Source organism: Macaca mulatta, chromosome 1, assembly GCF_049350105.2.
Source record: "Macaca mulatta isolate MMU2019108-1 chromosome 1, T2T-MMU8v2.0, whole genome shotgun sequence".
NCBI classification, from domain to species: Eukaryota; Metazoa; Chordata; class Mammalia; order Primates; family Cercopithecidae; genus Macaca; species Macaca mulatta.
Window position 1 is genome coordinate 56,120,327 of NC_133406.1, and position 72,089 is coordinate 56,192,415.

The 72,089-nt window shown below is 36.1% G+C and overlaps 1 protein-coding gene across 1 annotated transcript; it reads right to left on the reverse strand.

Annotated features, from left to right (window-relative positions):
- Window positions 1-35,641: 35,641 nt before the first annotated feature.
- Window positions 35,642-59,755, reverse strand: ATP6V1G3 (ATPase H+ transporting V1 subunit G3). Its single transcript, XM_015120759.3, has 3 exons — window positions 58,008-59,755; window positions 46,215-46,315; window positions 35,642-40,095 (listed from the first exon to the last, which is right to left on the reverse strand). The coding sequence occupies exons 1-3, from the start codon at window positions 58,087-58,089 to the stop codon at window positions 39,922-39,924; spliced, it is 357 nt and encodes a 118-aa protein (XP_014976245.1). The 5' UTR covers window positions 58,090-59,755; the 3' UTR covers window positions 35,642-39,921.
- Window positions 59,756-72,089: the final 12,334 nt, after the last annotated feature.

The window sequence follows — 72,089 nt, forward strand, 5'->3', positions numbered from 1 at the left end:
AAAAAAGTTATTAAAATTAGACTTGATTGTTAAAGTTATATATTGTATTATTAAAGGCATGAAAATAGGGAGAAATGGAATTATCCTATTAAAGGTATCTGTGGAGGCATTTAGTGAGACTTTTGACCATTTGAATTAGGGGGAAATAAAATGCAAAAGGAAATCAGAAAATTAAAATAAAGCAAGTACATATTACTTCTGTAATCAGGAGAAGACTCCAGAGATTTAAAACCAATATCAGATGAATACAGTTTTAAAAAAGGAAAAAAATATAACAAGATGAAACTAAAAAATAGAAAATAAAAAAACAATTGCTCTTTTTTGTGCGATGAAGAGGGAGATTTTCCTGTAATTTGTGTGTGTGTGTGTGTGTGTGTGTGTGTGTGTGTGTGTGGCTAGCTCCTACTATTGTTGCATCTGATGTAGGGCTGGGAATATGTTGGTAATCCTACATAGCCACAGGAATGTCTAAGTGAGAAAATGGAGTACAAATCTGGAAGAAATGATGAGCAGGACTAATCTACAATTGCCTTATGTTATAATGTGGTTCTTCTTTAAGAAAGGAGAGGATCCCAACAAACCAAGGTTAAATTTTGTGTTTTATTTTCTGTGTTATATGACCAGTGGAAATACAGTATTCCATTGAAACAAAAATAATATTTTAAAAAAGAAAAGAATACTTGGCAACCCAAGAAAAGGACACGGTAACAAAGACGGAATAGTGGAGGATGAAAGTCAACAACTTAAAAAGGAAAATCTGGAGACCCATAGAGGAACTCTGTATGTAGGACTTGAGAATTTCAAGATATTTGAAAGGTTCCCAGAAATAGAACGTGGAGAAAGCAGAACCGGCTTGTGGAATATCTTATGTAAATTGATCTTATGTAAACCAGCAGAGCTCTAAAGTAGAAGAGAAGTTGCTTCCTCAATAGGGTTAATACTAGGCTCTTTATTTACTTTTTACTTTATATTTATAGAAAAGTTGTGAGTTAGGCAGTATTTATGCTGTTTTTTAAAATGAATCAATTCAATTTTGGAGAAGTATGGTGACTTACACAGGGCTAGCTTATGTGATGTAACAGAGCCTGGATTTCAACTAAGAGATGTCTGACTTAAACATCTACTTTGCTTCCCAGTCCTCTGATCTGGCCTTATAACAGACTATGAGAAAGGCTTCTGGAACCACCAAGGATGAAAGACACTGTTTTCAAATATATAGTAAAGAGACACTGTAAAGGATCTGTGAAGAGGAAGAAAAATGGCAAAGATTGAGAATATTAAGAATAGAGACATGGCCAAAAATAAAGACACACACATACACACACAAATGAATAACTGACCAAAGGATAAAAATATATTGTAGAAGAAGAGGAATCAACTAATAAGTAAGTCCTGTGAAAATTTTATTGGTTTTATTTGGTCAGTGATATGGTTTGGCTGTGTCCCCACCCAAATCTCATCTTGAATTTTAGCTCCCAGAATTCCCACATGTTGTGGGAGGGACCCAGTGGGAGATAATTGAATCATGGGGGCAAACACCCTGTAATACTGTTCTTATGGTAGTGAATAAGTCTCATGAGATCTGATGGTTTTATAAGAGGTTTCCCCTTTCACTTGGCTCCCATTTGTTCTTGTCTGCCGCTGGGTAAGACACGCTTTTGCCTTCCGCCATGATTGTGAGGCCTCCCCAGGGGACACATGGAACTGAGTCCTTTAAACCTCTCTTTCTTTATAAATTACCCAGTCCTCAGGTATGTCTTTATTAGCAGCATGAAAATGGATTGATACAGCAGAAAAGAAACATGTAAGAATAATTTATAATAAATCTTAGTAGCAATATTTTCAATAGTAGGAAATTTTAAGCTTTAAAATATAAAAGTTGGGCTACTTATTTTATAATTAATAATTCAGTAGAATCTACATCTACATATCATCTCCATTTCATTCTTATGTAATTTTTTCCTTTCAATGTCCCATTCAGGACATACTCGCATCTGACATGAATCTCATGTACTTTTTTTTTCTGTCTCAAAAACCACAAAAATATCCACCTTCACCAAAGTGTCTTAAACTTTTTATGTTATTACTGTGGTTAAAAATACATATCATTGGGCTGGGCATGGTGGCTCACACCTGTAATCCTAGCACTTTGGGAGGCTGAGGCATGCAGATTGCCTGAGCTCAGGAGTTCAAGACCATCCTGGGCAACAGAGTGAAACCCCGTCTCTGCTAAAATACAAAAAAAAAAAAAAAAAAAAAATAGCTGGGCATGGCAGCATGCTCCTGTAGTCCCAGTTACTTGGGAGGCTGAGGCAGGAGAATTCCTTGAACCCTGGAGGTGGAGGAGGTTGCAGTGAGCCGAGATTGTGTCACTGCACTCCAGCCTGGGTGACAGAATGAGATTCCATCTCAAAAAAAGAAAAAAAAAACACATATGAAATTTACTACCTTTAGACATTGTTAAGTACAGAATTGTTATCTCTATGCACATTGTTGTACAGCAGATTGCTAGAACTTTTTCATCTTGCATGACTGAAACTCTATACCAATTGAATAGCAAATGCACATTTCCTCCTTTTCCAGACCCTGGAAACTACCATTCTACTTTCCATTTCTATAAGTTTGACTACTTTGTTTACTTCATATAAGTGGAACTATGCAGTATTTGCCCTTCTGTGACTGACTTACTTCACTGAGCATAATGCCCTCAAGGTTCAGCCACGTCGTAGCATATGACAGCATTACCTTCTTTTTTAAGGCTAATTAGTATTCCATTGGGGGTATATAATACATTTTCTTTATCCATTTATCCACCAATAAACATTTAGGTTGTTTATACCTCTTGGCTATTATGAAGGATACTGCAATGAATATGAAAGTACAAATATTGCTTCAAGATCCCGTTTTCAATTTTTTGGATAAATACCAAGAAGTGAGAGTGCTAGATCGTATTTTGGTTCTTTTAAAAATTTTTTGAGCAACCTCCATACAGTTTTCTATGGTGGCCACACCATTTTACATTTCCACTAACAATCCTCATCAACACTTTTTATTTTCAGCTTTTTTTTCATTCTAACAAATGTGGTGTAATATCTGATTGTGGTTTTGTTTGCAGTTTCTTAATACTTTATGATGTTGGAAATCTTTCCATATACCTGGTAATCATTTGTATGTAGTCTCAGAAAAATGTCTATTTAAATCCTTTGCCCATTTTAAAATTGGCTTTTTTTTTCCTGCTATTGAATTGTAGGCATTCCTTATATATTTTGGATATTTACCGCTTATCAGATATATGATGTGATGTTTAATTTTAGATGTCAACTTGACTGAATTAAGGAATACCCAGGTAGCTAGTAAAGCATTATTTCTGGGTATGTCTGTGAGGGTGTTTTTAGAAGAGATTAGCATGTCAATTAATAAACTGAATAAAGAAGATCTGAACTCACCCAGTTTTGGCAGGCACCATCCAATTTTGGCTGAGGCCACCTAGATAAACAAAGAAGCAGAGGAAGGCAAGTTCATGCTCTCTCTCTCTTCTGAAACTGAACACCCATCTTCTTCAGCCCTAGATACTAGAAGTCAAGGTTCTTTTACCTTAGGATTCTGGAGCTTGCACTGGAGCCACCAGTTTCTTAGGGCTTTGGTCTCAGACAGAATTACACCATTGGCACCTCTTGTTCTCAGGCATTTGGACTTGAATGGCGCCATGCTACTGGCTTCTGTGACTCTCCAGCTTTCAGGCCAGGATACTGTGGGACTTCACAGCCTCCTTAATTACATGAGCTAATACACGTAACAAATCCCTTTTCAAATATCTATCTATGTATGTCCTATTGATTATGTTTCTCTGGGGAACCATGACTAATACATATGATTTGCACATGTTTCCCCTCATTCCATAGGTTGCCTTTTCTCTCTGTTGATTGTTTCCCTTGTGTAGAAGCTCTTTAGTTTGATATAGTCCTACTTGTTTATTTTTTGTTGTTGTTGTCTGTACTTTTAGTGATATATCTAAGAAATTCTTACCAAGAACAATATCATGAAGTTTTCTCCTATGTTTTCTTTTAGGAGGTTTATAGTTGCAGCTCTTACATTTAAGTCTTTAATCCTTTATTGAGTTTATTTTTTTGTGTGCTATGAGAGTCCAAATTTATTCTTTTGCATATGAATATCCAGTTTCTCCAACACCATTTGTTGAAGAGATTGCCCTTTCTCCATTGTGTAATCATAGCTTCCTTGCAAAAATATCTTTTGATTGTATATGTGTGATTTTGTTTTTGGGCTTGTATTCAGTTCCATTAATCTACATGTCTGCATTTTTGCTGGTATCATACTGCTTTGATTACTGTAGCTTTGTAATGTGTTTTGAAGTCAGGAAGTATTAGTCTGCCAGCTTGATTCTTCTTTCTCAAGATTATTTTGACTATTCAGGGGCCTTTTATGATTCCATATGAATTTTAAGATGGGTTTTTCTACTTCTGAAAAAATCCACTGGAATTTTGGTTAAGATTGCATTTAATGTGTAGATCAGTTTGAATAGTATTGATATTTTAACAATATTAAGTGTTCCAATCCAAGAACATGGGATATCTTTCTATTTATTTATATCTTTAATTTTTCAGCAGAGTTGTGTAGTTCTCAGTACACAAGTCTTTTGCCTCATTAACTAAGTTTATTCTTAAGTGTTTTAGTTTTTTTAATGCTATTGTAAATAAGATTGTTTTCATTTCCTTTTTGGACTGCTCATTGTTAGCGTATAGAAATGCAATTGATTTTTGTATGCTGATTTTGTATTCTGCAACTTTGATGAATTTTTTTATTATTTCTAACAGGTTTTTTGGTGTGATTTTTAGGATTTTCTACATATAAGACCATGTCATCTGCAAACAAAGGTAATTTTACTTCTTTCTTTTGGATTTGAATGCATTTTATTTATTTTTGTTGCCTAATTGCTCCAGTTAGGACTACTAGTACTATGTTGAATACAAATGGTAAGATGGGCATCCTTGCCTTGTTCCTAATCTTAGAGGAAAAGCTTTCAGTTTTTCACCATTGAATGTGGTGTTAGCTATAAGATTTTTATATATGGTTTTTATTACACTGAGATAATTTCCTTCTATTCATAGTTTAGTGAGTGTTTGATGATAAAAGTGTGTGAAATTTGATCCAATGTTTTCTCTGCATCAGTTGAGATGATCATGTAATTTTTATCCTTTGTTCTGTTAAGATGGTATATAACATTGATTGATTTTTGTATGCTGAATTATCCCTGCATTCCAGGAATAAATCCCACTTAGTCATGGTGCATGATACTTTCAATATGCTTTTGGATTTCATTTGCTATTAATAATATTTTGTTGATGATCATTTGCATCTATATTCTTCAGGGATATTGGCCTGTAATTTTCTTTTCTTGTACTGTCTTTGTCTTAGTTTGGTATCAGGGTAATGCTGGCTTCATAAAACACATTTGAAAGTATTCCCTCCTCTTAAATTTTTTTGGAAAAGTTTGAGAAGGATTTTCATTAATTTTTATTTAAATGTTTGACAGAATTCTCAGTGAAGCCATCTGCTCCTAGGTTTTAGGTTTTTGAGAGCTTTTGGAAAACTTATTCAATCTTCTTACTAGTTATAGATCTGTTCAGATTTTCTATTTCTTCATCATTCTGTCTTGGTGGTTTGTATGTTTCCAGGAATTTATTTCTTCTCGGTTATCCAATTTATTGGTGTATTATTTACAGTCATCTCTAATAACCCTCTTTATCTCTATGGTATCAGTTGCAATGTCTTCTTTTAAAATTTCTGATTATATATATTTGAGTCTTCTGTTTTGTTTTCAGTCCAGCTAAACTTTGACAATCTAGTGATGTTTTGGAAAGAATCAAGTCTTAGTTATGAAATTTTCTATTGCTTTTCTTTTCTTTGTTTCACAGATTTCTAATCTTTTTTATTTTCTCGCTTCTGCTACTTTGGGCTTATTTTCTTCTTTTTTCTAGTTCTTTGAGATATAAAATTAGGTTGCTTATTTGAGCTCTTTCTTCCTTTTTACCATAGGCATTACCGCTATAAATTTGCCTTTTAGTATTGTTTTTGGTGCTTCCAATATGTTTTGATATGTTGTGTTTTCATTTTTGTTTGTCTTGGATATTTTCCAATTTCCCTTTTGATTTCTTCTTTGACTTGTTGCTTACTCAAGAGTGTGTTGTTTAATTTTCATATATTTGTGATTTTTTTAAAGTTTTCCTTTTGCTCTTGATTTTTGTTTTAGTTCATTATGGTTGGAAAAGAAACCTGATATGATTTCTACCTTCTTAAATTTATTAAGACGTGTTTTGTGACCTAACACATGATATTTCTTGAAGAATGTTACATGTGCACTTGAGAATAATGCGTATTCTGCTGCTGTTGGATGGTTTGCTCTGTATATATCCATTAGATCCATTTGGTATACTGTTAAGTTCTGTGTTTCCTTAATGCTCTCTATCCTTGATGTTCTATTCATTATTAAAAGTGGGGTATTGGAATATCCTACGGTTATTGTGTTGTTATCTAATTTTCCTATCAATTCTGTGAATATTTGCTTCATATATTTGAGTGTTCTGATATTGACTGCATATATATTTATAGTTGTTTTATATTTCTGGTGAGTTGACCCTTTTATCATTATATAATTCCCTCCTCTGCCTCTTGTACGGTTTTTGACTTAAAGTCTATTTTGTTGGATATAAGCATGGTCACTCCTTCCCTCTTTTCGTTATCATTTGCATAGAATCTTGTTCCATCCTTTCACTTTCAACCTATATGTCTTTAAATTTAAAGTGAGATTTTTGTAGACAACATTTACAGTAAAAGCATCCCCAACTCAAAAATTGAAAATTTGAAATGCTCCAAAATATTCAACTATTTTAGGGCTGATATGATATTGTAAGAAAGTGCTAATTGGAGCATTAAAGACTTGGTATTTTCAAATTTTAGATGCTTATCTGGTAAGTATAATGTAAATGTTCCAAAATCCAAAATAATCTGAAATTGAAAACACTTCTGGTCTTGAGCATTTTGGATAAGGGATACTCAACCTGCAGTTTCATCTTGTTTATTTTATTTTATTATCTATCTAGTCATTGTCTTTTAATTGGCTAGTTGAAACTATTTTCATCTAAAATAACTGCTGATAAAGAAGGACTTATATTGCTATTTTCTTAATTGTTTTCTCTTTTTCTTGTACTTTTTTGTTCCTCTTTTTCTTTCTTGCCGTCTTCCTTTATATTTTGTTAATTTTTTGTAGTGACATGCTTTGATTCATCTCTTGTATTATTTTGTAAATCTTCTATAGGTATTTTCTTTGTGATTACCATGGGGCTTACAGAAAACATCTTATAACAATCTATTTTGAGCCGATAACAACTTAACTCTAATCATATACCAAACTCAACTTCTCCTACCTGCACAAACTTTATGCTATTGATGTCACAAATTACAACTTTTTATGTTGTGTATCCATTAGCACAGTTTTTGTTTTTTTGTTTTTTTTGTGAGGTGGAGTCTCACTCTGTGGCCCAGGCTGGAGTGCAGTGGCACAATCTCGGCTCACTGCAACCTCTGCCGCCGGGGTTCAAGTGATTCTCCTGCCTCAGCCTCCTGAGTAGCTGAGATTAAAGGCGCCCACCACCACGCCTGACTAATTTTTGAATTTTTAGTAGAGGCGGGGTTTCGTCATGTTGGCCAGTCTGGTCTTGAACCCCTGACCTTAGGTAATCCACCTGCCTTGGCCTCCCAAAGTGCTGGGATTACAGGTGTGAGCCACTGCACCCGGACCCATTAGCATATTTTAATAGTTACAGCTGTTTTTCTATACCTTTTTCTTCTAACTTCTACACCATAATTAAAAGTTATTTATACATTGCCAATGCAGTATGACTGTATTCAGCATTTGTTTATGTATTTACTTTTACTTTATGCTTTCATATAGTTTTGTGTAGCTGTTTAGCATCCTTTCATTTCAACTTGAAGGGCTCCTTTTAGCATTTCTTTTAAGGCACATCTGGTGGCAGTAACACCCCGCAATCTCCTACCAGCTTTTGTTTATTTGGGACCGTCTTCATTTATTTTTCAATTTAGAAAGGCAATTTAGCTGGATTTAGTATCCTTGGTTTATGATTATATTATTTTGGTTCTTTGAATATATCATTGTAACCCCTTAATATTTCTGGCCTGAAATGTTTATGCTGAAAAATTGGCTAATAGATGTACACGGAATCTTTTGTGCATAATGAATTGCTTTTCTCTTTCTGCTTTCCAAATTTTCTTTTGTCTTTGATATTTGACAATTTGATTATAATGTGCTTAGGTATATGTCTTTGAGTTCATTCTGTCTGGAATCCAAATATACATTTTCTTCCCCAGATTTGGGGAATTTTCCACCATTATTTCTTCAAATAAACCTTCTTCCCCTTTCTCTTTCTCTTCTCCTTCTGAGAATTTGTAGTATGTATACCTTTTTTGCTTGATGATGTCTCATAAGTCCTTAAGCTTTACTATTCTGATTTTATTTTATTTTCATTTTGCTCTTGTGACTAGATAGTTTCAAATTACCTATTTTGTGATAACAGATTCTTTCTTCTGCTTGTTCTGGTCTGCTATTGAATCTTTCTAGTGAATTTATCAATTTAGCTATTGTATTCTTCAGCTGTAACATTTGTTTTGTTCTTTTTTAAAAATATTTTTTATCTCTTTGTTGATATTCTTTTTTCTTGTCTTTTCTTTTCTTTCTTTCTTTCTTTTTTTTTTTTTTTTTTTTTTTTTGGAGTCTCACTCTGTCACAAGTGGCACGATCTTGGCTCACTGCAACCTCCACCTCCCGGGTTCAAGTGGATATTCTCGTTTTGTTTGTTCATCATCTCCCTAAGCACATTGAGCATCTTTATAATGGTTATATTGAATTCATTGTCAGGTAATTCATGTATCTTTAGGGACAGTTTCTAGAGATTTATTTTGCTTCTTTGATTGGGCCATGATTCTAGTTGTTTGAATGCCTTGTAGTTTTGTGTTGGTTTTGTACATTAATAAAAATAGCCACCTCTTTCAGTCTTTACAGATTGGCTTTACACAGGGAAAGACCTTCACCAATCAGTTTAGCTAGAGATGCTGAAGGCTGCTAAAATATTTTCTGTTGATGCATCTTCTCTAAATTTATGTGCATTAATTCCCAATTAAAGTGATTTGTTGATTTCTTTTTTCAGGAACTCATACTCACTTGCTCTCTCTGAATTCTGTCTGCAGTACTGCAGATTCTCTGAAGCTAGTACAAGCCAGTCAGCTCTTTGTTCTTAGCAGGCCCCAGGCATCTAGCATATGCCAGGTCCTATCAGCATCCCAAGATAGGTGAGACAAAAACTAGTCCCTTGGGTAGTCCCCTAAAAAATTGCTATGTTGGAAACATACTTCAACTCTTTCCCTCTACAGAAAGAAGCCAGAAGTGGAAGGGTTTTTTTTTCCCCTCACTTAAGTGGGGAAAAATTCCATGCTCAGCTTGGGAAGGGACTATGACAAGTGAATGCAGGTTAGTCTAAACCATTGCATTTGTTCTCAGGGGCCTCCAGTAAGATGCCGTTTTCTGTCAGCACTTAAATTTAGGCAAGTTAGAAGGTAGATTCTAAGGCAGCACTCTTGAAAAGTCACAGTGATGGGTGTACAGTTCAGTCTTCCCTTTCCTTTCCTAGGGAGAAGCTGGGAACTAAGCATTTCTTTCCAGTTGTGCTACATCATCACAAGGGAAAACTATTGCAAATAAATGCCATAGATTTTCTTACTGGCTTCAATGTGGTTGGTTTTGCACTTGCATGGGATGCATGAGCCTCTTAACTGGTTCTAGATTTCTCACAAAGAGAAATGGTCTCTGTATTACTGTTACTGTTATTACTGAATCAGTGTCTTCATTGAGGAAATGAGAGTCTGGGGCCTCCTACTCTGAATCTTGCTGACATCACTCTCTTGTTTTAAGCTTCTTTAGGGAAACAAAGTATGACAAACAGCCAAAGTCAGTAATTAAAAATCACGTTATCTTCTGACTTGATCTTTGTACCTTTTAGAGAGTTGTTGGAACTGATACCTATAGTTGTATCTTTAGTTTACACAATTATTTTATATTTTATTTGAAATATGTCAGTTTAGTAATCCCTAATACCGTTTCATTATCTTCTGTTTTATTAGATTTTTTAAAAATTTTACTTTATTTTGTAGGTACATATGCACAACGTGCATGTTTGTTACATATGTATACATGTGCCATGTTGGTGTGCTGCACCTATTAACTGGTCATTTACATTAGGTATACCTCCTAATGCTATCCCTTCCTCCCTCCCCTCAAACCACAACAGGCCCCAGAGTATGATGTTCCCCTTCCTGTGTCCAAGTGTTATCATTGTTCAATTCATACCTATGAGTGAGAACATACGGGGTTTGGTTTTCTGTTCTTGCAATAGTTTGCTCAGAATGATGGTTTCTAGCTGCATCCATGTCCCTACAAAGGACATGAACTCATCCTTTTTTATGGCTGCATAGTATTCCATGGTGTATATGTATCACATATTCTTAATCCAGTCTGTTACTGATGGACATTTGGGTTGGTTCCAAGTCTTTGCTATTGTTAATAGTGCCACAATAAACATACGTGTGCGTGTGTCTTTATATCAGCATGATTTATAATCCTTTGAGTATATACCCAGTAATGGGATGACTGGGTCAAATGGTATTTCCAGTTCTAGATCCTTGAGGAATTGCCACACTGTTTTCCACAACGGTTGAACTAGTTTACAGTCCCACCTACAGTGTAAAAGTGTTCTTATTTCTCCACATCCTCTCCAGCATCTGTTGTTTCCTGACTTTTTAATGATCGCCATTTTGACTGGTGTGAGATGGTATCTCATTGTGGTTTTGATTTGCATTTCTCTGATGGTTAGTGATGATGAGCATTTTTTCATGTGTCTGTTGGCTGCATAAATTTCTTCTTGTGAGAAGTGTCTGTTAATATCCTTCACCCACTTTTTGATGGGGTTGTTTGTTTTTTTTTCTTGTAAATTTGTTTGAGTTCTTTGTATGTTCTGGATATTAGCCCTTTGTCAGATGAGTAGATTGCAAAAATTTTCTCCCATTCCGTAGGTTGCCTATTCACTCTGATGGTAGTTTCTTTTGCTGCACAGAAGCTCTTTAGTTTAATTAGATCCCATTTGCCAATTTTGACTTTTGTCACCATTGCTTTTGGTGTTTTAGACATGAAGTCCTTGCCAATGCCTATGTCCTAAATGGTATTTCCTAGGTTTTCTTCTAGGGTTTTCATGGTTTTAGGTCTAACATTTAAGTCTCTAATCCGTCGTGAATTAATTTTTGTATAAGGTGTAAGGAATGGAACCAGTTTCAGCTTTCTACTTATGGTTAGCCAGTTTTCCCAGCACCATTTATTAAATAGGGAATCCTTTTCCCATTTCTTGTTTTTGTCAGGTTTGTCAAAGATCAGATGGTTATAGATGTGTGGTATTATTTCCGAGGGCTCTGTTCTGTTCCATTGGTCTATATCTCTATTTTGGTACCAGTACCATGCTGTTTAGGTTACTGTAGCCTTGTAGTATTGTTTGAAGTCAGGTAGCGTGATGCCTCCAGTTTTGTTCTTTTGGTTTAGGATTGTCTTGGCAATGTGGGCTCTTTTTTGGTTCCATATGAACTTTAAAGTAGTTTTTTCCAATTCTGTGAAGAAAGTCATTGGTGGCTTAATGGGAATGGCATTGAATTTATAAATTACCTTTGGCAGTATGGCCATTTTCACGATATTGATTCTTCCTATCCATGAGTGTGGAATGTTCTTCCATTTGTTTGTGTCCTCTTTTATTTCATTGAGCAATGGTTTGTAGTTCTCCTTGAAGAGGTCCTTCACATCCCTTGTAAGTTGGATTCCTAGGTATTTTATTCTCTTTGAAGCAATTGTGAATGGGAGTTCATTCATGATTTGGCTCTCTGTCTGTTATTGATGTATAAGAATGCTTGTGATTTTTGCACATTGATTTTGTATCCTGAGACTTTGCTGAAGTTGCTTATCAGTTTAAGGAGATTTTGGGCTGAGAAGATGGGGTTTTCTAAATATACAATCGTGTCTTCTGCAAACAGGGACAACTTGACTTCCTCTTTTCCTAACTGAATATTCTTTTTTTCTTTCTCTTGCCTGATGGCCCCAGTCAGAACTTCCAACACTATGTTAAATAGGAGTGGAGAGAGAGGGCATCCCTCTCTTGTGCCAGTTTTCAAAGTTAATGCTTCCAGTTTTTGCCCATTCAGTGTGATCTTGGCTGTGGGTTTGTCATAAATAGCTCTTATTATTTTGAGATATTTTCCATCAATACCAAATTTATTGAGAGGTTTTAGCATGAAGGGCTGTTGAATTTTGTCAAAGGACTTTTCTGCATCTTTTGAGATAATCGTGTGTTTTTTGTCTTTGGTTCTGTTTATATGCTGGATTACATTTATTGATTTGCATATGTTGAACCAGCCTTGCATCCCAGGGATGAAGCCCACTTGATCATGGTGGATAAGCTTTTTGATGTCCTGCTAGATTTGGTTTGCCAGTATTTTATTGAGGATTTTTGCATTGATGTTCATCAGGGATATTGGTCTAAAATTCTTTTTTTGTTGTGTCTCTGCCAGGCTTTGGTATTGGGATGATGTTGGCCTCATAAAATGAGTTAGGGAGGATTCCCTCTTTCTATCAATTGAAATAGTTTCAGAAGGAATGGTAGCAACTCCTCCTTGTACCTCTGGTAGAATTTGGCTGTGAATCCATCTGGTCCTGGACATTTTATGGTTGGTAGGCAATTAATTATTGCCTTGATTTCAGAGCCTGTTATTGGCCTATTCAGGGATTCAACTTCTTCCTGGTGTAGTCTCAGGATAGTGTATGTGTCCAGGAATTCATCCATTTCTTCTAGGTTTTCTAGGTGTTTATAGTATTCTCTGATGGTAGTTTGTATTTCTGTGGGGTCAGTGGTCATATCCCCTTTTTCATTTTTTATTGCACCTGTTTGATTCTTCTCTCTTTTCTTCTTCATTGGTCTTGCTGGCGGTCTATCAATTTTGTTGATCTTTTCAAAAAACCAGCTCCTGGATTCACTGATTTTTTGAAGGGCTTTGTGTGTGTCTATCTCCTTCAGTTCACTCTGATCTTAGTTATTTCTTGCCTTCTGCTAGCTTTTGATTTTGTTTGTTCTTGCTTCTCTAGTTCTTTTAATTGTGATGTTAGGGTGTCAATTTTAGATCTTTCCTTGTTTCTCTTGTGGGCATTTAGTGCTATAAATTTCCCTCTACACACTGCTTTAAATGTGTCCCAGGGATTCTGGTATATTGGGTGCTTTTCTTACTGGTTTCAAAGAACATCTTTATTTCCGCCTTCATTTTGTTATGTACCCAGTATTTATTCAGGAGCAGGTTGTTCAGTTTCCATGTAGTTGAGTGGTTTTGAGTGAGTTTCTTAATCCTGAGTTCTAGTTTGATTGCACTGTTGTCTGAGAGATAGTTTGTTATAATTTCTGTTCTTTTACATTTGCTGAGGAGTGCTTTATTTCCAACTATGTGGTCAATTTTGGAATAAGTGTGATGTGGTGCTGAGAAGATGGTATATTCTTTTGACTTGGGGTGGAGAGTTCTGTAGATGTCTATTAGGTCCACTTGGTGCAGAGTTGAGTTCAATTCCTGGATATCCTTGTTAACTTTCTGTCTTGTTGATCTGTCTAATATTGACAGTGGGGTGTTAAAGTCTCCCATTATTAATGTGTGGTAGTCTAAGTCTCTTTGTAAGTCTTCAAGGACTTGCTTTATGAATCTGGGTGCTCCTGTATTGTGTGCATATATATTTAGGATAGTTAGCTCTTCTTGTTGAATTGATCCCTTTACCATTATGTAATGGCCTTCTTTGTCTCTTTTGATCTTTGTTGGTTTAAAGCCTGTTTTATCAGAGACTAGGATTTCAACCCCTGCATTTTTTGTTTTCCATTTCCTTGGTAGATCTTCCTCCACCCCTTTATTTTGAGCCTATGTGTGTCTCTGCATGTGAGATGGGTCTCCTGAATACAGCAAACTGATGGATCTTGACTCTTTACCAATTTGGTAGTCTGTGTCTTTTAATTGGAGCATTTAGCCCATTTACATTTAAGGCTAATATTGTTATGTGTGAACTTAATCCTGTCATTATGATGTTAGCTGGTTATTTTGCTCGTTAGTTGATTCAGTTTCTTCCTAGTATCAATGGTCTTTACATTTTGGCATGTTTTTGCAGTGGTTGGTAACGGTTGTTCCTTTCCATGTTTAGTGCTTCCTTCAGGAGCTCCTGTAGGACAGGTGACAAAATCTCTCAACATTTACTTGTCTGTAAAGTATTTTATTTCTCCTTCACTTATGAAACTTAGTTTGGCTGGATATGAAATTCTGGGTTTAAAATTATTTTCTTTAAGAATGTTGAATATTGGCCCCCACTCGCTTCTGGCTTGTAGAGTTTCTGCCGAGAGATCAGCTGTTAGTCTCATGGGCTTCCCTTAATGGGTAATCCAACCTTTCTCTCTGGCTGCCCTTAACATTTTTTCCTTCATTTCAACTTTGGTGAGTCTGACAATTATGTGCCTTGGGGTTGCTCTTCTTGAAGAGTATCTATGTGGTGTTCTCTGTATTTCCTGAATTTGAATGTTGGCCTGCCTTACTAGGTTGGGGAAGTTCTTCTGGATAATATCTTGAAGACTGTTTTCCAACTTGGTTCCATTCTCCCTGTCACTTTCAGGTACATCAATCAGACGTAGATTTGGTCTTTTCACATAGTCCCATATTTCTTGGAGGCTTTTTACTCTTTTTTTCTCTAAACTTCTCTTCTTGCTTCATTTCATTAATTTAATCTTCAATCACTGATACCCATTCTTCTAGTTGATCGAGTCAGTTACTGAAGCTTGTGCATTTGTCATATAGTTCTCGTGTCATGGTTTTCATCTCTATCAGGTCGTTTAAGGACCTCTCTACATTGCTTATTCTAGTTAGCCATTCGTCAAATCTTTTATCAAGGTTTTTAGATTCTTTGCACTGGGTTCATACTTCCTCCTTTAGCTAGGAGAAGTTTGATCGTCTGAAGCCTTCTTCTCTCAACTTGTCAAAGTCTTTCTCCGTTCAGCTTTGTTCCATTACTGGCGAGGAGCTGCGTTCCTTTGGAGGGGGAGAGGCGCTCTGATTTTTAGAATTTTCATCTTTTCTGCACTGCTTTTTCCCATCTTTGTGGTTTTATTTACTTTTGGTCTTTGATGATGGTGATGTACAGATGGGGATTTGGTGTGGATGTCCTTTCTGTTTGTTAGTTTTCCTTCTACAGTCAGGACCCTCAGCTGCAGGTCTGTTGGAGTTTGCTCAAGGTCCATTCCAGACCCTGTTTGCCTGGGTATCAGCAGCAGAGGCTGCAGAAAAGTGAATATTGCTGAACAGCAAATGATGCTGTCTGATCATTCCTCTGGAAGCTTCATCTCAGAGGCATACCTGGCTGTGTGAGGTGTGAGGTGTCAGTCTGCCCCTAGTGGGGGATGTCTCCCAGTTAGGCTACTTGGGGGTCAGGGACCCACTTCAGCAGGCAGTCAGTCCATTCTCAGATCTCAAACTCTGTGCTGGGAGAACCACTACTCTCTTCAAAGCTGTCAGACAGGGACATTTACATGTGCAGAGGTTTCTACTGCCTTTTGTTTGGTTATGCCCTGTCCCCAGAGGTTGAGTCTACAATGCAGGCAGGCCTCCTTGAGCTACGGTGGGCTCCACCCAGTTTGAGCTTCTGGCTGCTTTGTTTACCTACTAAGTCTCAGCAATGGCGGGTGCCCCTTCCCCAGCCTCGTTGCCGCCTTGCAGTTAGATCTCAGACTGCTGTGCTAGCAATGAGGGTGGCTCCATGGATGTGAGACCCTCCAAGCCAGGTGCGGGATATAATCTCCTGGTGTGCCGTTTGCTAAGACCCTTGTTAAAGCACAGTATTAGGATGGGAATGACCCGATTTTCCAGGTGTTGTGTGTCATGGTTTCCCTTGGCTAGGAAAGGGAATTCCCTTCCCTCTTGCGCTTCCTGGGTGAGGCGATGCCTTGCCCTGCTTTGACTCTTGCTCATTGGGCTGCACCAACTGTCCTGCACCCACTGTCTGACACACCCCAGTGAGATGAACCTGGTACCTCAGCTGGAAATGCAGAAATCACCTGTCTTCTTTGTTGCTCACACTGGGAACTGGAGGCTGGAGCAGTTCCTATTTGGCCATCTTGGTGCCACACCCCTGTTTTATTAGATTTTAAGTATCTTTTTTTTTTTTTTTTTGACACAGAGTCTCCCTCTGTTGCCCAGGCTGGAGTGCAATGGTGCGATATCGGCTCACTGCAAGCTCCGTCTCCCAGGTTCACACCATTCTCCTGCCTCAGTCTCCCAAGTAGCTGGGACTACAGGCACCCGCCACCAAGTATGGCTAATTTTTTTGTATTTTTAGTAGAGACAGGGTTTCACCATGTTAGCCAGGATGGTCCCAATCTCCTGACCTTGTGATACACCCACCTCAGTCTTCCAAAGTACTGGGATTACAGGCGTGAGCCACTGCACCCGGCCAGATTTTAAGTATCTTTCTCAATTAAAGTGAATCATTTAATAGAGATACTTAAATTACCATTGATTGATTTCTCTGCAGTATCAATTGTCATGAGTGAAACATAGCAGAATAGTAAGTAAATGAAGCTTGTTCGCTTATATAAAATGCTTCTTTTTGTTTTAAAAATACCTAATGCTATAAAAGCTTTTTTGTATGCCTAATACCTTTGTTTAAAATATCTACTGTGACTAAATCGTGTCCTCTCAAGCTTTATATGTTGAAGCCCTAACTTCCAATGTGACTGTATTTGGAGATGATGCCTATATGAAGGTAATTAAAGTTAAATGAGGTAGTGAGGGTGGGGCTGTGATACAATAAGATTAACATCCTTTTAAGAAAAGAGGCACCAGAGAGCTTGCCCTTTATGTGAAGAAAGAAAAGGTCATTTGAACTTACGGCAAAATGGGGGCTGCTTGCAAGCTAAGAGAAGAGGCTTCAGAATGAAAGCTACCTTGCTGGCACCTTGATCTTGGACTTCCCAGCCTCCAGAACTCTAAGAAATGAATTTTGTTATTTAGGCTATACAGTATATGGTATTTTGTTATGGCAGCCTGAGCAGATGAAGACAGGATCCGTTTGTAAACACTGAATGTTAAAGACATATTTTATATTATGTATATTTGAAGTTTCTTTCTTGCCCTACTGCTGTTCTTAGCTATTTCTTACATCAGTAGTGTATTTCTTGAGACTGCTGCGGATGATGAATGGGGCAATAGTACTGAAAACTGTACTTCAAAATAGATGCTGCAAAAAATTGTGGATTAACTCTTTAATTATAGCAATAGCAAAAAGCATTTCTAAAAGATACTCACATCTATAGGTTTAAAAAGATGAGCATAAGTTTTTAAATATCATCCTATATGTAAAAGTTATGATGAACAAAATAATATTACAATGCTTTTGTTATAGTACCATTTCCCAGAAGCCCAAAGCTTTTAAGGGAAATTCTTATATATACCCTTTGAAAACAATGGAAATGATGAAGGCATGGAATTAGGGCATTAGGGTGATACTCTGTGCTAGTTAAAAAGTTGAACTAGATGTATGACTGCCAAGGTTCTTTGCAATGCAACCTGCCATGTCTCAAACAAGAGAGAGTTTTTTAATGTTGAGTAACAAAAGCTCAGATAAAGACCTCCTACATTTCAGGTACTGGTTGGCCAAAGGGCAATGTCTACTTTTCCTGCTAGGTAAGTTAAATTTATAACTATTTTACAACGTGTTTAAACATAAAATTCATTTTTCTGGCATCTATATATTTTTTAATTTAATTTTTTATTTTTATGGGTACAAAGTAGGTATATATATTTATGAGGTACATGAGATATTTTGATACAGGCATACAATGCACAATGCATAGTAATCACATCAGAGTAAATGGGGTATCCATCACTTCAAACATTTATAATTTCTTTGTATGACAAACATTCCACTTATACTCTTAATTTTAAATGTACTTACATTATTGTTGACTATAGTCACTCTATTTTGCTATCAAATGCTAAGTCTTATTCATTCTATCTAACTATTTTTTTTGCCCATTAATTATATCCACTCCCCTCAATCTCCACTGTACTTCTGAAACTCTGGTAACCATCATTCTACTGTCCATCTCCATGAGTTCAATTGTTTTAATTTTCAGCTCCCATAAATGAGAACAAGTGAACTCTGTTTTTCTATGCCTAGTTTATTTCACTTAACATAACGTCCTCCAGTTCCATTCATGTTGTTGCAAATGACGGAATCTCATTCTTTTTTATGACTGAATAGTACTCCATTGTGTTTATGCACCACATTTTCTTTATCCATTCATCTGCTGATGGACACTTAGGTTGCTTCCAAATCTTGACTATTGTGAATAGTACTGCAATAAATAGAAGAGTGCAGATATCTCTTTAACATACTGATTTCTTACTTTGGGGTATTTACTGAGCAGTAGGATTGCTAGATCATATAACAGTTCTATTTTTAGTTTTTTGAGTAATCTCCAAACTGTTCTCCATAGTAGTTGTACTAATTTACATTCCCACCAAGAGCGTATGAGAGTTCACTTTTCTCCACACCCTCACCAGCATTTGTTATTGCCTGTCTTTTGGATAAAATCCACTTTATCGGTTGTGAAATGATATCTCATTGTAGTTTTGATTTGCCTTTCTCTGATGATCAATGATATTGAGTACTTTTTATATATCTGGTTTTCATTTGTATGTCTTCTTTTAAGAAATGTCTATTCAGATACTTTGCTTCTTTTAAAATCAGATTATTACATGTTTTTTTCCTATAGAGTTGTTTGGATTTGGGGGTAATAAATTCTGGTTATTAATTCCTTGTCAGATGGATAGTTTGCAAATATTTCTCCATTTTGTGTGTTGTCTCTTCGTTTAGTTTTAATTGTTTCCTTTGCTGTGCAGAAGCTCTTTTTAACTTGATGTGATACAATTTTTCCATTTTTGCTTTGATTGCCTGTGCTTGTGGGGTATTACTCAAGAAGTCTTTACCTAACCAATGTCCTGGAGAGTTTCTCCAATGTTTATTGTAAGCGTGATGCCTTAGATTTAATCTTTAATCCATTTTGGTTTGATTTTTGTATATGGTAAGAGATGGCAGTCTAGTTTCATTGTTTTGCATATGATATCCAGTTTACCCAGCACCATCTATTAAAAAGAATGTTTTTCTCCAGTGTATGTCCATGGAGTGTATCACCTTTGTTGAAAGTGAGTTCACCATAAAGACATGGATTTGTTTCTGAGTTCTCTTTTCTGTTTCATTGTTCTGTGTATCTGTATTTATGCCAGTACCTTGCTTTTTTGGTTACTATAGTTCTATAGTATAATTTGAAGTCAGGTAATGGGACTCCTCTACTTTTGTTCTTTTTGCTCAGTATGGCTTTGGCTATTCTGGGTCTTTTGTTGTTCCACATAAATTTTAGGATATTTTTTCTATTTCTGTGAAGAATGTCATTGGTATTTTGACAGTGATTAGATTGAATGTTTAGATTGCTTTGGATACTATGGAACACTTTATCATTAGTGATTTATCCAGTCCAAAACATGGAATATCTTTCCATTTTTTGGTGTCCTATTCAGTTTCTTGCATCAGTGTTTTATAGTTTTCATTGTAGAGATTTTTCACTTTTTTGGTTAAGTTAATCTCTAGATATTTAATTTTATCCATAGTTGTGGATGAGATGAATTTTTTGATTTCTTTTTTGGGCTGTTCACTGTTGGCATATATAAATGCAACTGATTTTTGATGTTGCTTTGGTATCCTGCAGCTTTACTTAATTTATTTATCAGTTCAGTTGTCTTTGGTGGATTCTTTACATGTTTCCAAATACAAGATTATATCATCTGCCAACAAGGGTAATCTGACTTCTTCCTTTCCAATGTGAATGCCCTTTATTTGTTTCTGTTGTGTGATGGCTCTACCTAGGACTTTCAGTACTATGTTGAATAACAGTGGTGAAATGGGCATTCTTGCCATGTTTCAGCTATTAAAGGAAAGGCTTTCAGATTTTCCCCATTTGGTATACTAGCAGCAGGTCTGTAATATGTGGCTCTTATTGTATTGAGATATTTTCTTTCTATAGACAGGTTTTTGAAGGTTTTTATCATGAAGCGATGTTGAATTTCATCAAATGCCTTTTCAGCATCAATTGAAATTATCATAGGGTTTTGGTCTTTCATTCTGTTGATTTGACGTATCACATTGAATGATTTGTTTATGTTAAACCATCCTTGCATCCCATTTGGTCATGATGAATGATCTTTTAAATGTGTTATTAAACTCAGTTTTTTAGTATTTTGTTGGAGGATTTTTACATGAATGATCTGTAATTGTCCTGTAATTTTCTTTTTTGGATGTGTCTTTGGTTTTGGTATCAGGGTAATACTGACCTCATAGAATGAGTTTGGAAATATTCTTTCCTCCTCTATTTTCTGTAATAATTTGAGTAGGATTGGTATTAGTTTTTCTTTAAATGTGTGGTAAAATTCAGTAGTGAAGCCATCAAATCCAGGATTTTGTTTTCAGGGCTTTTTCACTATGGCTTCAATCTCACTAGTTATTGGTGTGTTCAGGCTTTGGATTTCTTCATTGTTCAATTTTACTAGGTTGTTTGTGTCTAGGAATTTGTCCATTTTGTCTAGATTTTCCAATTTATTTGCATATAGTTGCACATAGGAGTTTCTAATGAGTCTTTGAATTTCTGCAGTATCAGTTGTAATGTGTCCTTTTTTATGTCTGATTTGATTTATTTGATTTTTTCTGTTTTGTTTGTTTGTTTTGTCAGTCTGGCTATGACTTCCAATTTTGTTTATCTTTTCAAAGAGCCAACTCTTTTAGTCCATTTTCACACTGTTATAAAGATACTACCTGAGACAGGGTAATTTATAAATAAAAGAGATTTAATTGACTCACAGTTCTGCATGGCTGGAGAGGCCTCAGGAAACTTACAATCATCAGATCTGTGAGAACTTACTCAGTATCATGAGAATTGCATGGGGAAACCACCATCATGATCCAATCACTTCCCACCAGTTCCCTCCCTTGACATGTGGAGATTATAATTCAAGGTAAGATTTCCGTGGGGACATAGAGTCAAACCATATCATCAACTTTTTCTTTCATTGATCTTTTGTATTTCTTTTTTTTTTTCAATTTCATTTATTTCTGCTCTTGTCTTCATCATTTCTTCTGCAAGTTTTGAGTTTTCTTTGCTTTTTTCTAGTTCTGTTTTTTTCTCTTGTTAACACATAATAGCTTCATTTAATAACATAGAGTAGAATATTTAATCCAGAAAAAAATGAAGAAAAGTACATCAGAATGACCAATGAGCTCACCACCCAGTTGACCACTTTTAATATTTCAGAAAAAAGTAATACATGTCAGAAAATTCAAGAGGAAATGCACAGTATGTAAAATGAAAACTTCTCCCTATTTACCTTCCATTAATAATCCCTCTCTGAGAATGATTTTTTTTTTTTTTTACTTTTTATTTTAGGTTCAGAGGACATGTGCAGGTTTGTTATAGAGGTAAACTTGTGGCATGGGGATTTGTTGTACAGGCTGCTTTGTCACCCATGTGTGAATCCTAGTGCCCAATAGTTGTTTTTTCTGTTCCTTTTCCTCTTTCCATCCTCTACCCTCAGGTAGGCCCCAGTGTCTGTTGTTCCCCACTTTGTGTGCATGTGTTCTCATCATTTAGCTCTGGCCTATAAGTGAGAACATGAGGTATTTGGTTTTCGGTTCCTGTGTTTGGTTGCTAAGGCTAAGGGCCTCCAGCTCCATCTATGTTCTTGCAAAGGATATGATAGCATTCTTTTTTTATGGCTGCATAGTATTCCCTGGTGTATATGTACTATATTTTTTTAAAAAATCCAGTCTAACATTGATGGGCATTTAGGTTGACTCCATGTCTTTGCTATTGTGAATAGTGCTGCAATGAACATTCACATGCATGTCTTTATGGTAGAGTGATTTATATTCCTTTGGGTATATACACAGCACAGTAATGGGACTGCTGGATCAAATGATAGTTCTGATTTTAGCTCTTTCAAGAATCACCACGTTGCTTTCCACAATGGTTGGACTAATTTACACTCCCACTAATGATGTATAAGCATTTTCTCCACAACCTTGCCAACGTCTGCTATTTTTTGACTTTTTAATAATAGCCATTCTGCCTGATGTGAGACGGTATCTCATTGTGGTTTTGATAAGCATTTCTCTAATCATCAGTGATATTGAGCTTTTTTATATGATTATTGGCCATATGTGTGTCTTCTTTTGAGAAGTGTCTGTTCATGTCAAGAGGTATCATTAGATTCTTTTTTTCTTGAAGTTTTTCGACTTTTTTTTGATGTAGGTGCTTATTGCTATAAACTTTCCTCTTCATATAGATTTTGCTATATCCCATACATTTTGGTACAGAGTATTTTCATTTTTATTTTTCTCAAAAAATTTTTAAATTCTTTCTTAATTTCTTTATTGACCCAATGGTCAATCAGGAGCATATTGTTTAATTTCTATATATTTGCATAGTTTCCAAGTTTCTCTTGTTGTTGTATCTAGTTTTATCCCATTGTGGTCAGAGAAGATACTTGATAGGATTGTAATTATTTTGAATTTGTAAAGACTTGTTTCATGGCCTAACATATGGTCTATCCTTGAGAATTATCTAAGTGCTGAGGAGAAGAATGTGTATGTTGCAGCCAGTGGATAAAATGTTCTGTTTTATCTATTAGGTCCATTTAGGCTATAGTGCAGACTAAGTCCCATGTTTCCTTGTTGATTTTCTGCCCCAGTGATCTTTCCAGTGCTGAAAGTATGGGATTGATATCTCAAGCTGTTATTATTTTGGGGTCTATCCTTCTCTTAAGCTTTAATTATATTTGCTTTATTTATCTGAGTGCTCCAGTCTTGGGTACATATGTATATTCATAATTGTTATACTCCCTTGCTGAATTGACCTTTTTATCATTATATAATAACATTCTTTGTCTCTTTCTATAGTTATTATTTTGAAATATATTCTCTCTTATATAATTGCAGCTACTCCTGCTCTTTTTTGTTTTCCTTTGACATGGAATATACTTTTCCATTCCTTTATTTTTGGTCTATATGTGTCTTTCTAGGTGAAGTGTGTTTCTCGTAGGTAACAGATTATTGAATGTTTTTGTTTTTATCTAAATTCAGCCTCTCTCTCTGTCTTTTTATATTTTTATTTCAACAGTTTTTGGGGAACAGGTAGGTTTTGGTTACATGGAAAAGATTTTTAGGGGTAATTTCTGAGATTTTGGTGCACTGTCACTCGAGCAGTGTACTCTGTATCCAATGTACAGTCTTTTATCCCTCACCTACCTTCCACCCTTCCTGCTGAGTCCCCAAAGCCTATTACATTATTCTTATGCTTTTGCATCCTCATAGCTTAGCTCCCACTTATAAGTGAGAACATACAATGTTTGTTTTTTCATTCCTGAGTTACCTCACTTAGAATAATAGTCTCCAGCTCCATCCAGGTTGCTATGAATGCCATTATTTCCTTCCTTTTTATGACTGAGTAGCATTCCATGGAGTATTTATACTACATTTTCTTTATTGCCTTGGTTGATGCACATTAGGCTGGTTCCGTATTTTTGCAGTTGTAAATTATGCTGCTATAAACATGCATGTGCAAGTGTCTTGTCTTTTTCATTTAATGACTTATTTTCCTTTGGGTGATATCCAGTAGTGAGATTGCTGGATTGAATGGTAGTTCTAATTTTAGTTCTTTAAGAAACATCCATACCATTTTCTATAGTGATTGTAGTAGTTTCCATTTCTATCAGCAGTGTAAAAGTGTTCCCTTTCCACCGCATCCACTCCAATATCTTTTTTTGTTTGTTTGTTTTTAAATTATGGCCATTCTTATGAGAGTAATGTATCTCATTGTGGTTTTAATTTGCATCTTCCTAATAATTAGTGACATTGATCATTTGTTCATATGTTTGTTGGCCATTTACATGTCTTCTTTTGAGAAGTTTTTATTCATGTCCTTTGCCCACTTTTTGATGGGATTATTATTTTTTTCTTGCTGATTTGTTTGAGTTCATTGTGGATTCTGGATATTAGTCCTTTGTTAGATGCATACTTTGCATACATTTTCTCCCACTTTGTGGGTTGTCTGTTTACTCTGCTGATAATTTATTTTATTGTGCAGAAGCTTTTTAGGTTAATTACATCCCATTTATTTATTTTTATATTTGTCACATTTGCTTTTGGTTCTTGTTCATAAACTCTTTGCTTAAGCCAATGTCTAGAATAGTTATTCTGATGTTATCTTCTAGAATTTTTTATAGTTTCAGATCTTAAATTTAAGTCTTTGATCCATCTTCAGTTGATTTTTGTATAAGGTGAGAGATGTGGATCCAGTTTCATTCTCCTACATGTGGCTTGCCAGTTATTCCAGCACCATTTGTTGACTAGGGTGTCCTTTCCCCACTTTATGTTTTTGTTTGCTTTGTTGAAGATCAGTTGACTGTATTTGGCTTTATTTCTGGTTTCTCTATCCTGTTCCATTGGTCTATGTGTTTATTTTTATACTAGAACCATGCTGTTTTGTTAACTATAGCCTTGTAGTATATTTTGAAGTCAGGTAATGTGATATATACAGGTTTGTTCTTTTTGCTTAGTCTTGCTTTAGCTATGTGGGCGCTTTTTTGGTTCCATATGAATTTTGGGATTGTTTTTTCTAGTTTTGTGATAAATGATGATGGCATTTTGATGAGAATTGCATTGAATCTGTAGATTGCTTTTGGCAGTATCATCATTGTATTAGTCAGGGCTCCCAAGAGGGACAGAACTGATAGGATATATATAATGATATGTGTATGTATATATGTATGTGTGTGTGTGTGTGTATGTGTGTGTGTATGTGTGTGTATTTACTAGCACCTATGAGTTTTGTGCCTCAAATGATTTCTTACTTCTTCTTAACATCCTTTTCTTTCAGACTGAAGAACTCTCCTTAGCATTTCTTGTAGGACAGGTCTGGTGTTAATGATCTCTTTCTCTCTCTCTCTCTCTATCTATATAGTTTTGTCATTAAAGTAATGAGTTATAAGATGTTACTTACCTCAAATGATCCACCCACTTCAGCCTCCTGAAGTGCTGGGATTACAGGTATGCGCCACCATGCCTGGCTAAAATTTTTTATTTTTAGTAGAGACAGGGTTTCACCATGTTGGTCAGGCCAGGTGTGGTGGCTCATGCATGTAATTCCAGCCCTTTAGGAGGCCAAGGCGGACAGATCATTTGAGGTAAGTAACATCTTACAGCGCGTTATTTTAAATTAATGACAAAACTGATTGCAAAAACACACTAATAAACAAACAAAAATAAAACTAATAAAATCTCTACACTTTAATTTCCTCTCTCCCACTTTTTAACTTTTTGTTGTTTCTGTTTATATCTTGTTATACTATGTTTTCAAATTGTTGTAGTTATTATTTTTGATAGGTTCATTTTTAGTCTTTCAAATCAATGTGTGAGTAGATTATACTCTAGTTACAGTGTTATGATATTCTGTGTTTGTCTGTGTATTTACTAGTACCTATGAATTTTGTACCTCAGATGATTTCTTATTGCTTGTTAACATCCTTTTCTTTCAGACTGAAGAACTCTCTTCAGCATTTCTTGCAGGACAGGCCTGGTGTTAATGAAATACTTCAGTTTTTGTTTTCTGGAGAAATCTTTATTTCTTCTTCATGTTTGAGGGATAGTTTTGCTGGATATACTATCCTAGGATAAAGGTTTTTTTCTTTCAGCATTTTAAATATGCCATTCCACTCTTTCCTGGCCTGGACGGTTTCCACTAAGAAGTCTGCTGCCAGATGTATTTCAGCTCCTTTGTATGTTACATGTTTATTTTCTCTTGCTGCTTTTAGATTGTTTCTTTGTCCTTGATCTTTGGGAGTTTGATTGTTAAATGCCTCGAGGTAGTCTTATTTGGATTAAATCTGCTTGGTGTTTTATAAACCTCCTATGCTTGAATATTGATATCTTTCTCTAGGTTTGGGAAGTTCTCTGTTATTATTTGAATATTTTTATATATGCTGTCATATATATTATCTTGCTTTTTCCTGATCCTAGTCTTTAGCAAAATTTCTTTTTTCTTAATTATCAGTTTTTATTTTTGATAAACTGTAAGCTCTGTGAGAACACGAACCATGCCAGGCATGGTGAATAATAATGACTATTAAAAATCATTTCAATCTCTATTAAATTTATCTGATGGGATTCTGAATTCCTTCTCTGTGATATCTTGAATTTTGCTGACCTTCCTCAAAGCAGTGATTTTTGAATTCTTTTTATGAAAGGTCACACATCTGTCACTCTAGGATTGGGCACTGGTACCTTATTTGGTTTGATGAGGTAATGTTTTACTGGATGGTCTTGAGTCTTGTGGACATTTGTTAATGTCTGGGCATTGAAGAATTAGGTATTCATTATTGTCTTTGCAATCTGGGCTTTTTATATCCATTCTTCCTGGGAAATTTTTCAATTATTCAAAGTGAATTGAATGTTGTGATCTAAATCTTTGGTCACTGCAGCCGTATCTACATTTGGGGCATTCCCATACCCAGTAACACTGTGATATTTGTCGACTCATAGAGGTATGGCTAAGATCTGGGCAAATCCCCTGGATTACCAGGGAGAAACCCTTGTTCTCTTCCCTTAGTTTCTGCCAATGAAACAGATACTCTCTGTGTGTGCTGAGCTGCCTGGAGCTAGTGGAAGGGTGACACAAACACCCCCACTGGCCACCAACACTGGGATTGCATGAGGTGAAATCCAAAGCCAGCACTGCTTTGTGTCTTGGCCAAGGCCTGCAATGACCTCTTCTTGGGCACCACCTAGGTTCACTCAAGGCCCAAGCACAGCTTCATTCAGCAGGTAATAAATCCTGCCAGGCTTGTGTCCTATCCTTCAGCATGATGAGCTCCAACTGGCCCAGAGCAGGTCCTGGAATGTTGTCCAGGATCTAGTACCTAGAGTTGGGAACGACAGGAATCTACTTGGTGCTCTATTCTACTGCAGCTGAGCTGGCACCCAAACTGCAAGACAGTTCCTACCCATTCTTCCCTCTGCTTTCCTCATGCAGAAGGAGTCTCACTCCATGGTCACTACTGCTCCAGGTTTATGGCACTTACTACTCGGCTACCACTGATGTCCACTTAAGGCCTTACGGCTCTTCAGACATTTTGGTGAATGCTGCCAGGCCTGAGTCTCCCCCTTCAGGAAAGTGGACTCCCAACTGGCCCAGGGTAGGTCCAGAAATGCCATCCAGGACCCAAGGCTGGAATTGTGAACCCCAGGAGCCTGGTTGGTGCTCTATACCCCTGTGGCTGTGCTGTTGCCCAGGCTGCAGAGCAAAGTCTCCCTTACTCTTCCCTCTCCTTTCCTCAAACAGAATGCATCTCTCCCTATGGCTATCACAGCTGATAATGCACTGGATCATACCTGAATCCAGCATCATCCTGAGTCTCACCCAAGACCTGTGGTGATAACTGCCTGGGTACCACTGATATTTATTTATGGTCCAAGGGCTCTTTAGTCAGCAGGTGATGAATCCTGCCAGGACTTGGTCCTTCTCTTCAAGGTAGTGGGTTTCCTTCTGGCCCAGGGTATGTCTAGAAATGTCGACCAGGAGCTAGAGCCTGGAATAGGAGCCTTAGGGCTCTGCCTGGTGCTCTATTCTACTGTAGCTGAAATGGTACCAAGTTATAAGACAAAATCCTCTTTAAACTTCCTTCTCCTCTCCTCAAGCAGAGGGAAGAAATGTCTCCCAGAGCGGTGGTTTGTGCTGCCTGGGGTTGGGGGAGGAATGATGCATGCACTCACTTGGCCACCCCACCTGGTGTCTCACTAGGTCTTGTGTACTCCAAGTCCACTGTCTCTGGGCCCAGCATAGCAGCAGGACTTGTCCAGGAATTGCGGTCCTTGTGCCCTTAATACATTTCAAGAGCACGTTAGCCTGCAGTGCTGGGGCTAATCAGAACTTGAGTTCTGACCCCTGAGGTGGGTGATACACCTGCAGCTAGGGTTGGTCTAAATGCTCCCTCCATGAGCACCAGCTGAATTCTGCCCCATATTGGTTTCTGCTGTGACAGAGCAGCACTGAGTTCCAATGCAATACTTCACTATAACTGTGCTGTCTCACCCCCAAGCACACAAATTCTCTCTCCACACCATGTGGTCCCTACTGAGGGATGGTGGAGGGGTGGTGTCAGCAATTTAAGACTGTTTCCAACCATCTTTAGTGCCTCTTTCCTTGACATCATGTTAAAACCAGGTACTGTAATTGCTTATTTTAGTTTTGGTTATTATGAAGATGCTTTCTTGTGTGGATATTCAGTCTGGTGTCCCTGCAGGGGAGGTGATTGTCAGAGGTTTCTATTTGATCATCTTCCTCTGCCTCCTTATGCATCTATGTTTTTTACATTAAAAATATCTGAAATTTATAGCTTAATTTAGACCTTTATGTCTTTGTGGGAAATCAGTGACCTGGAAAATGTTTATAAACTGTGCTTATGTGCACTGGCTAAGTATATAAAAAGCAGCCTATTCAAATATTTATTTAGTTTCACTGCTTTTTGGCTTTTCTTTCTCTTTTTTGGTGAAGCAAGTAAAATTATGTGTGTGAACAAGCATTTGTTCATTAATTTAGTCATTTGTTCATTCAATAAATATTTTCTATATTTAAAATAAATACTACGTTAGGCTCTGTTCTGAGGGGTACTAGGTACCTAATCATAAGGGCTAATTTTTATTTACTGCATACAATATATGGCACTTTGCTGAGTGTATTACATGTATCATTATCTTTCACAAAAAATTGATAAAGTAAATACTATTTTCCACATTTTTATAAGGAGAAAGAGAGTTAGAGGTTCTATTGAAATAGAAAAATGGTAAATCTGATCTTGGTAACTGGAAACCAGGTCTTGATGTCATCACTGGATCAAGCTTCATCTAAACTGAGTTTAACTGCTGGAAATTTTAGTTATCTTGGGCCAACAAGTCTCTTTTATCATTTGAACTCATTTGAATGGGATTTAATGCCACCAAACCAAAGCATTATAACTAATATGCTTCAAATTCTGTCATCCTGCTTCAACTATAACCAAAGTTATATTGCTTCAAATTTCACCAAGCCTGACATGGTTCACGCCCTCATGGAACTTATAGTTTATTAAATAAACAACTGACAAATAAGAAAAAAAGATTGTTGAAGACAAGGATCAGGAAAGAGAAAGATTATATGCATGACAGTACATATAAAAACTATTCAAATTGATATGAAATGAGGTGGCCCACTAGGAGGTGAATAAGAATAGGCAAACACAGATTTTGTACATCTCCAGTTTTCATCATCATTTTTTCCTCTTTTTTTTCCATCTTGTCATTTTATTGAAAATTTCTATGACATTTAATTAAAATGAAAAAGGAAAGCCATCTTCCTGGCTTTCCAAATTGTAAACTCTTCTTGTCCCATCCTTGTTGAAGGAGCCCTTTACTCAACTACCATGCACAGTTCATGTAAAAATTAAATAAACAACACATTTTCATACTTTTTTTTTTTTTGAGATGGAGTCTCACTCCGTTCCCCAGGATGGAGTGCAGTGATACAATCTTGGTTCGCTGCAACCTCTGCCTCCTGGCTTCAAGTGATTCTCATGTCTCAGTCTCCTGAGTAGCTGGGATTGCAGGCACCTGCAACCACACCCAGCTAATTTTTGTATTTTTAGTAGAGACAGGGTTTCACCATGTTGGCCAGGCTGGTTTAGAACTCCTAACCTCAGGTGATCTTCTCGCCTCGGCCTCCCAAAGTGATGGGATTACAGGTGTGAGCCACTGCACCCAACCTCACTTTTCCATACTTTTGCTAAGCAAAGAAACTATTGGACTTCTGACTTGAGAAGCCTTTGGGAAGTGAGCCCTTGTGGTATCCAAGGAGACAGTAAAATTTTTCCAAAAGTTTCTTAGCATAGCTATTACCACATTCTGTAGGTGCTCAGAATATTTATGGTTTTCCCTCTAATTCCATAATCTCTACCCATTTAACCTCCTTTTTCTTTTGCTACACTTCTTTCCTTTACATTAGTTAAATAAAGATAGTCAAAATATGCTCAGCTTTTTAATATTAATAGCTATCATTTATCAAATTAAGGGGCATTTTATGGTTCAGGCACTAAGTACCTTAAATGCAATAACTCATCACAACAGTCTTAGAAAGCACACCATTAGCCCTATTTTATAAATAAAAGACCCAAAGGGTTATGTTCTCATTGTTTTGGGCATTGGACCTGAGAATCGAATGCAAAGTCCAGCTCCAGGGTGTACATTCCCAGCATTTTCCCTTACTCACTTTATTTTGATCTCATGTATTTAGATATTGAGAATTATCCTTGTTCAGTTTAAACAAAATCAACAAAACCTGTCTTTGTTTTCAGTCCACTTTAACAAACATTTGTATCTGATCTATGATTTTTAAATTATTTACTCTGATATCATATGCTCTCTAATTTTCCTTTAACTTTATTCTTCTTTTTAAGATGACAACTCCTAGTGTTATAATGTAAAAAATTAATCCCGGTATACATATTCCATGAACTAAAATTGCTTGATATATAGAAATCTTCCATATGGGATTGACGTCCCCCTCCACTTTTAGACTGAAGGTATTTATTTACTTTCCACCGGTCCTCTGTAGTGTTCTATGTTCTTAAACCAGAACCTTCTTTACTTAAATTAGAAATGTTTCTCGCCTATTCACTTCTTTCCCTCCTACCTCTGATGCACAGAAACCTTGCTGCCATTGTTCTGGCCTGATACAGGGAAAGGGAAGAACTCATTGCCACATCTGTAGGGCTGGATTTGTTCAGACTGTCCCTAGCATCTGGAGTTGGAATTCAAATTCTTCACTTAAATGGTAGTTATATTATTGAGTCTTACAACCATTTCTCAAAGCATGGATTCCTGCATCAGAATCACCAAGGGTGCTTATTAAGGAAGCAGGTTCATAGGCCTCATCCCAGACCTACCCAATTAAAATCTCTGTGGATGTTGTTCCTAAATCTACATTTTTAAGAAGATAAATATAAAAACCTAGTGTTTCCATTCCTTCCTAGAATTTAAGAATAACTTCAGCAGAAGGGGAGATTTGTATATTATCCTGAGAACTTGTGTAGTGTAAGTAGTTTAAGGTTAGGAGTTGGTTATTTAAAATCCCCCACTGCCTTGTTAAAAGTTGACTCCAGGTAGCTGGATGATTCTTCGTTTGCTGAGAAAAGTGACAGTTGTGGAAATGTTAGTTTTGGAGATAGAAGCTGGTGCTATATTTAATGATCCTTCTGATACTGTGCATATATTGGGGTGAGGAGTAGGCAGGCAGAGAGGGGAGGGAAGACAATTCTCCAAGAGGAAAGAGAGTAGGTGGTCCGTCTCTGTGTTATTGAGGGTAGCAAAGAATGATGGAATAGCCGAAGAGATTCAGGGGACTGGGGAGAGACTGTTGCAAAAGGGTACTTTCAAGTGAGATGCTGCATGTTACAGTATGAATAATTGCTTTGACCCCATCAATATTCAGAAAAAGTATAAAGCCCATAATTCACTTGAAGAGGTAAGTTCTTTTGAGAAAGCCGATGATGGTATAAGATTCCGTCCAGGTTGTTACAAGTCAAAACAGAGTCCACCTGCATATGTGAGATGGCAGCTGTACATCCCGGGGGATGATCAATATATAGAAGCTATGAGAATATTTAATACACCTACCAACCCTTCCAGATCTCCAAGCTATCTGTATTGTTTTGTATTTTGAGGGTGGGGGATGAGAAGGAGATAGTGGCCTGGACTAGAAGGTATAAAAGGATTGAGATGGAAGATATCTGAACAGAAATTGGGAGCTATGGTCAAAATTCTGGTGGGAAGAAGAGGTTTTAATTGTGTAAGGTAGAAGCAGAGACAAAATTAAATTCAATGAGATTTCATTGATGTTAAATTAAAGACATCTCAACTTAGTTTTGGTTTCTGCAGAGGATAACAACTGTAAAGTGAAAGATGGAACTAACAATAGTTGAACCAAAGAAATGGATACAAACTGGACTGGCTGCTGGTGTGAGCTAACCAAGATGTAAGCTCAGCCTGCTTCTGCAGGACAGCTGACTTCTGGTTCTCTCTTTGTCCTCAAGGACTGTTTCTTCAGAGTGCCCACAGTCTTTTTTGTTTTTTCTTCCTATTTCTCATTCATATTTTGTATTCTTCAGCCTTCCGTCAGGTTCCCTTTTCTTTTTATATCCAGCCAGTTCTCAGTCAGGTCAGTTCCACCTCTTTATTATCTCCTTCTACTCTCTAATCTCCATTCCTTCTATAGATAAAGACCTACTAATTGCCCACTTGGGTTACTACAATAGGTCCTAACAGATTCCCTCATTTCCAGTCTTGTCCTTATTTCTCTCCACTGGATGGTGTCTGATCATTACATGCACAATTGTCATTACGTCAGTTTGCTGCGTAAAGTCGATCAATGGCTTCCCACTCATTTCAATTAAATAACAAACATCTTAGTATGGCATAAAGGGCTTTTCACAAGTCACTCTTCTAACCTCTCCAGCAGCAGTTTTAGTCTTCTCCCTAAATGCAATCCTCTAACTTTCTACATCTGCATCATATTCTCTCCACCTCTGAGCCTTTGTGCATGTTCTTCTGGCTGGTTGTAAACACACACCCTTCTCCAATATTGAACAGGAGAACCCCTAGCCTCATATTTTGGGTTCTTTTGCCTTTCTGGAAAACCAATAGGAGATTCCAAGAAATGCGTTAAGTTCTAACTCTGTGAGATTCTATTAGCATGTTTATGAGAAGCTAGTCTTATATCATAATAACTATCGATTACTGTTAACGTTAAGTTTGTTAATCATTAATCAATACAGTGTGCTCAGCATTGAGTTAGGCCTTGGAGAAAAAGATGAGCAACAGATAGGTTCTACCCTTGTGGAAATCACAGTAGGAAGGGGTGATGAATATGACTAAAAGTCACACAACATGATTAGGGCTACAACAGGGCTCTAAAATCACACAGGAGGAAATGGCCAGGTTTCCTAGGGAGCTGGACATGACTTCACAAATTAGACAAGCCCTTGTGCCCCACCATGTTAGTCAGGGTTCTCTTACAGGGACAGAACTAATAGTGTGTATATATGCACATACACACACACATATATGGGAGTTTAAGTATTAACTTACACGATCACAAGTTTATTAACTTACACAATCACAAGTACTATTAGTATAACAGTATATTATATATATGGGAGTTTATTAAGTTTTAACTTACACAATCACAAGAACTATTAGTATATTTACATATACTGATAGTACATATATACACTAATAGCATATATACTCATAGTATATATACTCATAGTATATATATATATACTCATTTTTTATATATATATATATATATGAGTTTATTAAGTATTAACTCACACAATCACAAGTTCCCACAATAGGTTGTCGGCAAGCTGAGGAGCAAGGAGAGCCAGTTCAAGTCCCAAAACTGAAGATTGTGGAGTCTGATGTTCGATGGTAAGAAGTATCCAGCACGGGAGAAAGATGTAGGCTGGGAGGATAGGCCCGTCTGTCCTTTTCACTTTTTTTCTGCCTGCTTCATATTTTCTGGTAGCTGATTAGATGGTGCCCACTAGATTAAGAGCGGATATGCCTTCCCCAGCCCACTGACTCAAATGGTAATCTCTTTTGGCAACACCCGTACAGACATACCCAGGGTCAATACTTTGTATCCCTCAATCCAGTCAAGTTGACACTCAATATTAACCATCACACCTGCCTTAAAAAACTAGTAGGGTTTGTCAGGCAGAAAAGGAAGAAAGGAAAGTTCAGGCAAAGGGAATTAGCATATTGTAAAAATCAGCCTTAGTATTATTATTTTATTTTTGAATGCTGCTGCTAACACTGTTATTTCAACTTTCTCACCATTATTAGCAAGGCCTTAACTTGACTTAATAGAAGTAGTGTTTGTTCATTTTTACTAGACACATTTACTCATTTCATGGCTGGTGTTGTGTTGCTTTATATTCATTGCCTGATGGTCCCTTTTTCTGTGTGGTCACACACAATTTTGAAAGTCTTTTCACGAGCAGTGGTCTATGCAAGTTTCAATCAGCAAAATCACAGCTCTATTAAACCTTGCTGATTCTGGTTTGTCACCATGAAAAGCTTCTTGCTTCCTTTGTAGATGTAAATGTATATAATATTCAGTGCTTGTGGTTTTATTTGGAGTGTTTGGATATATTTACATTTTTGCTTAGGAAAGCATCTTTCTGAACTGTGACTACAAACTGTGAATTCCACTAGGAAACAGGTCTTCAGAATATTGGCAAGGTTCTCATGTTCACTGGTATCTCTATTTAAATATCTTTGGAGTTTGTCTGTGGAACACATATGTTCTTATTAATTGATTACACATTAATAAAAATGATAACGAGTTAACAGTTGTAGACACTTTTTCAATGGAAGTGCTAGCATGATAAAACAAGCTCAGTGAAACTTCTGTTCCATTGGATTCTACTTAACTGAACACGAAGAAACAGTTTAGTTATTATAGTTTAAAAACAAGGGAATTTCATAATGGTCTATTTAAACTGTCTGCAAAAGAAGTTACAGTGATTTTTCTGGCATTCTCTACCTCATAACCTTCTTTCATAGACTCATTTTGTCTTTATATCAGCCTATTTGATTTAGTTCTTTTTCAACTATTATAATAATTACCATTTTATAGACATTTATATTTACTACTTATATATGAATCCAAATAGTCTAGTCTAAGGGATGGTGATCTTAATTACTGTGTTAAACTACACAGTATTAAATATTCTTTATGTTTGCAATACCTATTGCAGGAGTTTAGTTTATTTGATGACACAGAGAACCTCAGTTCACTCAAAATGTACCTTATCTTAAACTGGACTTGAGGAGCTGGGTCACTGGAAGTGGTAGGAGTAAGAATACAGGACTTGTCACTTTTGGTAATAGCCATGTCTGTATTTCTACTACCAATCTCAAATGTATGATATCACATAATTCAACAATTATGGCTGAATGAGTGAGTAAATGAATAATTAACATTGCATGGGACATAAAGTCCTCCAGTCATTTATGTCATTGATAAGTAGCTTTTTCAGGTGACTCTTAGAAGTAAGCAAACCCACTACACTAGTAACTCCTTGCATTGCCAATATTAGTCCCAAGAGAGCTGAGATGGAAGAACAGGAAATAGGAGAAACATGCAGTTATCACAATTATATTTCTTCAAGTTGATAAAATGGAATCATTATTTTTGTAATGAACTCTATGCTTAGATTTCTATCTTTCTTTTAAGTGCTTTATTTCCAAGAATTTTCTTTTCTTTAAGTTTAGGGACATAGTAGTCTTTCAAGAAGAATTATTTCAGTTCAACTTTAGAGTTAAAAGATGCAGGACAAGGGAGCTGATCTCACGTCTTTGATGATGAGTTTAGAGGTGAAATCAGACTACCTGTCTACTCTCTTCCTGCAGCTGAGCAACTCACCATAACCAGAGAAAAACACACTACTGACTTAATCTCATTTTAAAAGTATGACAGTAAACCTCATTTAGACATACAATGCTGCTTGATCATCCTGTTACACCTCGTAGCATAGTAATCTTCTTACTTTCTAAAATGACCATTTTACCCTTTCTCTTGTTTGATAAGTCCCCTAAAATTAGTTCTCATTCCCAGCTGATCATTTTCCTTGAATTTAGTTTGAAAATAGCAGTACATAGTCAGGAACTTTCTCATCTTCCTACCACTAGATCTACATACCTACTGGTATGTCAATCCACGCCCATGGTCGTCTTCCTGTTGAAGGCCAATTCTTCTACTTGGGATCTGAATTCTAGGCTTCCTGCCTTCTCAAAGACTTTGTTTCTGCAATAGTTCCCCTCTCTATTCTTCATAGAAATTCTTTCTCCTCTAGAGGAATTTCAATCAGCATATGAATATGCGATAACATTTCTTACTCCAGACGAGAAACACATGCTTGACACACATCTGTCTCAAGCTGCAGCCCCATTTCTCTGATCATTTTTATAGTTTTGTAGTTATCTATAACTGCTATCTCTAGCTTTCTCACCACACTTTCTCTCCTCAAACTCCTCCTCCACATACGTAAATCTAACAGTCACATCTCTGTCCTATTTTACTTGAACTCTCAGCAGCATTCAAGACAGGTGGTCACCCTCTCCTCTTCAAGGCAGTATTCAATCGGTATAGCAGTTAGCTATTGCTTCATAACGCATCACCCTCAAACTCAGTGGCTTAAAATGTTTATTATTGCTCATGAGTCTATGAGTGTTCCGGGTGGCTCATATGACGTCCTCTTTGCTCATGCCCACATTCATGGTTGGCGGCAGGTAATGTGGCTGTGCTGATTTAGGCTGGACTCTGACATGTTGGGGGTTGGCAAGACCTAGAATGGCCTTAGCTGGGATATTTCAAAGGTGGCAGCTTTCTGCACACTCAGGCCAACTCTCTTCTACTAGCTCTATCCATCTAGAAAGTAATGGCTGTGATACATTGATTACAATTCCTGACTTTGTATTTGTGTGCTAACATAAAGAATAAAAACCAAAATCCCTGCATTCCTTTGCAAGCCTGTAAATTGCATGGTTTTGTTTTTGAGTGCAATGGAAATGAGTAAGAACTGAATGGAATAATTTTTCATTTTGTAGTTTCTGATTGTGCAAAGGATCAAAACAAGGGTAAAGAACAATTAAAAACATGCTAACATTATTCTATTTCTGTGTAAACATCTACAGGAACAGAAAAAGCCTTTTAATGTAAGTACATGTGCAAAAAAGTCAGCTTTTTGTGTGTGACTGAGAAAGCTCTCATAGATAAGTGAGCTAGCTCTGAAATACATAAAACCTTTTCATATGTAAATAAAGTAAAACCTGGCAGCTCTACCATCTGTGAGGGTGTGAGAGTTCTTGGAAAATGACTCATTCAGTTAGGCAAAGATGTGAAACCATATTTGAATGTAAAAATATGCAAACTACATAGAAACTAGGATACTGGGGACAGCAACAGCACATGCTCTTAACAATAGAGTGTTTAGAATAGATGTGAGATTGTTGAGAAATTGACAAATACTACAATAGTGAATGAAAAAACTGAAAGTAACAAATACTGCTTTTGAAAAATTGATCTTAGTATGTAAAAATAAGTGTTAAAGGGCCTACAGAGATCATTTATTTCAACACCATTTTACGGATTACAGCACTAAAAAAGAATCTTAGGCCCAGAGAGGTTGACTGAGTTGCCAGTAGGACATAGGAAGCTGGTGGTGCTGGCAGGACTGGATGTACAGTGTGCTGACACCCAAGTCTCATCTTTTGCTTCTAGGCCTGGCTCCACTTTACTTCTGAGAAAAATCCTCTACTGACTTTAATGTGTTTCTACAGTATTTAGGGCCTAAAAGATTATCCTTTCTTTTGTGCAGGCTCAGGAATTTATTATTAACTTGAGTGCTCCATGTAACATATTCAAGCTTTCACATCCAGAAAACTGGCGTCTTGATGGTTTTCATGAGATAAGACAGAAGACTACATCTTACGATATAAGGCAAATCACAATGCTTTGTTTTTCGGAATTATCTTTTCACATGATAACTCTCCAAATGTGCAATTTTAGTCATTATTTTATTTATCTAAGCTCTGCAGGGTAGAGAAATTGAATTCTCCAAGTCTGTGTTGAGTAGAAATCCTCCAATGCTGTCCTAATGTCAGGGAGACACAACTTTAATTGATGCCTTTCCCTCCACTCCCTCAAAAAATGGGAGCCAGTTTTTCTAGGAACGTTTGATATCTTTCTCTTCTTTAACTGGGAATCAGTTTTCGTTCTAATAAATGGGGAATTATATCTTGTAAAACCAATAAACTGGTTTGGTTTTCCTTGCCCCAAAAGTTGGGAAAATGGAGAAACAAATAGAATTCAAATTTTCCTCCATTTACCTAACATGCATATAAAATTGACTATTTCTGAGATACTAAGATATGTGATAAAATTTTAAGTTTTTCTCCTAAAAAGAAACAATGATACTAGTAATCTAAAACAGGGATCCCCAATGCCTGGGCCACAGACTGGTATCTGTCCGTGGCCTGTTAGGAACTGGGTCACCCAGCAGAAGGTCAGTGGTAGTTGAGCAAGCATTACCACCTGAGCTTGGCCTCCTGTCAAATCAGCAGTGGCATTAGATTATCATAGGAGTACGAATCCTATTGTGATCTGCACATGTGAGGGATTTAGGTTGCATGTTCCTTATGAGAATCTAATGCCTGATGATCTGAGGTGGAACGGTTTCATCCCAAAACTATCTTGCCCTGCTACCCCTCCATCCTTGGAAAAATTGTCTTCCATGAAACGGGTCCCTGTTCTAAAAAGGTTGGGGACCACTGATCTAAAACAATGATCAATTAAAATCATTTCAGTTTATGATTTTAATTCCAGTCTAAACAAAAGTTAATTATTGTTACCAAACTATACATATAGTCAGAGATTCATATATTTGAAGATTATATGAATAGTTTGGTGACAATAATTAACTATTGTTTAGACTGGAATTAAAATTTGTCTGCATCTATTACTTGAAAATCAAAGACTTTATAGTACCCATGCTTCTTACTAATGCAAATACTGGAGCTGTGCAGGTAAGCAGTTTGGTAAGAAGCGAAGGGTGTGAACATTGGAGTCACACTGCCCAGTTCGAAGCCCAGTGCTGCCACTGTTATACAAACAACTCCAGGCAAGTTCCTTTGTTTTGCTTCTCATTTTGTAAAACAAGAGCACTAGTACTGCTTACACAGTAGGATTGAGATAATATATACATTTTGCTAACAAAGTACTTAGTATTTAACAAGAATTTAGCTTAGCTAAATTCTTGACTGGGCTAGTGGTACACTAACCTAATACATCCCCTGGGAGTTTTCTTTGTATTTCTTTTTTTTTTTTTTTTAATTTTTTTCAAAGTTCCAAAATCTGTTACTAGCTTATTTATCATTTACTTTTTTCTTTTAAAATAGTATCTGTTTAGTTGAGATCAGACAGACAGAATGATTATAAAACCCATCTATGTTTAAAAATGGCTATATAACCCATCATTCTTTGTCTCTGTCTCTCTGTTTTACTGGTTTCCTCATTGATTACTGAATTAAATAAAACCATTGACATGTTCATTTTTAGATCTGTTGAAGAGTCATAATTATATCTTGCTTAAAGATGATCTTTTAGCAAATTACCTTTTAACACAATTAAGAGTACATTTTCTAAATCGATGAAAAGGAGAAGGAATAAAAAACCCACGCCCACTAAAAAGCTGTCATGACCATGTATTTCTTTCAAGTGTTACTCTTCTGCATTCTTGACTTACTCCAAGTTAAATGATAAGGTCATAATTATTACTAGAAAAGATATAGCAACAGTGGTATTTTGTTTTGTTTAATTCAGTGCTGATGTATGAGTTATGTCACATTTCCTGTAAATGTAAATTTAAGGTTCGCATTTCAAATTTCTTAATATAAAAACATGAAGCCATAAGCAACCAGGTGGCACTCACACACCTTTTTTTTTTTTTTTTCTTGAAAACTATGTTGTACATTTAGTTGGTGGCTCTGTAGTTCACATGGATTTCTGGTTTCATGTCACAGACCATACTCAAGAGCTGGTTCATCACACTTTCCATATGTTTATTGTAGTGTCCATTAAGTTCTTGTATCTTCCCTAATGTTTGTTCTTCTATTTCATCTGAGAGATTACTCTGAGAGCCCATTATCTACCAAAACAAAACAGACAGAATTCATATCATAATACAATTGTTTTACAAGTTAAATTTGTCCTAGCCTGTTTACTGATGATTGTCCTATGATGCACAATTTTTGTAGATTTTTTTTCGGAGAACCAACAGGATCACCAATGCTATGAGTGGGAAGGATGAACTTTCATAAAATATTGAAACTGGTCATAGCAGGTTACTTTCAGTTTTAACCAACCTCCACATGTTACAAATTGAATACACATTTGTAATCATTAAACCGTGCCCAGAAGTTCTTTTCCATCACATTTTTCATGTATTTATAATCGTTTCCATTTAGTTCCCATATATTCCCTATTGTTTACCTTCCGAGTTATAAGTCTGGAAAACATAGTTGAAAGACACCATTAAACCCACTTTTGCTGGTTTTTAAAGACTGAATAACTAGTTTTTCTATTTTTAAAATACATTATCTGAATTGTGTCTTGTTTTTATCAGGAAGACATTCACAATGTGTCCTGTAAGATACCTTTATGTGCACAAATGTATTTCTTTTCTTTCTTTCTTTTTTTTTTTTTTTGAGACAGAGTCTTACTGTGTCACCCAGGCTGGAGTGCAATAGCGTGGTATTGGCTCACTGCAACCTCCGCCTCCCAGGTTCAAACGATTCTCCCGCCTCAGCCTCGCAAGTAGCTGGGACTACAGGCATGTGCCACCACACCCTGCTAATTTTTGTATTTTTAGTAGAGACAGGGTTTCACTATGTTGGCCAGGCTGTTCTCAAACTCCTGACCTCATAATCTGCCTGTCTTGGCCTCCCAAAGTGCTGGAATTACAGACGTGAGTCACAGCACCCAGCTGCTGAAGTGTGTTTCTTTGGGTAATAGATATTATCTTGAAAAATTTAGTGTAAGTAGTATTTCTTTCAAATTGAATATGCTTGTTCATTTAGTTACATCATAATTGTAGACACAGTTTAATATATCTTTCTAATTGCTCTTTAATTGCCAGAGATTCCCATTATTTTCCATTATCTTCTCTTTCCATGTAGCTTCTTTATCAAGGAATGATTTGACCAAAATATAATTTCATCAGAGGAGTTAACAATTTAAAGGAATTCTGCAGTGAAACACTTTGAAAGTTAGCCTTTACTAAAGCAAAAAATCAACTCCTAATGTATCTCCTTTGTAAATTCAGCCTTTCTTAAACATGGCATTTTAAAGACAAGAAGACTGTTTTATGTTTGTTTGCTTTTTCCTTCTGTGAGTGTTTAGGAAAAGTATGCATTTAATTTAATCCAAGATACTCCAGTAATGATTGACTTCTACTTCAGGGTGGTTAGACTATTCTAAATTCTAAAATCTGCATGATCTTTTTGAGTCCTAGGCTTGAAATCAAATGCCACTGAAGTGCTTGGGTTCGAGTTCTTTTCTGTTTACAGTCCAGGCAATGGGGTCTTCTCAGTTCAAAGAAAATAATTTTGAAAAGTTACAGCTTCTAAGACATCAAATAACTTTTGCAGAATAACATTTTGATAAGTGAGTATACAAGAAGCAGAAACATATGGATCGAATTTCCCTTGCTAAGAAGAAATTTTAAAATAGAAGAGATCTACTTATTGAAATGGTTCTACCAAGCTCAAAATTTTTCCTCTAAATTTAGTGTCTTAAGTGGGATTCTACTAAATTAAAAAAAATTGTCTAAATTCAATGTCTTCTAGTGGTAAAAAATAAAAAACAAACTTGTGAAACTATTACCTACTTTTCTTTGGAACAGTATTAAAAATAGTTGTCTTTGGGTTGGTTTAGTGTAACTGTTGCGAATGACTTTGGAAAAGTTAATCTCAATCTCAGGTTCTCTATTTTTTTAAATAGGGATAATATCACCCATTTGATAAGATACTATAAAATGCAAACCAGATTCATTGGTAAGTGTGCAGAGCAGTTGTGTCTAACAAAAGTGTAATATGAGCCACAAAGGCAGCTCATATATATATATATAATTATAAATTTTCTAGAAGCCACATTAAAAGTGTAAAAGAAGTAGGTGCAGTTATTTTAATAATATATTTAACCTAATAATATTCATATTTTGACATACAATCAATATAAAAATTATTACATTCTTTTATTTCATACTAAGTCTTTGGAATATGGTATGTATTTTACACTTAAAGCACATCTTGATTGGGACTAGCTACACTTCATGTGCTTAGTAGCTACATGTGAAGTGGTCACCATTTTGGACAGTGCAGCAATAAATGACAGCTGTTAATATTAGTTGAATTCTTAATGTGGCTTTTCAAGACACCCTAATCATTTTCCAGACAGACTTATAAAGATGACTCTTAGCACAGAAGTTTAACTCTGAACAAGTAATCAGTACATGTTAGTGATTACTAGTATAATTTTCACTGATTACTTATACTTTTCAAATTTTTCCAATCTGTTTTGTATTTTCAGAAACATTGTAATACCCTTGTAATATCCCATAATCCTGTGTCTCATCCTGCATAATTAAACAAAATATTGTTTCTGAGTTTATTTGATGCCCAGTGATTTGAGTTTCTGCAGTGTTTCCTATGCAGTACTATAACAATGACTAGTCATATACTATTTTAAATGGTTTTCCTAGGGAAGAATTCCATATCTTGATATCTGCAGGCTGAGTATTGATTTAACTCATGTAGGAGTTTCAGTGAATGAAGGTAAGTGGCACAAAGGCAAGAATCATGTTCCTTGATGTATTATAAGTGCCTTAAACACTATCTGACACTTAATAGATGCTCAATATACATTCGTATTGAGTAGAATGATCAGATCTCTTGATATTACAGAGAACTCATTACCTATGTTCTGTTGCTCATGTTGGTGGAAGCCTGTTACCTGAATGTTTGGAAGAATGTATAAGTTAGTAGTCGATAAATCTGTAACATGTCATGATAGGTTTAAGAGTGACATGTGAGGACTTCTCCATTTTAATTTTCAGAATGTCAGTGTTGAAACTGATGTATAGCTTTACACCATAATGACTGATGGTGATGGAAGATCTTTAAATATTCAATACGTTTCCTTATAAGTTGTTTAAATGTTCCAGTTTAAGGTAAAGCAGAGCTTCAGGTCCCATCGTCACAAGAAAAACAATTTTATGCTCTCAATTTGTGACTGTCTCCAGCAAACAAAATGCTCTTGGGATATAAATTCAGGAAGAAAGAGTAAAGATATAAAGGTCTTCAGTATGCCCAAGGCAACCATTTTCAGATTTTTTTTTTTTTTTTTTTTTTTGAGACGGAATCTCGCTCTGTCTCCCAGGCTGGAGTGCAGTGGCACGATCTCGGCTCACTGCAAGCTCCGCCCCCCGGGTTCACAACATTCTCCTGCCTCAGCCTCCCGAGTAGCTGGGACTACAGGCACCCGCCACATCGCCCGGCTCATTTTTTGTATTTTTGGTAGAGATGGGGTTTTACCGTGTTAGCTAGGATGGTCTCGATCTCCTGACCTCGTGATCCGCCCACCTCGGCCTCCCAAAGTGCTGGGATTACAGGCGTGAGCCACCGTGCCCGGCCCATTTTCAGATTTTCTATTTAGATTCATGATCTATCTGACTTTTACTTGTATTAACAACAGATTTAATTTTTCTACTATAGTCCAGAATTCTTTTTAGCAATGTAATATCTTCTTTAGATAGGGTAGCACTAAGGAAGGGATAAATAGATTTTTGATGAAACAATATTTGCTAATGTACAGCCCACATTGGGATACCTGCTTCCGTTGATAAGTCAGGGAACTTGAAAAATCACATATATTAACAAGAGCTAAAAAGCAACAAAAAGTAACATCAAGATACAACACCCACAGCAGACAGGAGGCTGGTTTCTTGAGTCTCCTCCCAGACCTCTTAATTGCCCTGGGTTAATGAGGATGAGATTTAAGTGGAATAGCAATATGCCTGACATATGGAGGTCACGCCAAGGAGAGAAGATCTGTGCTAATGGTTTTACAATATGCTTGAAGTAGCCGAGGCTTAAATATGCTGACCTTTCTATGTGAGCTTTTGATCAAATAACTGTGAAATTGGCTTGGAGTGCTAATTATGAGAGCGATGAGGAGTTTTAATTATTTAATTATGAACTAAAGCAGAAAACAAATAACCAGAACAAGATATATATCTGATAAGATTCCTCTGGGGAAATGATATTTGAAGAGATTTAACATCAGCACTTTCTGAAATTGTGATCAGTTCTGTTATTACTTAAAAAAAATGGAAATAATTATATCAGAAATATCCTATATAAGATAATCAAAGCTGGAGAATGTTAAGGATGATTATTTTCTCAGGTCCTAATAGATTATGGCTATGATAGGATTCAATAAGAAAGAAAATCAAAGAAAAAAATATTATTCATTCTTTCAACAAATATTTATTGCATGTCTACTGTGTGGCAGGCACTGTTCTAATGTCTAGGAAAATAGAGACCAAAACCAAGAAATGATTCTTTTGGTGTTTAAAGCCCCAGAAGGAAAGATAGGCAATATGCAAAAAAAGTAAATATAAAATATATCAGATAATGCTAAGTGTATGAGGAAAAAGAATGGACTACAATATGTATTTATGACAGACACAATTTTAGATAAAGTGATCAGGAAGAGGCACTAACAATTGAATTGAGATCAGAGAAAGATGAATGTATCTAAAGAAAAAAAATGTAGGACATGAGAATGGTACATGCAAAGGCCCTGTGGTAGGGGCATGTTCTATCTGTTTGAGGAAGAACAAAAGACCAATATGGATAGAACAGAACTAATAGAGTCTAGGGTGGTAGAAAATGTGGTGAGAGAGATAGCCAAAGGCCAGTCATGGAGGGTTGTATGAACTTAGGACTTTAGGATTTCTTATTTTTGAACACTGATAAAAATTTGTGTGTTTGCTGAGTGGTCCACTTAATCCTAGAAAGGACATTTTTTATTTGACAAAAAAGGTTTTGTTATTATGTAGTCCAATTTATCTGATCCTACATGAACTCCTTATCCATTACCATTAAAATAAAAGTTGTAAATAAAGAAGATTTCCAAATCGCTAATAATTTATTTGAAATGTCAGGCTTCTGCACAGAGCTTTGTTTATATTTTTACTGAGGCCAAAATAAAATGTCATAAAAAATTTAGTTATGATACATGGAGTTTAGCACTTTCTTTTAGCCCATGTTGCAACATGGAAAGGAAGGTGTAGGCTCCAAAGATTTCATGCATTTATGATTTACAGTAAGCTGCAGATATTTAAAAATATGCCAGTGTAGGAAAAAGCATTTCTTTATCTCTAAATGAAAGATTTATTGAATGAGTCAGCCAGTTGCAAAGGGAAACATCAGGAAATACCAGAAAGCTTTTCAGCAATTTGCAGCAATATCTACTTTGGTCATTTGTAAATCTTGGAAATGTTATTTATGTAACTAAACATATATATTTATATAAAAACAGGTTCTCTCAAGTTTTTTCTTACTAAAATATGTTAGTCAACAATCAGTGGTAGGAATGAGACTTTAAGCAATCCATTCAACTTGTATATTTGTGAATATGATTTTTAACATATACTATATATTACGTAATAACTACTGATTGACCCTTTGTGTGAGAAATTAAAAATGCGTTGAAAGTGAAAACGTAATATCAGTAATTATTATGTTTAAGATTTAGCTTGATGTTCAGCTTGGTTGAACTATATCTTCTCAATTACAGCATATTTTTTTCTCTCAGTATTCTATATTACACCTTATGAATATGCGTCTTATCTATTCTGCATAAGAAACAGTGCTGACTTTCTCTTTTTTTTTGTTTTTGAGACGAAGTCTTGCTCTGACGCCCAGGCTGGGGTGCAGTGGCACGATCTCGGCTCACTGCAAGCTCCGCCTCCCAGGTTCACACCACTCTTCTGCCTCAGCCTCCCGAGTAGCTGGGACTACAGGCACCCGCCACCACGCCCGGCTAAATTTTTGTATTTTTTTAGTAGAGATGGGGTTTCACCGTGTTAGCTAGGATGGTCTCTATCTCCTGACCTTGTGATCCGCCCGCCTCAGCCTCCCAAAGTGCTGAGATTACAGGAGTGAGCCACCGCGCCCGGCCAGTGCTGACTTTCTTACTCACCTTAGATTGTATTAATCGAAACTCCTTATCTCTCTGCATTCTGTACTGGTCAATTTCTACCATTGCTTCCTCCTTGGCTTGCTTCAATCGCTTTCCTTTTCCTGAAAATTAACAATTATATATATATACATATATTAACAAGGATATATATAAATAACTGTATATATATGTTACACACATATGCATATGGAACTGCAAACTTAGTTTTTTAAAAATAGATACATTCCTCATTATTTTTTGATTATTTTTTCTAGAATGGCAAACTTTACTAAAAAACAATAGATATTGAAAATTTTATTATTTTTTATTGGATTCTTCAGGGCACGTAAATGACAACTTTTTTTTCACACTTACATGTTTAAATAAAATATCTGCCCATTTACTCACAGCAGTAATGCCAGAGAACAGATTTTAGCTGTCACTTATTCAAAAAGACATTATTTGGTCAGATTTTCGGTCTTGATTTGCTGCCAGAATCCTTCAGTCCACACCAACTGGATCCTATTTAACACTGGCAGATCTCCAAAATCGCTACAAACATGCAACTCAGACTCTATCAAACTAAACTTACAATTTTTAAAAACGGTTTACTGGGATTTTTCCTTACCGTTTGTTGACTCTACAATGTCTGATTAAGCCTCACAATACATCAAAGCAATTTTTTTTTCTTTTTTTTTTTGGTAACTTTCTCTGAGGGGAACTTGCTTGAAAGTGGCTATAAAACCAATTGTTTTTAATGATTAGGAGATTTAGTTAAGTAGCCTTTTTTCTTTTATTAAGAGCAAAGGTGTAAGCCTTAGGCTAGCAGACAACATAAATGAAAGTTTTAGACGAATACAATGCTGTGGTAATCATTAGCTGAGCACATGACTTTTTCTGACAACAAGAGTAAGTTTGGTGGGGGGGCGTGGTTATAGACTAATATTAATTGGTGCTTTGCTCTCTCCACCCACCACCTTGGGGCTTAGCTACTAATGCTTCATGATCATTAAAACTTTAAAGAAATTCTGAACTACATTAAAATTCTTTTTTTCTATGAATCTATTGTCTTTCAATTTCAGTAAAATACCTGTATTCTTTTGCCCATTTAATAGATTTTTCCTCTGATAATGTTTCTTAAGTATTGTTTACAATTTCTGTCAACCATTTGTTATATTGTAAAGACTTTGAACTATAAAAAAATGTGTTCTCAGGTAGCATGAAAGAAAATCCGAGTGTAAACTTTTATTTGTCTTCCATTTACCTATGTATGTATCTACCTTTGCAGCATTTGCACAGAGATTATTTCTCAATTTCTTTCTCTTCTGAGTTGCTTCACTAGTCACTGTATGTATGTGGAATAAAAAGAGTCACTGAGTTACGTATTGAAATGTGTCTCTTTTAATGTCTACCACCCTTGAATGGAACTGGGAAGTCCTCATTCAGGACAGACATTTCGCTCTGCCTACACTTTCTTTAAAATCCAAGGTCTGCTGAAAACTGCTGCTCTTCTGTTGCTTGAGGCTTAATGGAACATTAATAGCAATGCTTATCTTTATCTTAATTAATGCTCATTACCATTTTGTATATACCGATTCCTTCATTCTCTATAGTTGTAACCATTTTGTGACAACTACACGTATGTTATTCACAGAGATTCTCTGTGAACAGAATAAATCAATGATATGTTGGTAGGAAAAACTATTCCTTGATCTCCAACCTGCTTTCTTCTATCTGTTTGTCATTTACATCAGGACAAAAATACAGAATGTTAATGTATTGATTTTTGTTTAGTAATAATGGGTTGTAGGATACATAATTATTTTACAAAATAAATCACATGCCTCACTACTCTCCATCTTAATTGCATAATATCTAAAAATAGTAGTTTTAAAGTTATGCCTCTCTAGCACATTAAAAAAAAAATCATAGGAAAGGCTCTGTGTGCCCTACCCTTGAGCAGAATTCAGCACTCCACTAAGAGGCTGTATATTAGCTCCATCACACGGTGACAGGCTCAGAGTGTGTCTGTGATTCCCTTGTCATGGCACCAGTCACCTGCTGGTTCTCATTCAATTAAATGGGAGAGCCACAGGGAAATCGTTGCTGGCACAGCAATTTTCTGGATAGACTCAGCAGCTGCTGCTGTGTGAGAGCCTGCATATGCTCCACCTGATTTAATCCAGTGGAAAAAAACTGGAGCCTAAAGCCCACTGTTCTGTTAGAGGTGAAGCAAAATGCATGCATCAAATCCACTCATACTAACCTCTAACTTGCTTCTCTCTCTGTGTAAGAATATGGCAATTCTGAAATTATACTTATTTCTTTGTAAGCATTAAAAACATGGCTGCTGTGACCAAAAGTGGGAAGAAAAGACATTTGGACTGATTTTCAGGTGGTTTGTGGGAAAAGGATTAAGAAAATCAATTTTGGGCAGCAATTTTACACACTGAACTCTGTGTAGGAGACAAAGGGTAATGCTCGAAGATGGAATCTTCCTGGCCTTCTCATTAGGACAGGCCAGGTGAACTGACTGTTCCCAGAGGTGATAAGTTCGTGAGGTACAGATAAACCTAATTCTGTTGATTGCTAAATTTGTTCTAGACTCTTCCTGATAGAGAAGATAGGATTTCATTTATCATCTAAGGCAATCAGAATCATGCACTAGGCATCACTGCAATAAAACATTAGAAGCTTTGTAACTTTTAGCAGGTTACTGAGTTTTCTCATCTATAAGACAGAGTTAATAATGTACTATAAAAAGTTATTGGAGGGATTATTAAAAATGTATATAAAATGCTTGACAAAAGTAGTTATTTAATTATTTTAAATCATTATTAGGAAAACAGGTCCAATTCCTAGGGGCCTTTTGCTAAAAAAAAAAAAAAAAAAAAAAAAAAAAAAAGGCAAGGAGTGAAAAAAAAAGAAGGTAAGGAGTAAAGCATGAGTTTGAGGAGAAGTCCTTAGGCTGTCACTAGAGAAGCCTCTGGAAGCTTTCTCTAGGATATTTAATTGGAGGTATGCAGAGGACAGCTGGGCAGACAAGATTGGGATGCAGGAGGAAGGTCTGAAATGAGGACAGAGATTTGCATGTTAGTCATTGGGGCCTGTTTATGTGCTGGTTATAGCAATGGGATTTAGACAGAAGTCAAGGGAGAGTATACAGAATGAGGAGAAAAGAAGGCTAAAGTCTCAACTTGGGGGAATATTAACACTCAACCTTCAAGAAAAAGGAGGAGGAAGCTTGGAAGGAGCAAGTAGTAGTCAGAGAAGTAGGAGAAACCAAAAGACAGAAGAGAACATTCCAAGAAGGATATGGCCAGCAGTATCAAATGACACAGAGAACTGACACAGAGAACTGAAATAAGAGATATTTAATCAATGTTACTAGATGTCTATTATGCACCACACACTATTGTAGATCTATGGATATAGCAGTGAAAGCTGCAAACTTTTTGTTTCATGGAGTTTGTGTTCTGAATGTAGTTGGGGAGATAAAAATAGAAAATGGACAATAAGTATATAATATGTCAGGGATGATGATGAAGAAGAAAGGAGAATAAGGGGTAGAGAAACATGGTGGTGGATTCTACTTTAGACAGCTCAGGCCTCTCAGATGAAACAGTATGTGAACAGAGGCCTAAAGGAATAAGGCAACTAGTCATGCAGATATCTGAAGGGGAGAAGTCTTCCAGGCAGAGAGAACAGCAAGTGCAGAGGCCTTGAGGTGGGAGGATGTTTGCCATGCTGAAGGGAGAGCAAAAATACCATCATAGCTGGAGCAAAGAGAAGAGGATGGTTGAATGTTAGGAGATGGTATTAGATAGTAGCAGGACCAGGTCATATTGATCTCACAGGGCATGGTAAGAATACTGGTCTTTGGAATACTAAATTCATGAAGGGTTCTTAGCCAAGGCTTGACACAATACTACTTGTGATTTAAAAGTATTTCTTGACTGGGCATAGTGGCTCATGCCTGTAATCACAGCACTTTGGGAGGCCGAGGCAGGTGGATCATGAGGTCAAGGGATCAAGACTATCCTGGCCAACATGGTGAAACCCCGTCTCTACTAAAAATACAAAAGTTAGATGAGCATGGTGGTGCATGCCTGTAGTTCCAGCTACTTGGGAGGCTGACGCAGGAGAATCTCTTGAACCCAGGAGACAGAGGTTCAGTGAGTCGAGATCACGCCACTGGGAACAGAGTGAGACTCTGTCTCAAAAAAAAAAAAAAAATTTCTTTGGCTGGTGTGGTGAAAATAGAAAATACACTGTGGGGTAAAGGAGAAGCAGAAAGATCAGTTTGGAATTTGTTGCAATTGTTCAGGCAAATGTTAATAATTGCTGGAAATGGTAAAGTAGTAGTGGAGCTGGCAAGAAGAGGGTAGATATATTTTGGAGGTGGAGCTGATACATGAGCATGAGAGACAGGTACGAGTCAATGATGACACCAACATTTTATTTTGGGGATGGAGTCAATACTGCAATTTCGTTGATATGCCTATTCAATATCCAACAGTGACGCTGAGAAGGCTGATGTTTACATGAACTTAGAGATCAGGGAAGCAACGAGTGCTGGGAATATCAAGTTTGGGAGTTATCAACATGAAGCTGGTATGTAAAGCCATGAGATTAGATGAGACCACCTCAGAAGTATCTGCTGATATATAAGAGAATAGGTCCAAATTGGGGTCCCGACTTTAGAGATTGAGAAGACAATAGGAAGCCAACCATAAGAGTAGTGTTCCAAAGTCAAATGAAGAAAGAGTTTCAAAGATGAAAGAGGGATCTAATTGTGAATGAGATATTGAATTAACATTGGGTTTAGCAAGACTGGTGATCTTGGCAAGAGGAGCTATTGGTGGAGTTATACGAAGAAATGTTCAATAGAAAATGGAATGAAAAATTGTAGACACAGGGAATATAGGCAATTTCTTTGAGAAGTTTTAACCAACAAAGCAGAACAAAGAAAATAAAATAAGGGCTCAAGGTGGTCAAGTGGATTTGACAGTTAGAGGGTTTAATTGTGCCCCCCGAAAAGATATGTTGGAGTCCTAACTCCTGGTACCTCTAAATGTGACCTTACTTGGAGATAGGGTCTTTGCAGATGTAATCAGGTTAAAATGAGGTATAAGGGATTAAGATGGGTCCTAAATCCAATAATTGGTTCTCTTATAAGGGAAATTTGAATACAGAGGCATAGAGTCAGAGCAGACACACAGGGAGGAAGGCCATGTAATAATGGACATACAGATTCAAACGATGCAGCTGCAAGACAAGGAGTGCCAAGGATGACTGGCTACCACAATGACCAGGAAAGAGGTATGGGTGTTTCTCCCTTAGTTCCTCCAGAAAGATCCAACCCTGCTGGAACCTTCTGTTTGGACTTCTGGCCTCCAGAACTCTGAGATAATCAATTTCTGTTTAAAGTCACCTAGTATATGGTAGTTTGTTACAGCATCTCTAGGAAACAAATGCAGAGAATCAGCAAGGAGCATAGAGAAAACAATGCTAGTTGAGCATTGGAGCCAAAGCCAGATACCCTAGTGCGGTGAAAAGAGTAGATATTGAAATGAATGTGCCACCTGACAAAAATATGCATAAACAGTTCAGAAGCCATTTTTATTTGCTGTATAAACAAAGGGTACTTTGGTAATGTTTGAAGATTTCTGTTAGTGATAACAATTTTTGATCTATTCTACCACTCAGAAAACAAAGCAAAACCAAACCAAACAAAACTTCTTGGCTTTAGGGGGTTGTCAATATTAAGATGAAACCAACCTGATTCAAAGAATGCTCTTACTTTTCCCAGCTACTACAAACATTGGGAAAGAAATGTCACCAGAAAAACAAAGAGGCAACCTCTCCTTTGGTGACTGTCACTGCTAGAGCTTCTCTTACACTAAATCTATTGCCTGTCAGATCTCCACTTCCTGGATATTTTCTTTTGCTTTTCTTCTACTTGTATTGTCCTTGTTAAAAATGCAATAAATAGTTTTGTGTAGCTCCTGGACTGAATATAACCAAATCCTATTAATAGATGAAAATGCTCTGTGGTTATTATTTTAATATTACCTACTTGAAGAAATGAAAGCCCAATACACTTACAAATACCCTGTTAGTCTGTGGACTATAAAGGAAGAGGAAGTATTTACAGGCCTACAAAACATGCAAGACAGGCCATGAAATTCTTATACAACAACTTTTATTTTATTAGTTTATTAAAAGTCTTGTCTTTATGAACAAAAGCATCCACTTGCATAGTGAAGAATTTATTAAATCGAGGTGCTTGTTTAAATAATTCAGAATATATGCATATTTGGAAGCAAATAGGAAATTTGCTGATTTTAAAAAATTATTGATGGTTGGCATCCTAAAGACCCACAAAAATAAATCTGAATTATAGTATTATCTGATGTATTATCTAGAATGCAGAAATATTTTCTTAAGTATTTATTTTGCACCGAAGTATAATTCAATGAAAGACCTCATAGAGGACCAGCTTAAGAAATCTCCAGGACTTAACTATTTTGCTGTTTTTGCAACAAAATTCTTTTTATTGGATATTAAAATAATATTAATAGCTAAAATTTCTTGAGCAACTTCTATATGCCAAGTGGTGCTTTAAGTCTTTCATAAGTGTTAACTCAGTTAATCATGACAACTCCAAGAGGTAGGTACTGTTAATATCTCCATTTTGAGGCTGAGGAAATAGGCACAGCAAGGTTAAGAGGTAACCCGCCCAAGGTCACACAGCTAATAAGAAGCAGACGTTAGAGAGGCACCCAGGCAGAGCAGCTGTAGGGGATGAGCACTGACCATACGATTTTTAGAGAAAGCTAGACGAGTGTGTTCTTCACTTGTATTACAATTGTCTACAGCTTTTAGACATTTTTATTATAGCTGCTTGTTCAATTTTTCTCATCTCCGGATTGGAAAATTTACCTTTTTTTTTTTTTTTTTTTTTTTTGCTGTTTCTTTCAATCTCTATCCTGTAATGCAATTTGTCATTTTTAGTTAAGCACAAATGCTACTTTCTGCAGCTTCCAAAGTAAATAAATTGAGTGTTTATTTCTAGGAGAGTTTACCATGTATGTTCAGAAATGATTTGGAATATGAGTTCTTTATGTGATGTTGAATTGCATGCATTTGAGTATTTCAGAACGATGTTAATACAGAGCTATAGAGTTTTAAAAGTTTGCAATGGGTGTAAGTGAAGTAAATACTTCTCTTAAAAAAGGTCATGACTAAAAGTAAAAATGCAACATATTTCAGAGAAACACAAGTCTCTATTCCTCCTGTTGATAATGGTACTTTGAATTTCTAATCTAATTTTGATTGAAGTTTCAGGTCAATACCCCAACCTGGATCTCCAGGGCAGATCTCTGATGTTTAGGTAACTTGTCTTGGACCAACACACCCACTTCTATGTTTTGATTAATGAACAATTTATTAAGTAAAGAGCATTGAATCTAGGTAAGATAATTTAAAGTAGTGCAAACTACTGTGATTTCATCTAAATTCAACCAAAATAGTAAGGCTATTTTACACATAAATATGTGTGAGAGCTTTAACTAATAAATATAACCTGTAATCAGTGAATACAGACAAATATCTGAACATTTCTAGTCATCCTACCAGAAGCAGTCCCAGTTTCTTTGTTTTAGGAAAAGTAGACCCAGAACTTACAGCAGGGGTAAAAACAAATGGAATGAGATCATTCTAGTCTATTTCTTTCTTCTATTGTTATTACTTATAGTAACATACAAAAATACATGACATATATTAAAAATAAAAATAACTCTAGTGTGTATTTTGCTTTACTATCTTACACATATTTTTCTGATTCTTGCAACCTCTTGTTCATATGTATGTGTGTCTGTGTGTATTATAACTTCTATTTTTATTTACAGAAAGAAAATCTGAAACTTGGAGATGTTAAATGACATTAAGAATCATTGGTTTTCAACTCAAGCCAATGCTTTTATACTCTGCTACTTCCCAGTCTGACTTCCGAAGCCTGTCCACATTCCTGCCCACGTCCCTGTCACATTTCATCTCTCTCAGTAGCTGGTGTATGTCTTGAGAGCAGAGACGTGCATATTCAATTTCTATAGACCTCATGGCCTTCTGGAGAGTTCCTGATACATCAAGTTCATAATCCCTTATCTGTATCCCTAAAGGCAAAACACATAGACCATATACTGTATTATGTAGTAATTGCACCAGGATCTGAGGCAGTTCTCCTTAATGGAATATATTAATATTTTTGCAGCATAATATAAAAATAACCGTATTAATCTTGTATTTTCCTGAAACTATTAACATGTGAATTGCTGTTTTCTTTATCTTTCCCTCTTTCTTGCCCTTCCTTCTTCCTCTCTTTCTTTTTCTTAAAAATAATACACTCAAGAGTCTTGTTCTCGCTCTCTATGCCCAAGTTTCTGAGAGTCTTGCAAATAGATTTAAGAAAGAGAAAATGACCATAGACCTTCTAATAGTGGTGTTCACTATTGTGACTTCTTGGTCCTCATTCTGAATCTCATTATGCCTTAATATGTCAGAATTTCAAATGAATCTTTTTGTGGAAAAATAAAGCAAAAGTATATGGGTTTACTAAAATGATAACTATCTTTACCTCTCCTGTCATCGTGACTCTTTTCCCTTTTTAAAATAGTAATTTGTGCATTTATCTCACTGGGAAGTTCTTTAAGGAAGAACTAGGTCTTATTCATCAGTGTAAACGTCAAAGTGGCCTGGAATTAGTAGATACCCAATGAACACTTATTGAATTAAATAAACAAATGAAACAAAAACCACTGAAACATTAGGGAAATTATAACATACCTAGTATATAAGGTAATATTTCTATTTTGCCATAGATTGCTTATGTGAGTAAGCTGTTGTAACTATAAACTGTAATACCTGCTGATAGCTTTAAGAAAACAGTTTCTATCCAGTTAAAACTGACCTCAAAGCCTGTGGCTTCTGAGGCAAAGAGGACAGGCTGACATTCTCCATAAAACTGAGTGCAGAGGTTAGTTGTTGAAAGTCAAAATATTTTCCAGCATGTCTTTAAAGCCTGGGTATTTATTATTACTGGTTGAATATCCCCTTGAATATTCATGAACAAAGACATGGCAGGCTAAGAAAAAAGTATGCAGGTATTTTAAGTTACTGGCAAATGAAATGAACATTTTTGTATAGAAATAAGACAATATGTACTTTTCAATACTGAATTCTGAGGAAAGATTGCCCAAGGACAGCATATTCACTAGAGAAAAGGAAAAGAAATTGGACTTTTATCTTTATTCTGAAATTTGAAGCCAGGTTGCCCTTAGTGGCTCCCACCCCAAAACAACTTGCATTTTTAGCAATTCTTTTATTCTTTAAGGACTTGAAAAAAGGAGAAATAGTTGGTAAAAATTATTTGGGTCATACAATAATATTGATTAATCTATACTCAATATTTGATTTTGTATCCTCCATAATAAGAAAGCAAAGGCAACATAACTATCACATCTTTAAATTATCTGATCTTCTGTTCTGAAAGTTTTAAATATTGTTAAAGAAGTGTTTTAAAAGGCCTGGCATGGTAGCTCACTCCTGTAATCGCAGTAATTTGGGAGGCAGAGGCAGGTGGATCTCTTGAGCTCAGGAATTTGAGACCAGCCGAGCAATATGGTGAAACCCCCATCTGTACAAAAATACAAAAATTGGCCAGGTGTGGTGCTGTGTATCTGTGGTCCCAGCTACTCTATAGGCTGAGGTATGGCTTTAGCCTGAGATGAAGGTTGCAAGGAGCCCAGATCATCTGCATTCCAGCCTAGGAACAGAAGCAGACCCTGTCTCAAAAAAAAAGAAAAGAAAAGAAAAGAAAGAAAGGCAGAAAGAAAGAAAGAAAGAAAGAAAAGAAAGAAAGAAAGAAAGAAAGAAAGAAAGAAAGAAAGGCAGAAAGGCAGAAAGAAAGAAAGGAAGAAAGGAAGAAAGAAAGAAAGAAAGAAAGAAAGAAAGAAAGAAAGAAAGAAAGAAAGAAAGAAAGAGAAAGAAAGAAAGAAAGAAAGAAAGAAAGAAAGAAAGAAAGAAAGAAAGAAAGAAAGAAGGAAGGGGGGAAGGGAGGAAGGGAGGAAGGGAGGAAGGGAGGAAGGGAAGGAAAGAAAACCCTGAAACTTTTAAAAAGAGAAAATTCTCTATGCTGTTTCAACCACAGTCCTGAACTGCTTTGTTTTCTATAAAATTACTCTGCATTCATATCGTCTTGTAACCATTTCCACACTTTGCTGTAGGAAAAGAAATTGAGAAATAGGTAAAGTTTGCCTTCACTCTCTTTCTTCTTCCTTTCCTCTTCTATCATCTCCACCTGGAGTCGTTCCTTTTGTGTTGTTGATGCCCATGTTGCTGAATGTTCAGGAAATCTATTTATCTTAAGAAAAGGAAATGAGTTTACCTGTGGTTTAAAACCTTCGTGTACCTGCCTTATTCTGGACTTACTTTCTTATGTTGTCCATGTATTCCTTCATTTCATTTATTACATTTAAATAATTCAGTACCTACTCCAATCCCATCACTACATTCATCCCAAGAGTTACATAAGTAACATTTTGAAAATATGGCCCCTGTTTTGCCAGACTGAATCTAATTGCAGAGGCAGGACACACAATCACAAGGAGAGCGAATGACACTGCAAATTATTGTAGATTGAATAATGAGGTGATATGAAATGGGATAGTGAAAAAAAAAAGTCTTGGCTTTGGGAACCTGAATTCCAGTTGTAGGTCTGAGACATATTAATTTTTTTATTATACAAATTGTGTAAATTTTGTAAAGCGCAGTGGTTAAGATCTGGGCTTGGAAATTACAGCTCATCTAAATCTTGTCTCTACCATTTACCCTCTGTGTGACCTTGGACAAGTTGTACAATTTCTCTAAGCATCACTTTTGCTTTTTCAGTAAAGGTTGTGAGGAATAAAGATAAGCAATGAGCATGGTGCCTGGCACAATATTTTCTATTTTTAATATATAACCTTGAACAAATCAGTGACTCAGTTTCTACATACATTGGGAATAATATTAATATCCTATTCATTTGGCTGTTGTGAGTATCAAAGAGAATAGGAAAGGGGTTGAAGTTCATTGAGGACATTCTATATGTAAGTACATGAATGCATGACCAAATGAAAAGACAGCTGAGTCCAGTGACAAGTGCCTGTAGTCCCAGCTATTTAGTAGGCTGAGGCAGCAGGATCTCTTGAGTTCAGGAGTTGGAGTCCAGCCAGGACAACATAGTGAGACCCCCATCTCTTGAAAATAAATTAATAAAAATAAAAAGAGAGGTAGAAAATGAGAATAAAATGAAAATATTTTAAAATATTAGATATTAAAAAGCTATCAAGAGGTTTGAGAATGAGCTATTATTATTTTGATTTTATGGAAATGAAAACTGATGCTTATCAAAAGTAAGTAATTTGCTCAGGTTTACTCACTAATAAGTAGATTAAATCCAGAAGTTTTCTATCTCTTAACAATGTTGAGAAAACTGAGGCATGGCATAGCCAAGGTTTAAGCCCACATCTCTATAATCTTAATGTCCATGAACACGTGACCTCTCAAAAGAATCTGAATGAGGAAACTTCATCCGTACTCTAGAAATAAGGAACATATAGCTGGGTAATTTTAATGAATGGGTGAAGGTCTCACAGGGAGTACAGTAAACCAAAGTTTGAAACAAGGTCTGCCTAATCCAAAAGTCTACGCTTATCCTGCATTCCACTGCTTCGTTTATTTCGTGACAAACCCCTCACAAGTGAGACTTACTCTTCTTGGCTTCCTCTAGCTTGTCCTTGGCCCGTTTTTCTGCCTGAAGAAGCTGGTGGATTCCCTGAGACTGGCTCGTCATGGTAGTCTGCTCCAAGCAAGTGGCTTCTGTGAAATCTGGGAAGTAATGGGTTCACTTATTCTTTCAGAAATTAACATGTGACTCAGATTATTGTGTCAACAGAGAGTTCTAAATGCAGCTGTTTCAAACTGGCTTGATTGGCCTGGATAGCTGGGTCCCAAGGAAAGCCCGAGGTGGCATCTAGAAAAACTAGTTAAACCAATGTGAATAAATTGAGAACCTAACCATTTCTGCCAATCTTAGCTCTTCTGTATGAGATAAGGAGATATAGATGAGGTGTTGCATCTACTTATAAATAATGAGTAAGAGACCTTTTAAGAATGTTAATTTCCCTAATCTTTCAAGAAACGTTGACATGTTTACTGAATTTTTCTTTTAAGTAACAAGATCTTTCTTGTTCTTTGTCCCTGCAGTACTTTGTTTCAGGTCTTTTTCTTTGTTTCTAGTGATTCAGTTATCTGCTTGCAGAAAATGTGTTAATCTTTTGTTAGGAAAGAGATTCCCTAGCTTTGCGCATAGAAAGTGGACTAAGGATTTTTTTCCCCCAAGGTCTCAGGTGACAGGAATGAAAAGATTTCTTTTGGGCATTGTGCTGCTCTTAAGTAATGCTGTAGGTTGAAGTTCCAGGGAGATCTTAGTATTGTGACTAAACAATTAGTAATTTTAGCAGTAGTAATCGTAATAGAGATAGATTATAACTGTAGGTTTTGGGGTTAAAATAATTTAAGCATGCATTTTATATTATTCAGGGTTTGTGATAGGTATTGTCCTAAGACAGTACAATAAAATCCATCATACTGGATTTGATTCGATCCAGTAGCAATTGGACAAATGAGAATATTGGTCACAGAGAAGAATCACAAAGTATCATTTATATGTAACTAAAATTTTTATTTCAGGTGAAAGGCTAATCTTTTGACTTAGAATAAGGCTTTTCCCCCTGACATGATTTGCAGATTGGAGTTTCACATGTTATTGCTCTCATAAACTATACCTCTATTGCCTCATCTATAAGTGCCAGGTTCATCTTCTTTAATAAGATGTCCAGATTTAAAGATAATTGTAAAACAATCTGGGCACTAAATCTTTTAAGGTTTTAATGATTATTTTCTCCTAATCTTTTCAAGTTGTCTCATCCATACCTATGTGCCTACATTATGTGTGCATTATCTTCAGCAAATATTTTCAAAAGGAAAAACTTTTCCACAGGATCACTTTTACTTTTTTTTTTCAGTCACATTTAATCAGCTTATAAAGTACTTAATTTGTATTGCATAATTACAATCCCTAGTGTAACTGGGATAAACCGATTTTCGAACAAACACAACGCTTGTCTGATCCCTCCCGACAAAAGGATACAAGGTGGCTTAACAGGAAGACGTCCTGGAACAGAAAAAGCCTTTGGGAATTACCCAAAATGGGGAATGAGAATGAATTTCATCCTCTCCTGACCCTCAAAATTACTCTCTCAGTGAAAAGGAGGGATAGAAATATCTACCCAGAAGCAGAGAAAGATGACGAAGAAGAAGCTTCTCATCTCAATCTGGGCTCTGGATAGAAAAAAAAAAAAAAAAAGAAGAAGAAGAAGGAATCACAGTCCCAAACTCATGTGAGTTTGAACTGCCAGAGCCTTCTGCAGAGATAAAACCATACTGAACACACTCTTACAATCTAAATTGCAAAATAAATGAGAAAGTAAAGTTGAGGAGATGTAGGTTGTGCAGCAATAGATAGAGGTAAAAACCTGGCTGGAGAATTTGAACTTTATTATATAGCCAATGGATTATTATCATACTAATGGTTTACTTGCTATAAGAGTTATTCCTTTGTTTTAATCAAAGCTGATTCCTAATGTGACTTTTCACTTACAAACTCAAACATTTTAAGGATAACATTTTAAAAAATTCTACTTATAGCCAAGATTTTGAGTTTATTCTTTAAATGTTTTGTATTACTGAGCATCAATGGGACAAGCTTTTCTTCTTCTATTCACTAATAAAATATCAGCCCGGTTCCAGAAACTGGGTATGATAATTTACAATTATGTGTATTTCCACGTTTAACTAATTTGATTCTCATATGGGTGTTATTATTACAAAGCACACCAATTTTATCAGTAAAGAAACTAAAGCTCCTATAAAATAAGCAAGATGAGTGGTCAGGGAACTGTGGCTCAGAAAACTTGAGTGACAGGCCCAAGGTCAGGTGGCTTCTGAATAGAAGAATTGAATTGATATCATGGTCAGTGTTCTTGCTGCTGAACAATGCTCTCTTTCTTTCCAGGAAAATTTTCTTCCAGGTTTCTCCTGTTTTCCTGATAAAAAATATGGAAGAAAACAAAGAATACCAATTGACATTTCACTCTGTGTAAAACTATTAAATATATCAATCAATTTAAATACTATGTGCTTGAATAATTAATGGTAAAAATATCAAAACAAAATGAAATTTGACTTAACCTAAGTCTCCTTGATTGGAATTAACATTTTTAACACCTAGCGTTTTTCCTATTCCATTTATTTGGTACTACTTGTTCTGGTCGTACTATTTATTATACTCTATTTTATTTTGTATATTTATATACCTAGAAATAAAAATAAGTTTTCTTTCTAATGTGAGCACTGTAAGTCATGTTTTGTTTCTATGTTAATGAAATGGCAATGTTGATAGTTTCTATGTATTAGTATCTAAGAAACACAATTTATCAATATTATTACTTATTGTATATTATTGGTGTTATTTTATTATTTAAGTTTCAATGATAAACTGAGAATTAAGTTATACATTTTTATAAAAATCTCACAATGTACAAAGGATTTGTTTTTTCAGAAAAGATAGAGAAATGGATGTTAGTCACAGTCGCTTTATGAAAAGGAAGTGTAAGTATCAGTATAGTGTATGTTTAGGTCACTGCTCTTTGATTCTCTCTCCTAAATTACTTCATATTTCACTTTTATCAGTGAAAATATAAAAAAGTTACTAACAACAATAAAATCTTGAAAAACAAAATCTGTGCCATTTGGAAAAATGTTGAATATTGAATGTTAAAAGATCACAGTGAAATATACCTCTTATTTTTGCGTGTCCTTAACTTGACAACTTATCCTTGAATGTTTTGAATAGCTGTAATTATAAATTTAGCATGTGTTCAGTATATACTTTTTTGATTTCTCTTTTTTTTAAAGTTTCATTTCTGCTCAGACTTCCTCTTATTATCTATTCTGTCATTGCTCCTGTATATTTTAGCTCATCATATGATCCTTGCTTCTTTTGCTCACATTGATTTAGCATTTGAGTCTGAATAATAGTGAAAAGTAGATTAAATACCGGTTTTCTGGAGGCCTGGAACTTCTAGGTATCTCAAAACTGCAAACTTCAACCTTTAAACAAAACGCTAAGACTTGGTCTGGGTGTGTCTACTGAGCATGGTATCCTTCTTCACTTCACTTACTCATTTTAGCTGAGCAGTAATACATAAAAGAAACATACATTAAATATTGAACATTTTAAATTTTCTTATCTCATTTTAAATTTTCTTATACATAAAATAAGTATACATCAAATATTGAACATTTATTTTCTTTCGTTTCCATTTTAAATGAAGAAATGACTCTCCTTATTTTTGCCTCTCATCCTCTGATTTTCTCCCTCTTTTCCTCCAGCCATTCACCGTACTATTTATTGCCTCTTCAATATCAGAAACATGTCTCTATGCCTTTACTCAGACTCTTCCTTATCTCTGGAACACCTGTCTGACTCTTGCTTGCCTAGAAAATAAATCATTCAAAATCCATTTCCAATGTCTACTTTAAAGGATGAAACTTTCTAGATCCTGTCAGACCTATTGGATTCCTTCTTTAGCTTATACATCTCAAAATCCTTTATGTATATCTCTCATAGGGCATTTCTCAAGCATCACTTGTGCTTTTTTACTCACAAACTATGAGTTCTTTGAGGATAAATATTGTGCTTTGCTTGCGGTTGTCCCTGGAACAGTGCCTTGCACATAGTGGGCAACAAATCATTTTTTAAAATTACATTGATTCTTTCAGCTGAAGGACAACAAAGAAGTCCACTTGTTATGAGAAACTTAAATGAGGATTCTGCTGTATCTCAAACTGTCATTTTGAAAGGCAGGACACTTCTTCTGTCTAAGGAACAGGGATGTATTTAGCAATTAGTGTGGTAAAAAATAATAATGGTGAAAATATTTTAGTTAAATATAGTAACTGCTTAGAGTTGAAAGAAAATATTCCTAACTATTCTGAGGTTATGCCGCTTACTTTCCAGATAGATCCTACCATTGTCTGTTCCCAGTATTGGATTATGCAGACTTCTATTTTTCTTATACTTTTCTTGAAGAACACATTGCATCTTCATTCGGTGTATTTTTCTTCTCAGTATCTGCAAAACCTACCACCCATTTATGCATTCCACAAAAAATACCTAAATACCTAAACTCTGCTGGATAGCTAGTAATTATGAACTTGATTAAGACTTCCCATCATTGCCTTCAACGCGAAGCATTATAAAATAGCTATAATGAAATGTACACTATAGGGATTACAAGAGGCATTCCAAATGTAATAGAAATGTTGGACTGTGCAAGTGATAGAGAGATTCCACTTCAACTGGCAATATTTCCTCATTATTTTCATAAAGTGAGAGAATTCTGTCACTTTAGGTGCCAATTTTGTGTTTCCTTTATAGTAATTAATGGCTTCCCCATCTCTGGTGAATACTAATATTGCTTTTTGGGATATGGATTCTGTGGGAAATCTATACAGTTCTATCCTAAGGAAGTTGTTCAGAGATTTTTGTCTAATTGCATATTTTTTTCTACTCTCTGTTCTACCAAATTTGCTTCAAAAAGTTCCACTGAGGTATCTGGGTATTTATTCAAGAGAATGGATATGTAATCCTAGATATACAATGTTGTTTTGAAGGGTAGGCGTGAGCATCTCTGGAGTTGCTGTTATTCCATATAATGTGTCCACTCCTAGTTGATTCATTTGCAAGGCTTCTTTCACATACATTGCAGAACACCAACATTTTTTATTTTCCTTCTACATCTCTGGCTACTCCCATTCAGTCTACTTTTCTGGTTCTTTTATTTTTTTTAATTATTATTATACTTTAAGTTCTAGGGTACATGTGCACAATGTGCAGGTTTGTTACATATGTATACATGTGCCATGTTGGTGTGCTGCATCCATTAACTCGTCATTTACATTAGGTATATCTCCTAATGCTATCCCTCCCCCTTCCCCCACCCCATGACAGGCCCTGGTGTGTGATGTTCCCCTTCCTGTGTCCAAGTGTTATCACTGTTCAATTCCCACCTATGAGTGAGAACATGTGGTGTTTGGTTTTCTGTTACTGCAATAGTTTGCTGAGAATGATGGTTTCCAGCTGCATCCATGTCCCTACAAAGGGCATGAACTCATCCTTTTTTATGGCTGCATAGTATTCCATGGTGTATATGTGCCACATTTTCTTAATCCAGTCTATCATTGGAGGATATTTGGGTTCCAAGTCTTTGGACTTGGACCATGTAACTACCTGTGAATAGTGCCACAATAAACATATGTGTGCATGTGTCTTTATAGCAGCGTGATTTATAATTCTTTGGGAGTATACCCAGAAATGGGATAGCTGGGTTAAATGGTATTTCTAGTTCTAGATCTTGAGGAATCGCCACACTGTCTTCCACAATGGTTGAACTAGTTTACAGTCCCACCAACAATATACAAGTGTTCCTGTTTCTCCACATCCTCTCCAGCACCTGTTGTTTCCTGATTTTTTAATGATCACCATTCTAACTGGTGTGAGATGGTATCTCATTGTGGTTTTGATTTGCATTTCTCAGATGAGCAGTGAAGCAGTGATGATGAGCATTTTTTCATGTGTCTGTTGGCTGCATAAATGTCTTCTTTTGAGAAGTGTCTGCAAATTTTGAAGTTGCCCAGGATACAGTCTATGGATCACTCCCATTTTTAATCTAAATTTACTCCCTGAGTAATCTCATCCTGGCTCATGGGTTCAAATGCAATCTATGTGCTGATGATTCATAAATTAAATCTCCATTTTGTATCTGTCCCCTGAATGTCAGATTCTTATCCATTTGGAGATGTGAAAGGCATCTTGAACTTTCCCAGTCTCAATTCCTGAGCACCAACACATTGACTCATCTCACGGTTTTCCCCAATTTCAGGAAATAGTAACTCTGTTCATACACTTGTTCAAAGTGAAAACCTTAAAGTTATTCTGTCTTTTGTTCCTTATAGCCAGTCCTTCAGAAAATCCTATTGACTTTTCCTTCAAAATAAATTCAGAATTTTATTTCTCACCATCTTCTTTTTACCACCCTGGTCAAAGCCACTATCATCTCTTGAGTAGATGATTTTCCATAGTCTTCTAACCCATGTTCTATTTTAATTCTTGTTCTAGTTTAATCTTTTTTCATTGTAATAGTGAGGATACTCTTTTTTAAACAGTCAAAACAATGTCATTCCTCTGTTCAAGTCTTATCATTATTGCCCAGCCCACTTATGGTAACAGCTAGGTAGATCCTTACCAAGGCATCAAAGGTTGCCACTGTTTGTTCCACTCAAGTCACTCTGGCCTCCTGGCTCTTTTTCCAACACACCTGACATGCTACTGCCTTAAAACTTGTGGACTTCTCTCTGGCAGCAATGCTTTTCTCTAATATCAACACAGCCTGTTTCCTCCCCTGCATTGTGTTCTAACTCAGAGAGGGCATCTCTGACCATCTCATGCATGAGGTAATGCTTTATCCTCATTTGTGAAATGTTACAGACAAAACTGTATGTATGTCAAGGTATGTCATGAAGACTAAATTGGATCAAATATGAAAAATATATAGTAAATACGAGTTATAGGTGCTTAAAGGATGTTAGCTATTGTTAGACATTATATAAAGCCGAGATCATACCAGAAATGATTGTGTAACCTTCTTGTCTTTTATATGGCACCAATTACTGAGTAAGTTTTTTCTATTACCATCTGAATTGTGCAGTTATTTTTCCCCTAAGTCAATGACCTATAGTCTAAAATCATTTGTGATGTTATGTTCTGTTAAACAGAAGAAAATTCCTACTGGGCCAGTGAAGATTTTTCCTGTTAAACACTTCATTTGTTCATGTTGACCATGTAACTACCTGATCAGTTCTTGCTAGAAGGCTGTGAGGAGCACCACCAAAAGCTTTAACCTTTGTTTTTTGTTTTTTTGTTTGTTTGTTTGTTTTTTGGTTTAGAATGCTTTTACTTCCTCTTTGATTAAAAGAAAGCAAAAGCATAAATCAGTCAAGATAAATCTATGTTAAAGGGCATACAGCGTATAAAGATGCATTCTGTGACAGTAACTATGTAAAGGGGAAGGCATGGAGATGTATGGGAGCAGGATGTTTACAATTGAAACTAAGTTACTATTGGTCAGACTAGATTGTCATAAGTTTAAGATATTAATTTTAATTCCTAAGGTAACAACTAAGAAAATAACTAAAAATTATACAGAAATGAGAAATAAAAAACATCTGAAATGGATGAGATGAAGAATGGATGAAATGAAGAACAAATAACATAAAACATACAGAAAACATATAGATAAATAGCAGAAGTGTGTACCTCCTTCTCAGTAATTACTTTAAATGTAAACATATTAAAATCCTCCAATTAAAAGGCAGATGTTGCAGAAAATATAAACAACATGATCTATCTATATGTTGTCTACTGGAGACTTGCTCTAGATCTATAGACCAAAAAAGGTTGAAAGTAAAATGATAGAATAAGCTATTCCATTGCAAGTAGTAACAAAAAGAGATCCAGAGTGGCTTAATATTATTGGATCAAAGAATTTTTAAGGAAAAAAGGTTATAGGAGATAAAGAAGGATACTATATATATTGATAAGTAATATAATCCATAAGGAATATATAACAATTATTAACACATAAATATCTAATAATAGATGCCAAAACATGTGAAGCAAAATTGACAAAACTAAAGGGAGAAATAGAGTTTACAATCATACTTAGGGACTTCAATTTCATCTTCACTTTCAATAATGGATATAACAACCGGCAGAAGATCAATGAGGAAATAGAAGACTTGAAGAATACCATAAATCGATTGATTATATGAAATATATACAAAGCACTCTACATAACAACAGAAAAATATGTATTCTCAAGTTCATATGAAGCCTTTTCCAGGATAAACCATATGTTAGGCCTTAATCATTGCCAGTATAATTATAAACACAATCCTCTAACAAATACGGTTCTTATGCTTTCAGGCCCACTTATCTCTTTAATCAGGCAAATAAACAGAAAACACTACAAGTCTGGGCCAGTTATCACAGGAGGGACTCTTCTTCCTGAAGATTTTACTCAGATAATCATTACTGTGGTGCATCACGGAGGAAAGTCACTCATGTTGCGTTCACTTTGGGTTTAGGATTTGACTACATTGCATTGTAGACACATAACCTCCAAAATGTTGCTTACTTTGTCTTGAGTCTGTTTCTTCATCTTCATTGGTTATAGTTATACCTACCTTTAAAATTTTATGTCAGTAGCAAAGATAATAAATAAAAGATGTCTATTGTAATAACTGGCATAGTGAAAATTCCCAATAAATTGTAGTTATGAATGCCAGTTTTTGGAGTGGTTGAAGTAAAGAAAATAATAGGAACTGCTACAGGTAGTCTTACTGATAGTCCTGGGGTCAACTTATAACTTATGAAGCCATGTTAGGTTCTGAAGTCTATAGCTTGCCTGTGTGAAGATACAAGTGAAAACCCTTAGCAGCTCTGTAAAGTCTGATTTACCTGCATTTGCTTATAAAAATCTGTATGCAGTAATTTTATGAGTTTTAAAGTTGAAGAAACAAATTCAGCCTTTCAGGTTTTCAGAAAATTATCAATGCCTTAAGAAGTTTAAGAATAAAGCATTTATAGATTTTCTCAGGAAAATACCGGATATTCTGCAGTTAGTTTGGAGTGTTTCTGTGTGGTAGGAGTGGTTGGAGGTGAACCATGGTATCCAAACTTTTGGTGGGTGTCCATCATCATTAGCTACTGGAGTTATCTTCTCTCTGCTTTTTTACTACCTCTATCAAAGCTAAGAACTCAGAACATAAGCTTGAAATAGAATCTGAAACTGCATAAACTCAGAGATGGTTCCTATAGGTGAAATGAAATTGAGACATCCCAGTGCCAGAATCATTGTTGAGGTATCATTGAAGCAGTCCACTGGGCACCATGCTCTTGAATTGGAGAAAGAGCTGCTCTTTGGTGACTTAGCTCGTCAAGTGAGACCTAAGTCTCACATCCTGGTGAGAAGAGGGTGTTTTCCAGCTTGTCTTTATAGAGAACTGAGATTGCTCGAATATGACCATCTTTCCATAACCTCCCTCACTAGAAACTCTTTCAGGGAGGGAAGGAGCGGGAGGTGTTCCTCTTTCCTTTCACCCTTCCCCCAGGCTACCCTTTTATGAGCCTTTAGATCTTTTAGGACAGATCAAAATTCTCCCTTAACCTAGTTGTTTTTTTATGGGTATATGGGAAAGGGAAAGAGGGAACATTCAGTTGAGCTACCCATTGATGACCCTGGAAAATGTTCAGGAAATGTCCATAAAAGGGAGATAAGCCATCAAAGAGAAGGTGCTAAGAGTCAGACTTAGTACAGCCTTTCCCTGGGATAAGCCCTGTCCTCATATACTCTTTCTATGTTCTCGGATACTTTCTGTTTTGTGACTTTAGCCTCAAAGATGCCATCTCCTCATGGCCAAAGAACACGTCACAGCAGTGGATGTAAGAAAGCATTCTAGGGCCAGGTGCGGTGGCTCATGCCTGTAATCCAAGCACTTTAGGTGACCGAGGCCAGGGAGATCACGAGGTCAGGAGATCAAGACCATCCTGGCCAACATGGTGAACCCCATCTCTACTAAAAATACAAAAATTAGCTGGGTATGGTGCCATGTGCCTGTAGTCCCAGCTACTCGGGAGGCTGAGGCAGGAGAATTGCTTGAATCTGGGAGGTGGAGGTTGCGGCAGCCGAGATCTCGCCACTGCACTCCAGCCTTGTGACAGGGTGAGACTCCGTCTAATAAAAAAAAGAAAATGAAAGCATACTGGAGAATGGAGAACATTCAGAGCCACTTAAAACTCAAGAGAGTCTGCTTCAGGAGCTCAGACAAAAAGGTTGGTAGAAGAACAGCCTGGAGTAGGGGGGCTGCACATCCAAGCAGATGGAAATGGGTAGTAGTTGGAGAAGGAGGAGGAAGGGAACCTGATGTCGCAGAGTGAAATGATGGTACGTGGTGAAATGTTGGCAGCCAGACCAGGGCTGGGCTCATCTGTGTGAACCTGGTTCCCAGTCTTGTCAAAGGTAGGCAATCATTAATTATCAGCTTGTGCTTATGATGCACCTTCTGAAGTCAAGATAGACATAAACATGTGCATTGTTATTCAGATCTGATGTGTATTTGTATAACAAATGTCCACTACGTCAATAAGCAACATTCATCATTTTAAATCTTGAGATTGATTAATGTCAGGCACACACAAACACAAATGCTCAGGCTCCAAGGCTGTGTTATACGAGATAGTAGCTGCTAGTAACATCTGCATACTGAGCTCCTGAAATGCAGCTGGCTGGTGCAAAATGACATGTTCTATAAGGTGTAAATAGACACTGAATATTTAAAATGCAGCATGCATAGAAGAATGTAAAAATATCTCATTAATTTTTTAAATTTATTACATGTTGAAATAATAATATTTTAGATATGTTAGGCTAAATAAATGAATTGTAAATCAGTTCAACCCTTCAATTTATTTGTTTAGTATGACTACTATTAAGTTTAAAATCACATATGTGGCTCATACTGTATTTGTAGTTCTGCTCGTAAACCTAATTCTGCCGCTTATTTATCCTGCATCTTTGTGGAAGTGGCTTAACTTCTCGTGTCTATGATTCCTGAACTTTAAAGTAATTGATTTGTGAAGATGAAATTATTTGACATATGAAAAGCACTTAGAAAAATATCTGGGATATAAAACATTTAGTTCTTCTTTATCTATCTTTCTAGCTGCCTATCCATCTAGCCGCCTATCCATCTAGCCATACAATTAACAACTGTAGCAAATATTGTATATTACAGTAGCACCAAAGTGACATACAAAAATATTGGCTATGATAAAGTGTTCTTATCAGAGGTTTTTTCTTCCTTTCTTTATTTAGAAAAAACATTTACGTGAACTACATTTACAAACCAGAGACAAACCCTAAGAAAATAGTTGAATAAAGATGTGTATCTGTACTTCTAGCCAACTCTTGTAACTATGAAAAACTTCTGAAGTGTTTTGCTGACAGTTGAAATAATAATTTAATATTTTTAGAAAACAATATCATGGTCTTTTAGAATTCTGAACTCCCATAACGCATCTTTATTTTTTGACTGCCAAGGCAAGCAATGCACAATGCAGGTAGGGCAAGTATTTTTGCATAGATAGATAAATGTTGTTGGTTGTTTACTATAAATAAGAAGGAAATACATCAGAATTAATGATTTGTTTAATTAGAAACTGCAGCTTGATTGTGTGTTTGCTTTTGCTAGTTTCTTCTACTAAACTATTTTTGATTTTCTAAGAGGTGAACCTAAAATCTATAACATGCGACACTTCTAAAGACAGGGAAAATCTGGAAGCTGTGATGAGGTTGGAGGACTGTGATTAAAAAGAGAAAGAGGAAATAGTAAAGTTATACTTGCTGTAATTTAAGGGATTGCTAAGGGATCAAAAATATTATATGTGATTCAAGAATTGCTTATACAAATAGCAATTCATTCACATAACCCCGGGATACATAAACAGGAGTAGAATGGTGGGAGAGTTCCCCTTTTATGTGATATGTGTGATTGTTCCAATGCTTTTTACAGAACTGCTTCTAATTTTGGATTCCATAATTTAAAGTGAATGTGATGGATATAGAGGGAACAACCAAAATGATCAAAAGATTGGAAAATGAATGATCTGAGAATAGAGGATTTCAACACACGATTTTCAAAACCCGAAACAAAACCACAGTTTTTAACCTGAAAAGGGGATGAATGACAGCTTACCAGGATTGGAAATGACAAGTGAGAGTGGGGCAATAGTATATGTGAGTAAAGACATTATCATTTGATAATCTCAGTTGAATCTCTGCATGAGAATCCATCAGAGTACTTTCAGTCTTGTGTCATTTTAATTCATATTATTTTCTTGACATTTTTGGAGAAAGAGGATATAGATCTCCTGTGACTGCATGTCCGCAACACCATGTACATCTCTCTAAAAGGGTGCTAAGCCCTCTGTGTTATCATTATTAATTTATGGGTGGTCCTTGCCAGCTCTTTAAGGATGGGAACTCATGACTTATTTTTCTATAACATCCCAGAACCTGGCAATACCCTTGACATATACTAGTAGGCACTTAATAAATATGGGGTGCCTAAATGCATGAATAAACAAAGGTCAGTTTAATTTTGTGACCATTGGAGCCATTATAAAATAGTCCCTTAATAACCCTTGATTTTAAGACTGAGGATAAGGTGCAATGAAAGTGCATAGCTATAAGAGTTTTAGAATCAAACAATTCTATTTCTTGCATGGGCAAATTGCGTAGCCTTTCCGAGGCTCATCTTCTTATCTGTAAACTGGGTAGTGTGATATCTAAACTAGAGAGTGATTGTAAACTTTTAATTTAAATACAGGGATATACAAAAAGTAGTTAAGTGTCTATCACAATGTAAGCACCACATTTATTCATTCATTCAACAGGTATTTATTACAACACAACAGGCCCTGTTCTCAGTGTTAAGAATGTAACAGAGAACGAAGTCCTTATCATAATTGTAACGTAGTCTTCAGATACAACTACCTGCCCTTATTCTTGTGTCTCCAATTACCAGGAGGCCAATTTCTGCAGCTGCTGTTAGGGACCAGTAAACACCTATCTAATGTAAAGTGGAGGGACTGCAGGTGACTCTGTCCATTCATCTGCAATCTGAGGGATTAATGAAAACAGTGTGGTCTTGAGCCTGACTTGAGAATTTGAGTTCATGCTTTAGAAGTCTCCCTGTGAACCCTGAACTTCCACAGTTGAAAAGCCTTCCTGATTCCAAAAAGCTTCTACACTATTCTGCCAGAAATTCCTAGCTTTGGTTTCAGCAAGGAAATTCTTATAAAATTTAACTTTGCCATTTCTGCAATCTGCCGTTTTTCTTAGAATTTAGATTTATTAAAGGAAGCTAAATATTTATTTGCTAAATGAAAACAGAATTCTTATCTGTGGTATATGCATCAGTGGTTTTGCTTTCACAACCCTTAGTTCCTTTGCAACTTCTGAGTCTGTTACCAGAATGGACCTTAATTTCTTTTTAATTTTTTTTTTCAACTGTGATCCCAGCAGGGACAAGGAAGCAAACTGAAACACATGATAACCCTCATCACTCAATCTGGAAGATTCAATAAGTCCAAGTTAAAAAGCTAAGAACCTAAAAAAAACCAACAAGTCCTGTAAACTAACAACAGAAAAAGTAGCAGGCCTAAAGGCAAGATGGTCATATTCTTTATTTCTTTTCATATCTTTCCTTGATTTCTTATTCATATGAGTCTATCTGGAGGGCTATCTCTGAATATTTTCTTCTTGCAGAGATTTTTCTTTCTCAATTTCAAGAAAAGAAGAGCTGTAAGAAGAAATGGTCACAGGCAGAAAAGAGAGAGGTTGCATTAAAAAATGTGATCAAAGGCAGATTCTGATTTTCTAGCTCAATTAGAAAATTTAAGTTTGGTAACTTTGAAAGACTGATGAAGTCTAAGTTGAATAGCAGAAATAATATTATTTGCTAGGGAGCTTTGTGTCTCTATGGATTAATGATTTCATTCGATGTGTATTACAGGATTAGAGATTGCCAGAGGTTGAACATCAACAA

Coding starts and splice junctions, on each gene's coding strand:
- ATP6V1G3 (XM_015120759.3), bottom strand. CDS start 58,089: ATGACGAGCCAGTCTCAGGGAATCCACCAGCTTCTTCAGGCAGAAAAA. Junction 46,316..58,007: donor GCTAGAGGAAGCCAAGAAGA/GTAAGTCTCACT, acceptor GTTAATTTTCAG/GAAAAGGAAAGCGATTGAAG. Junction 40,096..46,214: donor TTCGATTAATACAATCTAAG/GTGAGTAAGAAA, acceptor TTGTTTTGGTAG/ATAATGGGCTCTCAGAGTAA.